This window comes from Balaenoptera ricei, chromosome 9 (assembly GCF_028023285.1).
Source record: "Balaenoptera ricei isolate mBalRic1 chromosome 9, mBalRic1.hap2, whole genome shotgun sequence".
NCBI classification, from domain to species: Eukaryota; Metazoa; Chordata; class Mammalia; order Artiodactyla; family Balaenopteridae; genus Balaenoptera; species Balaenoptera ricei.
Genome location: NC_082647.1, coordinates 86163429 through 86235517, shown reverse-complemented (window position 1 = coordinate 86235517; position 72089 = coordinate 86163429).

The following is a 72089-nucleotide window of genomic DNA, read 5'->3' as shown; positions in this document are numbered from 1 at the left end:
AAGAATGAAATTAGAATACTCCCTAACACCATACACAAAAATAAACTCAAAATGGATTAGAGACCTAAATATAAGACTGGACACTATAAAACTCTTAGAGGAAAACATAGGAAGAACACTCTTTGACATAAATCACAGCAAGATCTTTTTTGATCCACCTCCTAGAGTAATGGAAATAAAAACAAAAATAAACAAGTGGGACCTAATGAAACTTCAAAGCTTTTGCACAGCAAAGGAAACCATAAACAAGACGAAAAGACAACCCTCAGAATGGGAGAAAATATTTGCAAATGAATCAACGGACAAAGGATTAATCTCCAAAATATATAAACAGCTCATTCAGCTCAATATCAAAGAAACAAACACCCCAATCCAAAAATGGGCAGAAGACCTAAATAGACATTTCTCCAAAGAAGACATACAGACGGCCACGAAGCACATGAAAAGATGCTCAACATCACTAATTATTAGAGAAATGCAAATCAAAACTACAATGAGGTATCACCTCACTCCTGTTAGAATGGGCATCATCAGAAAATCTACAAACAACAAATGCTGGAGAGGGTGTGGTGAAAAGGGAACCCTCTTGCACTGTTGGTGGGAATGTAAATTGATACAGCCACTATGGAGAACAATATGGAGGTTCCTTAAAAAACTAAAAATAGAATTACCATATGACCCAGCAATCCCACTACTGGGCATATACCCAGAGAAAACCGTAATTCAAAAAGACACATGCACCCGAATGTTCATTGCAGCACTATTTACAATAGCCAGGTCATGGAAGCAACCTAAATGCCCATCAACAGACGAATGGATAAAGAAGATGTGGTACATATATACAATGGAATATTACTCAGCCATAAAAAGGAACGAAATTGAGTCATTTGTTGAGACGTGGATGGATCTAGAGACTGTCATACAGAGTGAAGTAAGTCAGAAAGAGAAAAACAAATATCGTATATTAATGCATGTATGCGGAACCTAGAAAAATGGTACAGATGAGCCAGTTTGCAGGGCAAAAGTTGAGACACAGATGTAGAGAATGGACATATGGACACCAAGGGGGGAAAACTGCGGTGGGGTGGGGATGGTGGTGTGCTGAATTGGGCGATTGGGATTGACATGTATACACTGATGTGTATAAAACTGATGCCTAATAAGAACCTGCAGTATAAAAAAACAAACAAAACAACTAATACTAAACTTTCATTGGGTTATTTGTATGGAAACATGTTAATATAAATGTTTCAGACATTACATGAAATTTCTAAAAATCTTATATTTGTATTTGTATGGAAATATGTATGGAAATATGTTAATATAAATGTTTCAGACATTACATGAAATTTCTAAAAATCATATTTGTATTTGTATGGAAATATGTATGGAAATATGTTAATATAAATGTTTCAGACATTAAAAAAAAAAAAAAAAAAAAAAAAAAAAAAAAACCAGAAATGCAGGACAGGCCATGGAGAAACGGGAGCCTTGCTACGCTGATGGGCGGGATGTAAATTGCCAACAGCCACTCTGGAGAAGTGTACGGTGTGTCCTGAAACATCTAAAAAACTCAGCTTAGAGAGCATAGGGCACTTCCACTCATGGGCGTATAAATTGGGAAAACTAAAAATCAGCAAGACACAGGCACCCCAAAGTTTAGGGCTGCTCTGTTGACAAGAACCTCTACTTTGTTACAACGTAAATATCCCAGGAAAGAAAAAAATGGATGAAGAAGTATTAGTCCTTATGTATAATAGAATATCACTCAGCCATGATATCAACGTCATAAGTCTAGTAGCAGCATGATGAGTGGATTTAGGTACGACGATTCTAAGTGAAATAAGTCACACAGAAAAGGACACTTATCATAAGATATCACTTATAGAGGGAATGTAAAAACTGCGACCTTGAACTGAATTACAAAACAGAACAGAGGCACACGTTTAGAAAACACACTATGGCGGCTTAACGGGAAAGGTGAGGTGGGGTGATGCATAAAACAAGGGTTTCAAATTAGCTCAGATACCGTTCCATAAACCCAATATGTAATAGACACGACCTACTCCTTGCTCAGTGAACTGGACTCAACACCCCCTATTAACCGCCCAAGAATATATCTGACTAGTAAGAATCTTAAAACCTATGTATTGATATCTCTCTGAAAGTGAGTCAAGTGGGTGTAAAGCGGCATAAACACAGCAGTGAAAAGCAGCTAAACCCCTTTATAAAAATCATTCACTTTTAAAAACCCGTGAAACAAAGACAGTGAAAGAGAAAGAAATTCTTACTAAATTCGTTCAGGGGCTGTGATGCCACCTGGATTGACCATATCTAGACCCACAGCTGATTGAGACATAAGGGTGGACACTCTTGGGGCTGAGAGGTTTCGTGAGGTTGGGTGAGCAAACGCAGACCCTTTAAAGTAATACTGCGTGGTTCCCATCCCATGGGTCCCAAATCTCCAGGTTCAAGGGCATCTTCCTACATGGAAAACATGCATGAGAAACCCAGAAGATGGTACACCGTGTGATCGGGAAAGGTTTCTAAAAGGGACCTCATTTCTCATCTCCTTGGGCTCGGGTTCGCCATTCCAGCTGCTTTACTAGCAATCTCCCTCCTTGGAGAATCAGCACCTTTAACCTCCTGTTCCGTACAGGTTGCAATTTGTCCTAAGGATGGACGGGAAGAGGGGGAACCAATGAGAGACTACCTCTAGGTGTTGGGACAGGCACAGGTCACTCTATTTTCCCATCAGGAAGAAGAATTAACCACAGGCTCAGCCTGCCGCCCGGAACCAAATAGGGCCTGAAGCAATCCTGCGCTTTTGCGTCCAGGTCCCAGGAAAGCGAGTTGAAAAATGGAGCTCAGGGGCACTGCAATTCACAAACCTGCAGAGTTATAAATGATAACTCTCGTCCACAAATATATTGAGGGAAGGCAACGAAGAGGATTTGAAAGCAAGGCAGAATTGCAGGAAACAGATTTCAGGAGGTAGATTCGAATCGCCTTTAAAGCACGGGAAAAGCGGCAAAACCTCGACAATGATGCCCTTGGCCAAAAAGGGCGTATGCGTTTTTTCCTGAATATATTCAGGAAAAAACGCATACGCCCTTTTTGGCCAACCAAGCAACCTGGAAAGGCAAATCAGCGCTACAAAGAAGTCTCGCTTCCGACCGGTCAAAAGGGTCATGCTGAATAAGGTGTCAAAACCAGAAATGCAGGACAGGCCATGGAGAAACGGGAGCCTTGCTACGCTGATGGGCGGGATGTAAATTGCCAACAGCCACTCTGGAGAAGTGTACGGTGTGTCCTGAAACATCTAAAAAACTCAGCTTAGAGAGCATAGGGCACTTCCACTCATGGGCGTATAAATTGGGAAAACTAAAAATCAGCAAGACACAGGCACCCCAAAGGTTAGGGCTGCTCTGTTGACAAGAACCTCTACTTTGTTACAACGTAAATATCCCAGGAAAGAAAAAAATGGATGAAGAAGTATTAGTCCTTATGTATAATAGAATATCACTCAGCCATGATATCAACGTCATAAGTCTAGTAGCAGCATGATGAGTGGATTTAGGTACGACGATTCTAAGTGAAATAAGTCACACAGAAAAGGACACTTATCATAAGATATCACTTATAGAGGGAATGTAAAAACTGCGACCTTGAACTGAATTACAAAACAGAACAGAGGCACACGTTTAGAAAACACACTATGGCTGCTTAACGGGAAAGGTGAGGTGGGGTGATGCATAAAACAAGGGTTTCAAATTAGCTCAGATACCGTTCCATAAACCCAATATGTAATAGACACGACCTACTCCTTGCTCAGTGAACTGGACTCAACACCCCCTATTCACCGCCCAAGAATATATCTGACTAGTAAGAATCTTAAAACCTATGTATTGATATCTCTCTGAAAGTGAGTCAAGTGGGTGTAAAGCGGCATAAACACAGCAGTGAAAAGCAGCTAAACCCCTTTATAAAAATCAATCACTTTTAAAAACCCGTGAAACAAAGACAGTGAAAGAGAAAGAAATTCTTACTAAATTCGTTCAGGGGCTGTGATGCCACCTGGATTGACCATATCTAGACCCACAGCTGATTGAGACATAAGGGTGGACACTCTTGGGGCTGAGAGGTTTCGTGAGGTTGGGTGAGCAAACGCAGACCCTTTAAAGTAATACTGCGTGGTTCCCATCCCATGGGTCCCAAATCTCCAGGTTCAAGGGCATCTTCCCACTTCGAAAACATGCATGAGAAACCCAGAAGATGGTGCACCGTGTGATCGGGAAAGGTTTCTAAAACGCACCTCATTTCTCATCTCCTTGTGCTCGGGTTCTCCATTCCAGCCGCTTTACTAGCAATCTCCCTCCTTGGAGAATCAGCACCTTTAACCTCCTGTTCCGTACAGGTTGCAATTTGTCCTGAGGATGAACGGGAAGAGGGGGAACCAATGAGACACTAGCTCTAGGTGTTGGGACAGGCACAGGTCACTCTATTTTCCCATCAGGAAGAAGAATTAACCACAGGCTCAGCCTGCCGCTCGGGACCAGAATAGAGCCTGAAGCAATCCTGCGCTTTTGCGGCCAGCTCCCAAGAAAGCGAGTTGAAAAATGGAGCTCAGGGGCACTGCAATTCACAAACCTGCAGAGTTATAAATGATAACTCTCGTCCACAAATATATTGAGGGAAGGCAACGAAGAGGATTTGAAAGCAAGGCAGAATTGCAGGAAACAGATTTCAGGAGGTAGATTCGAATCGCCTTTAAAGCACAGGAAAAGCGGCAAAACCTCGACCATGATGCCCTTGGCCAAAAAGGGCGTATGCGTTTTTTCCTGAATATATTCAGGAAAAAACGCATACGCCCTTTTTGGCCAACCAAGCAACCTGGAAAGGCAAATCAGCGCTACAAAGAAGTCTCGCTTCCCATCGGTCAAAAGGGCCATGCTGAATAAAGTTTCAAAACCAGAAATGCAGGACAGGCCATGGAGAAACGGGAGCCTTGCTACGCTGAAGGGCGGGATGTAAATTGCCAACAGCCACTCTGAAGAAGTGTACGGTGTGTCCTGAAACATCTAAAAAACTCAGCTTAGAGAGCATAGGGCACTTCCACTCATGGGCGTATAAATTGGGAAAACTAAAAATCAGCAAGACACAGGCACCCCAAAGTTTAGGGCTGCTGTGTTGACAAGAACCTCCACTTCGTTACATCTTAAACATCCCAGGAAAGAGAAAAATGGATAAAGAACTTGTGGTCCTTATGTACAATGGAATATCACTCAGCCATGAAATCAACGTCATAAGGCTAGTAGCAGCATGATGAGTGGATTTAGGTACGACGATTCTAAGTGAAATAAGTCACACAGAAAAAGACACTTATCATAAGATATCACTTATAGAGGGAATGTAAAAACCGCTACCCTTGAACTGAATTACAAAACAGAACAGAGTCACACGTTTAGAAAACACACTATGGCTGCTTAACGGGAAAGGTGAGGTGGGGTGATGCATAAAACAAGGGTTTCAAATTAGCTCAGATACCGTTCCATAAACCCAATATGTAATAGACACGACCTACTCCTTGCTCAGTGAACTGGACTCAACACCCCCTATTCACCGCCCAAGAATATATCTGACTAGTAAGAATCTTAAAACCTATGTATTGATATCTCTCTGAAAGTGAGTCAAGTGGGTGTAAAGCGGCATAAACACAGCAGTGAAAAGCAGCTAAACCCCTTTATAAAAATCAATCACTTTTAAAAACCCGTGAAACAAAGACAGTGAAAGAGAAAGAAATTCTTACTAAATTCGTTCAGGGGCTGTGATGCCACCTGGATTGACCATATCTAGACCCACAGCTGATTGAGACATAAGGGTGGACACTCTTGGGGCTGAGAGGTTTCGTGAGGTTGGGTGAGCAAACGCAGACCCTTTAAAGTAATACTGCGTGGTTCCCATCCCATGGGTCCCAAATCTCCAGGTTCAAGGGCATCTTCCCACTTCGAAAACATGCATGAGAAACCCAGAAGATGGTGCACCGTGTGATCGGGAAAGGTTTCTAAAACGCACCTCATTTCTCATCTCCTTGTGCTCGGGTTCTCCATTCCAGCCGCTTTACTAGCAATCTCCCTCCTTGGAGAATCAGCACCTTTAACCTCCTGTTCCGTACAGGTTGCAATTTGTCCTGAGGATGGACGGGAAGAGGGGGAAACAATGAGAGACTACCTCTAGGTGTTGGGACAGGCACAGGTCACTCTATTTTCCCATCAGGAAGAAGAATTAACCACAGGCTCAGCCTGCCGCCCGGAACCAGAATAGGGCCTGAAGCAATCCTGCGCTTTTGCGTCCAGGTCCCAGGAAAGCGAGTTGAAAAATGGAGCTCAGGGGCACTGCAATTCACAAACCTGCAGAGTTATAAATGATAACTCTCGTCCACAAATATATTGAGGGAAGGCAACGAAGAGGATTTGAAAGCAAGGCAGAATTGCAGGAAACAGATTTCAGGAGGTAGATTCGAATCGCCTTTAAAACACGGGAAAAGCGGCAAAACCTCGACAATGATGCCCTTGGCCAAAAAGGGCGTATGCGTTTTTTCCTGAATATATTCAGGAAAAAACGCATACGCCCTTTTTGGCCAACCAAGCAACCTGGAAACGCAAATCAGCGCTACAAAGAAGTCTCGCTTCCCACCGGTCAAAAGGGCCATGCTGAATAAAGTTTCAAAACCAGAAATGCAGGACAGGCCATGGAGAAACGGGAGCCTTGCTACGCTGATGGGCGGGATGTAAATTGCCAACAGCCACTCTGGAGAAGTGTACGGTGTGTCCTGAAACATCTAAAAAACTCAGCTTAGAGAGCATAGGGCACTTCCACTCATGGGCGTATAAATTGGGAAAACTAAAAATCAGCAAGACACAGGCACCCCAAAGTTTAGGGCTGCTCTGTTGACAAGAACCTCTACTTTGTTACAACGTAAATATCCCAGGAAAGAAAAAAATGGATGAAGAAGTATTAGTCCTTATGTATAATAGAATATCACTCAGCCATGATATCAACGTCATAAGTCTAGTAGCAGCATGATGAGTGGATTTAGGTACGACGATTCTAAGTGAAATAAGTCACACAGAAAAGGACACTTATCATAAGATATCACTTATAGAGGGAATGTAAAAACTGCGACCTTGAACTGAATTACAAAACAGAACAGAGGCACACGTTTAGAAAACACACTATGGCGGCTTAACGGGAAAGGTGAGGTGGGGTGATGCATAAAACAAGGGTTTCAAATTAGCTCAGATACCGTTCCATAAACCCAATATGTAATAGACACGACCTACTCCTTGCTCAGTGAACTGGACTCAACACCCCCTATTAACCGCCCAAGAATATATCTGACTAGTAAGAATCTTAAAACCTATGTATTGATATCTCTCTGAAAGTGAGTCAAGTGGGTGTAAAGCGGCATAAACACAGCAGTGAAAAGCAGCTAAACCCCTTTATAAAAATCATTCACTTTTAAAAACCCGTGAAACAAAGACAGTGAAAGAGAAAGAAATTCTTACTAAATTCGTTCAGGGGCTGTGATGCCACCTGGATTGACCATATCTAGACCCACAGCTGATTGAGACATAAGGGTGGACACTCTTGGGGCTGAGAGGTTTCGTGAGGTTGGGTGAGCAAACGCAGACCCTTTAAAGTAATACTGCGTGGTTCCCATCCCATGGGTCCCAAATCTCCAGGTTCAAGGGCATCTTCCTACATGGAAAACATGCATGAGAAACCCAGAAGATGGTACACCGTGTGATCGGGAAAGGTTTCTAAAAGGGACCTCATTTCTCATCTCCTTGGGCTCGGGTTCGCCATTCCAGCTGCTTTACTAGCAATCTCCCTCCTTGGAGAATCAGCACCTTTAACCTCCTGTTCCGTACAGGTTGCAATTTGTCCTAAGGATGGACGGGAAGAGGGGGAACCAATGAGAGACTACCTCTAGGTGTTGGGACAGGCACAGGTCACTCTATTTTCCCATCAGGAAGAAGAATTAACCACAGGCTCAGCCTGCCGCCCGGAACCAGAATAGGGCCTGAAGGAATCCTGCGCTTTTGCGTCCAGGTCCCAGGAAAGCGAGTTGAAAAATGGAGCTCAGGGGCACTGCAATTCACAAACCTGCAGAGTTATAAATGATAACTCTCGTCCACAAATATATTGAGGGAAGGCAACGAAGAGGATTTGAAAGCAAGGCAGAATTGCAGGAAACAGATTTCAGGAGGTAGATTCGAATCGCCTTTAAAACACGGGAAAAGCGGCAAAACCTCGACAATGATGCCCTTGGCCAAAAAGGGCGTATGCGTTTTTTCCTGAATATATTCAGGAAAAAACGCATACGCCCTTTTTGGCCAACCAAGCAACCTGGAAAGGCAAATCAGCGCTACAAAGAAGTCTCGCTTCCCACCGGTCAAAAGGGCCATGCTGAATAAAGTTTCAAAACCAGAAATGCAGGACAGGCCATGGAGAAACGGGAGCCTTGCTACGCTGATGGGCGGGATGTAAATTGCCAACAGCCACTCTGGAGAAGTGTACGGTGTGTCCTGAAACATCTAAAAAACTCAGCTTAGAGAGCATAGGGCACTTCCACTCATGGGCGTATAAATTGGGAAAACTAAAAATCAGCAAGACACAGGCACCCCAAAGGTTAGGGCTGCTCTGTTGACAAGAACCTCTACTTTGTTACAACGTAAATATCCCAGGAAAGAAAAAAATGGATGAAGAAGTATTAGTCCTTATGTATAATAGAATATCACTCAGCCATGATATCAACGTCATAAGTCTAGTAGCAGCATGATGAGTGGATTTAGGTACGACGATTCTAAGTGAAATAAGTCACACAGAAAAGGACACTTATCATAAGATATCACTTATAGAGGGAATGTAAAAACTGCGACCTTGAACTGAATTACAAAACAGAACAGAGGCACACGTTTAGAAAACACACTATGGCTGCTTAACGGGAAAGGTGAGGTGGGGTGATGCATAAAACAAGGGTTTCAAATTAGCTCAGATACCGTTCCATAAACCCAATATGTAATAGACACGACCTACTCCTTGCTCAGTGAACTGGACTCAACACCCCCTATTCACCGCCCAAGAATATATCTGACTAGTAAGAATCTTAAAACCTATGTATTGATATCTCTCTGAAAGTGAGTCAAGTGGGTGTAAAGCGGCATAAACACAGCAGTGAAAAGCAGCTAAACCCCTTTATAAAAATCAATCACTTTTAAAAACCCGTGAAACAAAGACAGTGAAAGAGAAAGAAATTCTTACTAAATTCGTTCAGGGGCTGTGATGCCACCTGGATTGACCATATATAGACCCACAGCTGATTGAGACATAAGGGTGGACACTCTTGGGGCTGAGAGGTTTCGTGAGGTTGGGTGAGCAAACGCAGACCCTTTAAAGTAATACTGCGTGGTTCCCATCCCATGGGTCCCAAATCTCCAGGTTCAAGGGCATCTTCCCACTTCGAAAACATGCATGAGAAACCCAGAAGATGGTGCACCGTGTGATCGGGAAAGGTTTCTAAAACGCACCTCATTTCTCATCTCCTTGTGCTCGGGTTCTCCATTCCAGCCGCTTTACTAGCAATCTCCCTCCTTGGAGAATCAGCACCTTTAACCTCCTGTTCCGTACAGGTTGCAATTTGTCCTGAGGATGAACGGGAAGAGGGGGAACCAATGAGACACTAGCTCTAGGTGTTGGGACAGGCACAGGTCACTCTATTTTCCCATCAGGAAGAAGAATTAACCACAGGCTCAGCCTGCCGCTCGGGACCAGAATAGAGCCTGAAGCAATCCTGCGCTTTTGCGGCCAGCTCCCAAGAAAGCGAGTTGAAAAATGGAGCTCAGGGGCACTGCAATTCACAAACCTGCAGAGTTATAAATGATAACTCTCGTCCACAAATATATTGAGGGAAGGCAACGAAGAGGATTTGAAAGCAAGGCAGAATTGCAGGAAACAGATTTCAGGAGGTAGATTCGAATCGCCTTTAAAGCACAGGAAAAGCGGCAAAACCTCGACCATGATGCCCTTGGCCAAAAAGGGCGTATGCGTTTTTTCCTGAATATATTCAGGAAAAAACGCATACGCCCTTTTTGGCCAACCAAGCAACCTGGAAAGGCAAATCAGCGCTACAAAGAAGTCTCGCTTCCCATCGGTCAAAAGGGCCATGCTGAATAAAGTTTCAAAACCAGAAATGCAGGACAGGCCATGGAGAAACGGGAGCCTTGCTACGCTGAAGGGCGGGATGTAAATTGCCAACAGCCACTCTGAAGAAGTGTACGGTGTGTCCTGAAACATCTAAAAAACTCAGCTTAGAGAGCATAGGGCACTTCCACTCATGGGCGTATAAATTGGGAAAACTAAAAATCAGCAAGACACAGGCACCCCAAAGTTTAGGGCTGCTGTGTTGACAAGAACCTCCACTTCGTTACATCTTAAACATCCCAGGAAAGAGAAAAATGGATAAAGAACTTGTGGTCCTTATGTACAATGGAATATCACTCAGCCATGAAATCAACGTCATAAGGCTAGTAGCAGCATGATGAGTGGATTTAGGTACGACGATTCTAAGTGAAATAAGTCACACAGAAAAAGACACTTATCATAAGATATCACTTATAGAGGGAATGTAAAAACCGCTACCCTTGAACTGAATTACAAAACAGAACAGAGTCACACGTTTAGAAAACACACTATGGCTGCTTAACGGGAAAGGTGAGGTGGGGTGATGCATAAAACAAGGGTTTCAAATTAGCTCAGATACCGTTCCATAAACCCAATATGTAATAGACACGACCTACTCCTTGCTCAGTGAACTGGACTCAACACCCCCTATTCACCGCCCAAGAATATATCTGACTAGTAAGAATCTTAAAACCTATGTATTGATATCTCTCTGAAAGTGAGTCAAGTGGGTGTAAAGCGGCATAAACACAGCAGTGAAAAGCAGCTAAACCCCTTTATAAAAATCAATCACTTTTAAAAACCCGTGAAACAAAGACAGTGAAAGAGAAAGAAATTCTTACTAAATTCGTTCAGGGGCTGTGATGCCACCTGGATTGACCATATCTAGACCCACAGCTGATTGAGACATAAGGGTGGACACTCTTGGGGCTGAGAGGTTTCGTGAGGTTGGGTGAGCAAACGCAGACCCTTTAAAGTAATACTGCGTGGTTCCCATCCCATGGGTCCGAAATCTCCAGGTTCAAGGGCATCTTCCCACTTCGAAAACATGCATGAGAAACCCAGAAGATGGTGCACCGTGTGATCGGGAAAGGTTTCTAAAACGCACCTCATTTCTCATCTCCTTGTGCTCGGGTTCTCCATTCCAGCCGCTTTACTAGCAATCTCCCTCCTTGGAGAATCAGCACCTTTAACCTCCTGTTCCGTACAGGTTGCAATTTGTCCTGAGGATGAACGGGAAGAGGGGGAACCAATGAGAGACTAGCTCTAGGTGTTGGGACAGGCACAGGTCACTCTATTTTCCCATCAGGAAGAAGAATTAACCACAGGCTCAGCCTGCCGCCCGGAACCAAATAGGGCCTGAAGCAATCCTGCGCTTTTGCGTCCAGGTCCCAGGAAAGCGAGTTGAAAAATGGAGCTCAGGGGCACTGCAATTCACAAACCTGCAGAGTTATAAATGATAACTCTCGTCCACAAATATATTGAGGGAAGGCAACGAAGAGGATTTGAAAGCAAGGCAGAATTGCAGGAAACAGATTTCAGGAGGTAGATTCGAATCGCCTTTAAAGCACGGGAAAAGCGGCAAAACCTCGACAATGATGCCCTTGGCCAAAAAGGGCGTATGCGTTTTTTCCTGAATATATTCAGGAAAAAACGCATACGCCCTTTTTGGCCAACCAAGCAACCTGGAAAGGCAAATCAGCGCTACAAAGAAGTCTCGCTTCCGACCGGTCAAAAGGGTCATGCTGAATAAGGTTTCAAAACCAGAAATGCAGGACAGGCCATGGAGAAACGGGAGCCTTGCTACGCTGATGGGCGGGATGTAAATTGCCAACAGCCACTCTGCAGAAGTGTACGGTGTGTCCTGAAACATCTAAAAAACTCAGCTTAGAGAGCATAGGGCACTTCCACTCATGGGCGTATAAATTGGGAAAACTAAAAATCAGCAAGACACAGGCACCCCAAAGTTTAGGGCTGCTCTGTTGACAAGAACCTCTACTTTGTTACAACGTAAATATCCCAGGAAAGAAAAAAATGGATGAAGAAGTATTAGTCCTTATGTATAATACAATATCACTCAGCCATGAAATCAACGTCATAAGTCTAGTAGCAGCATGATGAGTGAATTTAGGTACGACGAATCTAAGTGAAATAAGTCACACAGAAAAAGACACTTATCATAAGATATCACTTATAGAGGGAATGTAAAAACTGCGACCTTGAACTGAATTACAAAACAGAACAGAGGCACACGTTTAGAAAACACACTATGGCTGCTTAACGGGAAAGGTGAGGTGGGGTGATGCATAAAACAAGGGTTTCAAATTAGCTCAGATACCGTTCCATAAACGCAATATGTAATAGACACGACCTACACCTTGCTCAGTGAACTGGACTCAACACCCCCTATTCACCGCCCAAGAATATATCTGACTAGTAAGAATCTTAAAACCTATGTATTGATATCTCTCTGAAAGTGAGTCAAGTGGGTGTAAAGCGGCATAAACACAGCAGTGAAAAGCAGCTAAACCCCTTTATAAAAATCATTCACTTTTAAAAACCCGTGAAACAAAGACAGTGAAAGAGAAAGAAATTCTTACTAAATTCGTTCAGGGGCTGTGATGCCACCTGGATTGACCATATCTAGACCCACAGCTGATTGAGACATAAGGGTGGACACTCTTGGGGCTGAGAGGTTTCGTGAGGTTGGGTGAGCAAACGCAGACCCTTTAAAGTAATACTGCGTGGTTCCCATCCCATGGGTCCCAAATCTCCAGGTTCAAGGGCATCTTCCCACTTCGAAAACATGCATGAGAAACCCAGAAGATGGTGCACCGTGTGATCGGGAAAGGTTTCTAAAACGCACCTCATTTCTCATCTCCTTGTGCTCGGGTTCTCCATTCCAGCCGCTTTACTAGCAATCTCCCTCCTTGGAGAATCAGCACCTTTAACCTCCTGTTCCGTACAGGTTGCAATTTGTCCTGAGGATGGACGGGAAGAGGGGGAACCAATGAGAGACTACCTCTAGGTGTTGGGACAGGCACAGGTCACTCTATTTTCCCATCAGGAAGAAGAATTAACCACAGGCTCAGCCTGCCGCCCGGAACCAGAATAGGGCCTGAAGCAATCCTGCGCTTTTGCGTCCAGGTCCCAGGAAAGCGAGTTGAAAAATGGAGCTCAGGGGCACTGCAATTCACAAACCTGCAGAGTTATAAATGATAACTCTCGTCCACAAATATATTGAGGGAAGGCAACGAAGAGGATTTGAAAGCAAGGCAGAATTGCAGGAAACAGATTTCAGGAGGTAGATTCGAATCGCCTTTAAAACACGGGAAAAGCGGCAAAACCTCGACAATGATGCCCTTGGCCAAAAAGGGCGTATGCGTTTTTTCCTGAATATATTCAGGAAAAAACGCATACGCCCTTTTTGGCCAACCAAGCAACCTGGAAAGGCAAATCAGCGCTACAAAGAAGTCTCGCTTCCCACCGGTCAAAAGGGCCATGCTGAATAAAGTTTCAAAACCAGAAATGCAGGACAGGCCATGGAGAAACGGGAGCCTTGCTACGCTGATGGGCGGGATGTAAATTGCCAACAGCCACTCTGGAGAAGTGTACGGTGTGTCCTGAAACATCTAAAAAACTCAGCTTAGAGAGCATAGGGCACTTCCACTCATGGGCGTATAAATTGGGAAAACTAAAAATCAGCAAGACACAGGCACCCCAAAGTTTAGGGCTGCTCTGTTGACAAGAACCTCTACTTTGTTACAACGTAAATATCCCAGGAAAGAAAAAAATGGATGAAGAAGTATTAGTCCTTATGTATAATAGAATATCACTCAGCCATGATATCAACGTCATAAGTCTAGTAGCAGCATGATGAGTGGATTTAGGTACGACGATTCTAAGTGAAATAAGTCACACAGAAAAGGACACTTATCATAAGATATCACTTATAGAGGGAATGTAAAAACTGCGACCTTGAACTGAATTACAAAACAGAACAGAGGCACACGTTTAGAAAACACACTATGGCGGCTTAACGGGAAAGGTGAGGTGGGGTGATGCATAAAACAAGGGTTTCAAATTAGCTCAGATACCGTTCCATAAACCCAATATGTAATAGACACGACCTACTCCTTGCTCAGTGAACTGGACTCAACACCCCCTATTCACCGCCCAAGAATATATCTGACTAGTAAGAATCTTAAAACCTATGTATTGATATCTCTCTGAAAGTGAGTCAAGTGGGTGTAAAGCGGCATAAACACAGCAGTGAAAAGCAGCTAAACCCCTTTATAAAAATCATTCACTTTTAAAAACCCGTGAAACAAAGACAGTGAAAGAGAAAGAAATTCTTACTAAATTCTTTCAGGGGCTGTGATGCCACCTGGATTGACCATATCTAGACCCACAGCTGATTGAGACATAAGGGTGGACACTCTTGGGGCTGAGAGGTTTCGTGAGGTTGGGTGAGCAAACGCAGACCCTTTAAAGTAATACTGCGTGGTTCCCATCCCATGGGTCCCAAATCTCCAGGTTCAAGGGCATCTTCCCACTTCGAAAACATGCATGAGAAACCCAGAAGATGGTGCACCGTGTGATCGGGAAAGGTTTCTAAAACGCACCTCATTTCTCATCTCCTTGTGCTCGGGTTCTCCATTCCAGCCGCTTTACTAGCAATCTCCCTCCTTGGAGAATCAGCACCTTTAACCTCCTGTTCCGTACAGGTTGCAATTTGTCCTGAGGATGAACGGGAAGAGGGGGAACCAATGAGAGACTAGCTCTAGGTGTTGGGACAGGCACAGGTCACTCTATTTTCCCATCAGGAAGAAGAATTAACCACAGGCTCAGCCTGCCGCCCGGAACCAAATAGGGCCTGAAGCAATCCTGCGCTTTTGCGTCCAGGTCCCAGGAAAGCGAGTTGAAAAATGGAGCTCAGGGGCACTGCAATTCACAAACCTGCAGAGTTATAAATGATAACTCTCGTCCACAAATATATTGAGGGAAGGCAACGAAGAGGATTTGAAAGCAAGGCAGAATTGCAGGAAACAGATTTCAGGAGGTAGATTCGAATCGCCTTTAAAGCACGGGAAAAGCGGCAAAACCTCGACAATGATGCCCTTGGCCAAAAAGGGCGTATGCGTTTTTTCCTGAATATATTCAGGAAAAAACGCATACGCCCTTTTTGGCCAACCAAGCAACCTGGAAAGGCAAATCAGCGCTACAAAGAAGTCTCGCTTCCGACCGGTCAAAAGGGTCATGCTGAATAAGGTGTCAAAACCAGAAATGCAGGACAGGCCATGGAGAAACGGGAGCCTTGCTACGCTGATGGGCGGGATGTAAATTGCCAACAGCCACTCTGGAGAAGTGTACGGTGTGTCCTGAAACATCTAAAAAACTCAGCTTAGAGAGCATAGGGCACTTCCACTCATGGGCGTATAAATTGGGAAAACTAAAAATCAGCAAGACACAGGCACCCCAAAGGTTAGGGCTGCTCTGTTGACAAGAACCTCTACTTTGTTACAACGTAAATATCCCAGGAAAGAAAAAAATGGATGAAGAAGTATTAGTCCTTATGTATAATAGAATATCACTCAGCCATGATATCAACGTCATAAGTCTAGTAGCAGCATGATGAGTGGATTTAGGTACGACGATTCTAAGTGAAATAAGTCACACAGAAAAGGACACTTATCATAAGATATCACTTATAGAGGGAATGTAAAAACTGCGACCTTGAACTGAATTACAAAACAGAACAGAGGCACACGTTTAGAAAACACACTATGGCTGCTTAACGGGAAAGGTGAGGTGGGGTGATGCATAAAACAAGGGTTTCAAATTAGCTCAGATACCGTTCCATAAACCCAATATGTAATAGACACGACCTACTCCTTGCTCAGTGAACTGGACTCAACACCCCCTATTCACCGCCCAAGAATATATCTGACTAGTAAGAATCTTAAAACCTATGTATTGATATCTCTCTGAAAGTGAGTCAAGTGGGTGTAAAGCGGCATAAACACAGCAGTGAAAAGCAGCTAAACCCCTTTATAAAAATCAATCACTTTTAAAAACCCGTGAAACAAAGACAGTGAAAGAGAAAGAAATTCTTACTAAATTCGTTCAGGGGCTGTGATGCCACCTGGATTGACCATATATAGACCCACAGCTGATTGAGACATAAGGGTGGACACTCTTGGGGCTGAGAGGTTTCGTGAGGTTGGGTGAGCAAACGCAGACCCTTTAAAGTAATACTGCGTGGTTCCCATCCCATGGGTCCCAAATCTCCAGGTTCAAGGGCATCTTCCCACTTCGAAAACATGCATGAGAAACCCAGAAGATGGTGCACCGTGTTATCGGGAAAGGTTTCTAAAACGCACCTCATTTCTCATCTCCTTGTGCTCGGGTTCTCCATTCCAGCCGCTTTACTAGCAATCTCCCTCCTTGGAGAATCAGCACCTTTAACCTCCTGTTCCGTACAGGTTGCAATTTGTCCTGAGGATGAACGGGAAGAGGGGGAACCAATGAGACACTAGCTCTAGGTGTTGGGACAGGCACAGGTCACTCTATTTTCCCATCAGGAAGAAGAATTAACCACAGGCTCAGCCTGCCGCTCGGGACCAGAATAGAGCCTGAAGCAATCCTGCGCTTTTGCGGCCAGCTCCCAAGAAAGCGAGTTGAAAAATGGAGCTCAGGGGCACTGCAATTCACAAACCTGCAGAGTTATAAATGATAACTCTCGTCCACAAATATATTGAGGGAAGGCAACGAAGAGGATTTGAAAGCAAGGCAGAATTGCAGGAAACAGATTTCAGGAGGTAGATTCGAATCGCCTTTAAAGCACAGGAAAAGCGGCAAAACCTCGACCATGATGCCCTTGGCCAAAAAGGGCGTATGCGTTTTTTCCTGAATATATTCAGGAAAAAACGCATACGCCCTTTTTGGCCAACCAAGCAACCTGGAAAGGCAAATCAGCGCTACAAAGAAGTCTCGCTTCCCATCGGTCAAAAGGGCCATGCTGAATAAAGTTTCAAAACCAGAAATGCAGGACAGGCCATGGAGAAACGGGAGCCTTGCTACGCTGAAGGGCGGGATGTAAATTGCCAACAGCCACTCTGAAGAAGTGTACGGTGTGTCCTGAAACATCTAAAAAACTCAGCTTAGAGAGCATAGGGCACTTCCACTCATGGGCGTATAAATTGGGAAAACTAAAAATCAGCAAGACACAGGCACCCCAAAGTTTAGGGCTGCTGTGTTGACAAGAACCTCCACTTCGTTACATCTTAAACATCCCAGGAAAGAGAAAAATGGATAAAGAACTTGTGGTCCTTATGTACAATGGAATATCACTCAGCCATGAAATCAACGTCATAAGGCTAGTAGCAGCATGATGAGTGGATTTAGGTACGACGATTCTAAGTGAAATAAGTCACACAGAAAAAGACACTTATCATAAGATATCACTTATAGAGGGAATGTAAAAACCGCTACCCTTGAACTGAATTACAAAACAGAACAGAGTCACACGTTTAGAAAACACACTATGGCTGCTTAACGGGAAAGGTGAGGTGGGGTGATGCATAAAACAAGGGTTTCAAATTAGCTCAGATACCGTTCCATAAACCCAATATGTAATAGACACGACCTACTCCTTGCTCAGTGAACTGGACTCAACACCCCCTATTCACCGCCCAAGAATATATCTGACTAGTAAGAATCTTAAAACCTATGTATTGATATCTCTCTGAAAGTGAGTCAAGTGGGTGTAAAGCGGCATAAACACAGCAGTGAAAAGCAGCTAAACCCCTTTATAAAAATCAATCACTTTTAAAAACCCGTGAAACAAAGACAGTGAAAGAGAAAGAAATTCTTACTAAATTCGTTCAGGGGCTGTGATGCCACCTGGATTGACCATATCTAGACCCACAGCTGATTGAGACATAAGGGTGGACACTCTTGGGGCTGAGAGGTTTCGTGAGGTTGGGTGAGCAAACGCAGACCCTTTAAAGTAATACTGCGTGGTTCCCATCCCATGGGTCCCAAATCTCCAGGTTCAAGGGCATCTTCCCACTTCGAAAACATGCATGAGAAACCCAGAAGATGGTGCACCGTGTGATCGGGAAAGGTTTCTAAAACGCACCTCATTTCTCATCTCCTTGTGCTCGGGTTCTCCATTCCAGCCGCTTTACTAGCAATCTCCCTCCTTGGAGAATCAGCACCTTTAACCTCCTGTTCCGTACAGGTTGCAATTTGTCCTGAGGATGAACGGGAAGAGGGGGAACCAATGAGAGACTAGCTCTAGGTGTTGGGACAGGCACAGGTCACTCTATTTTCCCATCAGGAAGAAGAATTAACCACAGGCTCAGCCTGCCGCCCGGAACCAAATAGGGCCTGAAGCAATCCTGCGCTTTTGCGTCCAGGTCCCAGGAAAGCGAGTTGAAAAATGGAGCTCAGGGGCACTGCAATTCACAAACCTGCAGAGTTATAAATGATAACTCTCGTCCACAAATATATTGAGGGAAGGCAACGAAGAGGATTTGAAAGCAAGGCAGAATTGCAGGAAACAGATTTCAGGAGGTAGATTCGAATCGCCTTTAAAGCACGGGAAAAGCGGCAAAACCTCGACAATGATGCCCTTGGCCAAAAAGGGCGTATGCGTTTTTTCCTGAATATATTCAGGAAAAAACGCATACGCCCTTTTTGGCCAACCAAGCAACCTGGAAAGGCAAATCAGCGCTACAAAGAAGTCTCGCTTCCGACCGGTCAAAAGGGTCATGCTGAATAAGGTGTCAAAACCAGAAATGCAGGACAGGCCATGGAGAAACGGGAGCCTTGCTACGCTGATGGGCGGGATGTAAATTGCCAACAGCCACTCTGGAGAAGTGTACGGTGTGTCCTGAAACATCTAAAAAACTCAGCTTAGAGAGCATAGGGCACTTCCACTCATGGGCGTATAAATTGGGAAAACTAAAAATCAGCAAGACACAGGCACCCCAAAGGTTAGGGCTGCTCTGTTGACAAGAACCTCTACTTTGTTACAACGTAAATATCCCAGGAAAGAAAAAAATGGATGAAGAAGTATTAGTCCTTATGTATAATAGAATATCACTCAGCCATGATATCAACGTCATAAGTCTAGTAGCAGCATGATGAGTGGATTTAGGTACGACGATTCTAAGTGAAATAAGTCACACAGAAAAGGACACTTATCATAAGATATCACTTATAGAGGGAATGTAAAAACTGCGACCTTGAACTGAATTACAAAACAGAACAGAGGCACACGTTTAGAAAACACACTATGGCTGCTTAACGGGAAAGGTGAGGTGGGGTGATGCATAAAACAAGGGTTTCAAATTAGCTCAGATACCGTTCCATAAACCCAATATGTAATAGACACGACCTACTCCTTGCTCAGTGAACTGGACTCAACACCCCCTATTCACCGCCCAAGAATATATCTGACTAGTAAGAATCTTAAAACCTATGTATTGATATCTCTCTGAAAGTGAGTCAAGTGGGTGTAAAGCGGCATAAACACAGCAGTGAAAAGCAGCTAAACCCCTTTATAAAAATCAATCACTTTTAAAAACCCGTGAAACAAAGACAGTGAAAGAGAAAGAAATTCTTACTAAATTCGTTCAGGGGCTGTGATGCCACCTGGATTGACCATATATAGACCCACAGCTGATTGAGACATAAGGGTGGACACTCTTGGGGCTGAGAGGTTTCGTGAGGTTGGGTGAGCAAACGCAGACCCTTTAAAGTAATACTGCGTGGTTCCCATCCCATGGGTCCCAAATCTCCAGGTTCAAGGGCATCTTCCCACTTCGAAAACATGCATGAGAAACCCAGAAGATGGTGCACCGTGTGATCGGGAAAGGTTTCTAAAACGCACCTCATTTCTCATCTCCTTGTGCTCGGGTTCTCCATTCCAGCCGCTTTACTAGCAATCTCCCTCCTTGGAGAATCAGCACCTTTAACCTCCTGTTCCGTACAGGTTGCAATTTGTCCTGAGGATGAACGGGAAGAGGGGGAACCAATGAGACACTAGCTCTAGGTGTTGGGACAGGCACAGGTCACTCTATTTTCCCATCAGGAAGAAGAATTAACCACAGGCTCAGCCTGCCGCTCGGGACCAGAATAGAGCCTGAAGCAATCCTGCGCTTTTGCGGCCAGCTCCCAAGAAAGCGAGTTGAAAAATGGAGCTCAGGGGCACTGCAATTCACAAACCTGCAGAGTTATAAATGATAACTCTCGTCCACAAATATATTGAGGGAAGGCAACGAAGAGGATTTGAAAGCAAGGCACAATTGCAGGAAACAGATTTCAGGAGGTAGATTCGAATCGCCTTTAAAGCACAGGAAAAGCGGCAAAACCTCGACCATGATGCCCTTGGCCAAAAAGGGCGTATGCGTTTTTTCCTGAATATATTCAGGAAAAAACGCATACGCCCTTTTTGGCCAACCAAGCAACCTGGAAAGGCAAATCAGCGCTACAAAGAAGTCTCGCTTCCCATCGGTCAAAAGGGCCATGCTGAATAAAGTTTCAAAACCAGAAATGCAGGACAGGCCATGGAGAAACGGGAGCCTTGCTACGCTGAAGGGCGGGATGTAAATTGCCAACAGCCACTCTGAAGAAGTGTACGGTGTGTCCTGAAACATCTAAAAAACTCAGCTTAGAGAGCATAGGGCACTTCCACTCATGGGCGTATAAATTGGGAAAACTAAAAATCAGCAAGACACAGGCACCCCAAAGTTTAGGGCTGCTGTGTTGACAAGAACCTCCACTTCGTTACATCTTAAACATCCCAGGAAAGAGAAAAATGGATAAAGAACTTGTGGTCCTTATGTACAATGGAATATCACTCAGCCATGAAATCAACGTCATAAGGCTAGTAGCAGCATGATGAGTGGATTTAGGTACGACGATTCTAAGTGAAATAAGTCACACAGAAAAAGACACTTATCATAAGATATCACTTATAGAGGGAATGTAAAAACCGCTACCCTTGAACTGAATTACAAAACAGAACAGAGTCACACGTTTAGAAAACACACTATGGCTGCTTAACGGGAAAGGTGAGGTGGGGTGATGCATAAAACAAGGGTTTCAAATTAGCTCAGATACCGTTCCATAAACCCAATATGTAATAGACACGACCTACTCCTTGCTCAGTGAACTGGACTCAACACCCCCTATTCACCGCCCAAGAATATATCTGACTAGTAAGAATCTTAAAACCTATGTATTGATATCTCTCTGAAAGTGAGTCAAGTGGGTGTAAAGCGGCATAAACACAGCAGTGAAAAGCAGCTAAACCCCTTTATAAAAATCAATCACTTTTAAAAACCCGTGAAACAAAGACAGTGAAAGAGAAAGAAATTCTTACTAAATTCGTTCAGGGGCTGTGATGCCACCTGGATTGACCATATCTAGACCCACAGCTGATTGAGACATAAGGGTGGACACTCTTGGGGCTGAGAGGTTTCGTGAGGTTGGGTGAGCAAACGCAGACCCTTTAAAGTAATACTGCGTGGTTCCCATCCCATGGGTCCCAAATCTCCAGGTTCAAGGGCATCTTCCCACTTCGAAAACATGCATGAGAAACCCAGAAGATGGTGCACCGTGTGATCGGGAAAGGTTTCTAAAACGCACCTCATTTCTCATCTCCTTGTGCTCGGGTTCTCCATTCCAGCCGCTTTACTAGCAATCTCCCTCCTTGGAGAATCAGCACCTTTAACCTCCTGTTCCGTACAGGTTGCAATTTGTCCTGAGGATGAACGGGAAGAGGGGGAACCAATGAGAGACTAGCTCTAGGTGTTGGGACAGGCACAGGTCACTCTATTTTCCCATCAGGAAGAAGAATTAACCACAGGCTCAGCCTGCCGCCCGGAACCAAATAGGGCCTGAAGCAATCCTGCGCTTTTGCGTCCAGGTCCCAGGAAAGCGAGTTGAAAAATGGAGCTCAGGGGCACTGCAATTCACAAACCTGCAGAGTTATAAATGATAACTCTCGTCCACAAATATATTGAGGGAAGGCAACGAAGAGGATTTGAAAGCAAGGCAGAATTGCAGGAAACAGATTTCAGGAGGTAGATTCGAATCGCCTTTAAAGCACGGGAAATGCGGCAAAACCTCGACAATGATGCCCTTGGCCAAAAAGGGCGTATGCGTTTTTTCCTGAATATATTCAGGAAAAAACGCATACGCCCTTTTTGGCCAACCAAGCAACCTGGAAAGGCAAATCACCGCTACAAAGAAGTCTCGCTTCCGACCGGTCAAAAGGGTCATGCTGAATAAGGTTTCAAAACCAGAAATGCAGGACAGGCCATGGAGAAACGGGAGCCTTGCTACGCTGATGGGCGGGATGTAAATTGCCAACAGCCACTCTGCAGAAGTGTACGGTGTGTCCTGAAACATCTAAAAAACTCAGCTTAGAGAGCATAGGGCACTTCCACTCATGGGCGTATAAATTGGGAAAACTAAAAATCAGCAAGACACAGGCACCCCAAAGTTTAGGGCTGCTCTGTTGACAAGAACCTCTACTTTGTTACAACGTAAATATCCCAGGAAAGAAAAAAATGGATGAAGAAGTATTAGTCCTTATGTATAATACAATATCACTCAGCCATGAAATCAACGTCATAAGTCTAGTAGCAGCATGATGAGTGAATTTAGGTACGACGATTCTAAGTGAAATAAGTCACACAGAAAAAGACACTTATCATAAGATATCACTTATAGAGGGAATGTAAAAACTGCGACCTTGAACTGAATTACAAAACAGAACAGAGGCACACGTTTAGAAAACACACTATGGCTGCTTAACGGGAAAGGTGAGGTGGGGTGATGCATAAAACAAGGGTTTCAAATTAGCTCAGATACCGTTCCATAAACGCAATATGTAATAGACACGACCTACTCCTTGCTCAGTGAACTGGACTCAACACCCCCTATTCACCGCCCAAGAATATATCTGACTAGTAAGAATCTTAAAACCTATGTATTGATATCTCTCTGAAAGTGAGTCAAGTGGGTGTAAAGCGGCATAAACACAGCAGTGAAAAGCAGCTAAACCCCTTTATAAAAATCAATCACTTTTAAAAACCCGTGAAACAAAGACAGTGAAAGCGAGAGAAATTCTTACTAAATTCGTTCAGGGGCTGTGATGCCACTTGGATTGACCATACCTAGACCCACAGCTGATTGAGACATAAGGGTGGACACTCTTGGGGCTGAGAGGTTTCGTGAGGTTGGGTGAGCAAACGCAGACCCTTTAAAGTAATACTGCGTGGTTCCCATCCCATGGGTCCCAAATCTCCAGGTTCAAGGGCATCTTCCCACTTCGAAAACATGCATGAGAAACCCAGAAGATGGTGCACCGTGTGATCGGGAAAGGTTTCTAAAACGCACCTCATTTCTCATCTCCTTGTGCTCGGGTTCTCCATTCCAGCCGCTTTACTAGCAATCTCCCTCCTTGGAGAATCAGCACCTTTAACCTCCTGTTCCGTACAGGTTGCAATTTGTCCTGAGGATGAACGGGAAGAGGGGGAACCAATGAGACACTAGCTCTAGGTGTTGGGACAGGCACAGGTCACTCTATTTTCCCATCAGGAAGAAGAATTAACCACAGGCTCAGCCTGCCGCCCGGAACCAAATAGGGCCTGAAGCAATCCTGCGCTTTTGCGTCCAGGTCCCAGGAAAGCGAGTTGAAAAATGGAGCTCAGGGGCACTGCAATTCACAAACCTGCAGAGTTATAAATGATAACTCTCGTCCACAAATATATTGAGGGAAGGCAACGAAGAGGATTTGAAAGCAAGGCAGAATTGCAGGAAACAGATTTCAGGAGGTAGATTCGAATCGCCTTTAAAGCACGGGAAAAGCGGCAAAACCTCGACAATGATGCCCTTGGCCAAAAAGGGCGTATGCGTTTTTTCCTGAATATATTCAGGAAAAAACGCATACGCCCTTTTTGGCCAACCAAGCAACCTGGAAAGGCAAATCAGCGCTACAAAGAAGTCTCGCTTCCGACCGGTCAAAAGGGTCATGCTGAATAAGGTGTCAAAACCAGAAGTGCAGGACAGGCCATGGAGAAACGGGAGCCTTGCTACGCTGATGGGCGGGATGTAAATTGCCAACAGCCACTCTGGAGAAGTGTACGGTGTGTCCTGAAACATCTAAAAAACTCAGCTTAGAGAGCATAGGGCACTTCCACTCATGGGCGTATAAATTGGGAAAACTAAAAATCAGCAAGACACAGGCACCCCAAAGGTTAGGGCTGCTCTGTTGACAAGAACCTCTACTTTGTTACAACGTAAATATCCCAGGAAAGAAAAAAATGGATGAAGAAGTATTAGTCCTTATGTATAATAGAATATCACTCAGCCATGATATCAACGTCATAAGTCTAGTAGCAGCATGATGAGTGGATTTAGGTACGACGATTCTAAGTGAAATAAGTCACACAGAAAAAGACACTTATCATAAGATATCACTTATAGAGGGAATGTAAAAACTGCGACCTTGAACTGAATTACAAAACAGAACAGAGGCACACGTTTAGAAAACACACTATGGCTGCTTAACGGGAAAGGTGAGGTGGGGTGATGCATAAAACAAGGGTTTCAAATTAGCTCAGATACCGTTCCATAAACCCAATATGTAATAGACACGACCTACTCCTTGCTCAGTGAACTGGACTCAACACCCCCTATTCACCGCCCAAGAATATATCTGACTAGTAAGAATCTTAAAACCTATGTATTGATATCTCTCTGAAAGTGAGTCAAGTGGGTGTAAAGCGGCATAAACACAGCAGTGAAAAGCAGCTAAACCCCTTTATAAAAATCAATCACTTTTAAAAACCCGTGAAACAAAGACAGTGAAAGAGAAAGAAATTCTTACTAAATTCGTTCAGGGGCTGTGATGCCACCTGGATTGACCATATATAGACCCACAGCTGATTGAGACATAAGGGTGGACACTCTTGGGGCTGAGAGGTTTCGTGAGGTTGGGTGAGCAAACGCAGACCCTTTAAAGTAATACTGCGTGGTTCCCATCCCATGGGTCCCAAATCTCCAGGTTCAAGGGCATCTTCCCACTTCGAAAACATGCATGAGAAACCCAGAAGATGGTGCACCGTGTGATCGGGAAAGGTTTCTAAAACGCACCTCATTTCTCATCTCCTTGTGCTCGGGTTCTCCATTCCAGCCGCTTTACTAGCAATCTCCCTCCTTGGAGAATCAGCACCTTTAACCTCCTGTTCCGTACAGGTTGCAATTTGTCCTGAGGATGAACGGGAAGAGGGGGAACCAATGAGACACTAGCTCTAGGTGTTGGGACAGGCACAGGTCACTCTATTTTCCCATCAGGAAGAAGAATTAACCACAGGCTCAGCCTGCCGCTCGGGACCAGAATAGAGCCTGAAGCAGTCCTGCGCTTTTGCGGCAAGCTCCCAAGAAAGCGAGTTGAAAAATGGAGCTCAGGGGCACTGCAATTCACAAACCTGCAGAGTTATAAATGATAACTCTCGTCCACAAATATATTGAGGGAAGGCAACGAAGAGGATTTGAAAGCAAGGCACAATTGCAGGAAACAGATTTCAGGAGGTACATTCGAATCGCCTTTAAAGCACAGGAAAAGCGGCAAAACCTCGACCATGATGTCCTTGGCCAAAAAGGGCGTATGCGTTTTTTCCTGAATATATTCAGGAAAAAACGCATACGCCCTTTTTGGCCAACCAAGCAACCTGGAAAGGCAAATCAGCGCTACAAAGAAGTCTCGCTTCCCATCGGTCAAAAGGGCCATGCTGAATAAAGTTTCAAAACCAGAAATGCAGGACAGGCCATGGAGAAACGGGAGCCTTGCTACGCTGAAGGGCGGGATGTAAATTGCCAACAGCCACTCTGAAGAAGTGTACGGTGTGTCCTGAAACATCTAAAAAACTCAGCTTAGAGAGCATAGGGCACTTCCACTCATGGGCGTATAAATTGGGAAAACTAAAAATCAGCAAGACACAGGCACCCCAAAGTTTAGGGCTGCTGTGTTGACAAGAACCTCCACTTCGTTACATCTTAAACATCCCAGGAAAGAGAAAAATGGATAAAGAACTTGTGGTCCTTATGTACAATGGAATATCACTCAGCCATGAAATCAACGTCATAAGGCTAGTAGCAGCATGATGAGTGGATTTAGGTACGACGATTCTAAGTGAAATAAGTCACACAGAAAAAGACACTTATCATAAGATATCACTTATAGAGGGAATGTAAAAACCGCTACCCTTGAACTGAATTACAAAACAGAACAGAGTCACACGTTTAGAAAACACACTATGGCTGCTTAACGGGAAAGGTGAGGTGGGGTGATGCATAAAACAAGGGTTTCAAATTAGCTCAGATACCGTTCCATAAACCCAATATGTAATAGACACGACCTACTCCTTGCTCAGTGAACTGGACTCAACACCCCCTATTCACCGCCCAAGAATATATCTGACTAGTAAGAATCTTAAAAACTATGTATTGATATCTCTCTGAAAGTGAGTCAAGTGGGTGTAAAGCGGCATAAACACAGCAGTGAAAAGCAGCTAAACCCCTTTATAAAAATCAATCACTTTTAAAAACCCGTGAAACAAAGACAGTGAAAGAGAGAGAAATTCTTACTAAATTCGTTCAGGGGCTGTGATGCCACTTGGATTGACCATACCTAGACCCACAGCTGATTGAGACATAAGGGTGGACACTCTTGGGGCTGAGAGGTTTCGTGAGGTTGGGTGAGCAAACGTAGACCCTTTAAAGTAATACTGCGTGGTTCCCATCCCATGGGTCCCAAATCTCCAGGTTCAAGGGCATCTTCCCACTTCGAAAACATGCATGAGATACCCAGAAGATGGTGCACCGTGTGATCGGGAAAGGTTTCTAAAACGCATCTCATTTCTCATCTCCTTGTGCTCGGGTTCTCCATTCCAGCCGCTTTACTAGCAATCTCCCTCCTTGGAGAATCAGCACCTTTAACCTCCTGTTCCGTACAGGTTGCAATTTGTCCTGAGGATGAACGGGAAGAGGGGGAACCAATGAGAGACTAGCTCTAGGTGTTGGGACAGGCACAGGTCACTCTATTTTCCCATCAGGAAGAAGAATTAACCACAGGCTCAGCCTGCCGCCCGGAACCAAATAGGGCCTGAAGCAATCCTGCGCTTTTGCGTCCAGGTCCCAGGAAAGCGAGTTGAAAAATGGAGCTCAGGGGCACTGCAATTCACAAACCTGCAGAGTTATAAATGATAACTCTCGTCCACAAATATATTGAGGGAAGGCAACGAAGAGGATTTGAAAGCAAGGCAGAATTGCAGGAAACAGATTTCAGGAGGTAGATTCGAATCGCCTTTAAAGCACGGGAAAAGCGGCAAAACCTCGACAATGATGCCCTTGGCCAAAAAGGGCGTATGCGTTTTTTCCTGAATATATTCAGGAAAAAACGCATACGCCCTTTTTGGCCAACCAAGCAACCTGGAAAGGCAAATCAGCGCTACAAAGAAGTCTCGCTTCCGACCGGTCAAAAGGGTCATGCTGAATAAGGTGTCAAAACCAGAAGTGCAGGACAGGCCATGGAGAAACGGGAGCCTTGCTACGCTGATGGGCGGGATGTAAATTGCCAACAGCCACTCTGGAGAAGTGTACGGTGTGTCCTGAAACATCTAAAAAACTCAGCTTAGAGAGCATAGGGCACTTCCACTCATGGGCGTATAAATTGGGAAAACTAAAAATCAGCAAGACACAGGCACCCCAAAGGTTAGGGCTGCTCTGTTGACAAGAACCTCTACTTTGTTACAACGTAAATATCCCAGGAAAGAAAAAAATGGATGAAGAAGTATTAGTCCTTATGTATAATAGAATATCACTCAGCCATGATATCAACGTCATAAGTCTAGTAGCAGCATGATGAGTGGATTTAGGTACGACGATTCTAAGTGAAATAAGTCACACAGAAAAAGACACTTATCATAAGATATCACTTATAGAGGGAATGTAAAAACTGCGACCTTGAACTGAATTACAAAACAGAACAGAGGCACACGTTTAGAAAACACACTATGGCTGCTTAACGGGAAAGGTGAGGTGGGGTGATGCATAAAACAAGGGTTTCAAATTAGCTCAGATACCGTTCCATAAACCCAATATGTAATAGACACGACCTACTCCTTGCTCAGTGAACTGGACTCAACACCCCCTATTCACCGCCCAAGAATATATCTGACTAGTAAGAATCTTAAAACCTATGTATTGATATCTCTCTGAAAGTGAGTCAAGTGGGTGTAAAGCGGCATAAACACAGCAGTGAAAAGCAGCTAAACCCCTTTATAAAAATCAATCACTTTTAAAAACCCGTGAAACAAAGACAGTGAAAGAGAAAGAAATTCTTACTAAATTCGTTCAGGGGCTGTGATGCCACCTGGATTGACCATATATAGACCCACAGCTGATTGAGACATAAGGGTGGACACTCTTGGGGCTGAGAGGTTTCGTGAGGTTGGGTGAGCAAAAGCAGACCCTTTAAAGTAATACTGCGTGGTTCCCATCCCATGGGTCCCAAATCTCCAGGTTCAAGGGCATCTTCCCACTTCGAAAACATGCATGAGAAACCCAGAAGATGGTGCACCGTGTGATCGGGAAAGGTTTCTAAAACGCACCTCATTTCTCATCTCCTTGTGCTCGGGTTCTCCATTCCAGCCGCTTTACTAGCAATCTCCCTCCTTGGAGAATCAGCACCTTTAACCTCCTGTTCCGTACAGGTTGCAATTTGTCCTGAGGATGAACGGGAAGAGGGGGAACCAATGAGACACTAGCTCTAGGTGTTGGGACAGGCACAGGTCACTCTATTTTCCCATCAGGAAGAAGAATTAACCACAGGCTCAGCCTGCCGCTCGGGACCAGAATAGAGCCTGAAGCAGTCCTGCGCTTTTGCGGCAAGCTCCCAAGAAAGCGAGTTGAAAAATGGAGCTCAGGGGCACTGCAATTCACAAACCTGCAGAGTTATAAATGATAACTCTCGTCCACAAATATATTGAGGGAAGGCAACGAAGAGGATTTGAAAGCAAGGCACAATTGCAGGAAACAGATTTCAGGAGGTAGATTCGAATCGCCTTTAAAGCACAGGAAAAGCGGCAAAACCTCGACCATGATGTCCTTGGCCAAAAAGGGCGTATGCGTTTTTTCCTGAATATATTCAGGAAAAAACGCATACGCCCTTTTTGGCCAACCAAGCAACCTGGAAAGGCAAATCAGCGCTACAAAGAAGTCTCGCTTCCCATCGGTCAAAAGGGCCATGCTGAATAAAGTTTCAAAACCAGAAATGCAGGACAGGCCATGGAGAAACGGGAGCCTTGCTACGCTGAAGGGCGGGATGTAAATTGCCAACAGCCACTCTGAAGAAGTGTACGGTGTGTCCTGAAACATCTAAAAAACTCAGCTTAGAGAGCATAGGGCACTTCCACTCATGGGCGTATAAATTGGGAAAACTAAAAATCAGCAAGACACAGGCACCCCAAAGTTTAGGGCTGCTGTGTTGACAAGAACCTCCACTTCGTTACATCTTAAACATCCCAGGAAAGAGAAAAATGGATAAAGAACTTGTGGTCCTTATGTACAATGGAATATCACTCAGCCATGAAATCAACGTCATAAGGCTAGTAGCAGCATGATGAGTGGATTTAGGTACGACGATTCTAAGTGAAATAAGTCACACAGAAAAAGACACTTATCATAAGATATCACTTATAGAGGGAATGTAAAAACCGCTACCCTTGAACTGAATTACAAAACAGAACAGAGTCACACGTTTAGAAAACACACTATGGCTGCTTAACGGGAAAGGTGAGGTGGGGTGATGCATAAAACAAGGGTTTCAAATTAGCTCAGATACCGTTCCATAAACCCAATATGTAATAGACACGACCTACTCCTTGCTCAGTGAACTGGACTCAACACCCCCTATTCACCGCCCAAGAATATATCTGACTAGTAAGAATCTTAAAAACTATGTATTGATATCTCTCTGAAAGTGAGTCAAGTGGGTGTAAAGCGGCATAAACACAGCAGTGAAAAGCAGCTAAACCCCTTTATAAAAATCAATCACTTTTAAAAACCCGTGAAACAAAGACAGTGAAAGAGAGAGAAATTCTTACTAAATTCGTTCAGGGGCTGTGATGCCACTTGGATTGACCATACCTAGACCCACAGCTGATTGAGACATAAGGGTGGACACTCTTGGGGCTGAGAGGTTTCGTGAGGTTGGGTGAGCAAACGTAGACCCTTTAAAGTAATACTGCGTGGTTCCCATCCCATGGGTCCCAAATCTCCAGGTTCAAGGGCATCTTCCCACTTCGAAAACATGCATGAGAAACCCAGAAGATGGTGCACCGTGTGATCGGGAAAGGTTTCTAAAACGCATCTCATTTCTCATCTCCTTGTGCTCGGGTTCTCCATTCCAGCCGCTTTACTAGCAATCTCCCTCCTTGGAGAATCAGCACCTTTAACCTCCTGTTCCGTACAGGTTGCAATTTGTCCTGAGGATGAACGGGAAGAGGGGGAACCAATGAGAGACTAGCTCTAGGTGTTGGGACAGGCACAGGTCACTCTATTTTCCCATCAGGAAGAAGAATTAACCACAGGCTCAGCCTGCCGCCCGGAACCAAATAGGGCCTGAAGCAATCCTGCGCTTTTGCGTCCAGGTCCCAGGAAAGCGAGTTGAAAAATGGAGCTCAGGGGCACTGCAATTCACAAACCTGCAGAGTTATAAATGATAACTCTCGTCCACAAATATATTGAGGGAAGGCAACGAAGAGGATTTGAAAGCAAGGCAGAATTGCAGGAAACAGATTTCAGGAGGTAGATTCGAATCGCCTTTAAAGCACGGGAAAAGCGGCAAAACCTCGACAATGATGCCCTTGGCCAAAAAGGGCGTATGCGTTTTTTCCTGAATATATTCAGGAAAAAACGCATACGCCCTTTTTGGCCAACCAAGCAACCTGGAAAGGCAAATCAGCGCTACAAAGAAGTCTCACTTCCGACCGGTCAAAAGGGTCATGCTGAATAAGGTGTCAAAACCAGAAATGCAGGACAGGCCATGGAGAAACGGGAGCCTTGCTACGCTGATGGGCGGGATGTAAATTGCCAACAGCCACTCTGGAGAAGTGTACGGTGTGTCCTGAAACATCTAAAAAACTCAGCTTAGAGAGCATAGGGCACTTCCACTCATGGGCGTATAAATTGGGAAAACTAAAAATCAGCAAGACACAGGCACCCCAAAGGTTAGGGCTGCTCTGTTGACAAGAACCTCTACTTTGTTACAACGTAAATATCCCAGGAAAGAAAAAAATGGATGAAGAAGTATTAGTCCTTATGTATAATAGAATATCACTCAGCCATGATATCAACGTCATAAGTCTAGTAGCAGCATGATGAGTGGATTTAGGTACGACGATTCTAAGTGAAATAAGTCACACAGAAAAGGACACTTATCATAAGATATCACTTATAGAGGGAATGTAAAAACTGCGACCTTGAACTGAATTACAAAACAGAACAGAGGCACACGTTTAGAAAACACACTATGGCTGCTTAACGGGAAAGGTGAGGTGGGGTGATGCATAAAACAAGGGTTTCAAATTAGCTCAGATACCGTTCCATAAACCCAATATGTAATAGACACGACCTACTCCTTGCTCAGTGAACTGGACTCAACACCCCCTATTCACCGCCCAAGAATATATCTGACTAGTAAGAATCTTAAAACCTATGTATTGATATCTCTCTGAAAGTGAGTCAAGTGGGTGTAAAGCGGCATAAACACAGCAGTGAAAAGCAGCTAAACCCCTTTATAAAAATCAATCACTTTTAAAAACCCGTGAAACAAAGACAGTGAAAGAGAAAGAAATTCTTACTAAATTCGTTCAGGGGCTGTGATGCCACCTGGATTGACCATATATAGACCCACAGCTGATTGAGACATAAGGGTGGACACTCTTGGGGCTGAGAGGTTTCGTGAGGTTGGGTGAGCAAACGCAGACCCTTTAAAGTAATACTGCGTGGTTCCCATCCCATGGGTCCCAAATCTCCAGGTTCAAGGGCATCTTCCCACTTCGAAAACATGCATGAGAAACCCAGAAGATGGTGCACCGTGTGATCGGGAAAGGTTTCTAAAACGCACCTCATTTCTCATCTCCTTGTGCTCGGGTTCTCCATTCCAGCCGCTTTACTAGCAATCTCCCTCCTTGGAGAATCAGCACCTTTAACCTCCTGTTCCGTACAGGTTGCAATTTGTCCTGAGGATGAACGGGAAGAGGGGGAACCAATGAGACACTAGCTCTAGGTGTTGGGACAGGCACAGGTCACTCTATTTTCCCATCAGGAAGAAGAATTAACCACAGGCTCAGCCTGCCGCCCGGAACCAGAATAGGGCCTGAAGCAATCCTGCGCTTTTGCGTCCAGGTCCCAGGAAAGCGAGTTGAAAAATGGAGCTCAGGGGCACTGCAATTCACAAACCTGCAGAGTTATAAATGATAACTCTCGTCCACAAATATATTGAGGGAAGGCAACGAAGAGAATTTGAAAGCAAGGCAGAATTGCAGGAAACAGATTTCAGGAGGTAGATTCGAATCGCCTTTAAAACACGGGAAAAGCGGCAAAACCTCGACAATGATGCCCTTGGCCAAAAAGGGCGTATGCGTTTTTTCCTGAATATATTCAGGAAAAAACGCATACGCCCTTTTTGGCCAACCAAGCAACCTGGAAAGGCAAATCAGCGCTACAAAGAAGTCTCGCTTCCCACCGGTCAAAAGGGCCATGCTGAATAAAGTGTCAAAACCAGAAATGCAGGACAGGCCATGGAGAAACGGGAGCCTTGCTACGCTGATGGGCGGGATGTAAATTGCCAACAGCCACTCTGGAGAAGTGTACGGTGTGTCCTGAAACATCTAAAAAACTCAGCTTAGAGAGCATAGGGCACTTCCACTCATGGGCGTATAAATTGGGAAAACTAAAAATCAGCAAGACACAGGCACCCCAAAGTTTAGGGCTGCTGTGTTGACAAGAACCTCTACTTTGTTACAACGTAAATATCCCAGGAAAGAAAAAAATGGATGAAGAAGTATTAGTCCTTATGTATAATAGAATATCACTCAGCCATGATATCAACGTCATAAGTCTAGTAGCAGCATAATGAGTGGATTTAGGTACGACGATTCTAAGTGAAATAAGTCACACAGAAAAAGACACTTATCATAAGATATCACTTATAGAGGGAATGTAAAAACTGCGACTTGAACTGAATTACAAAACAGAACAGAGGCACACGTTTAGAAAACACACTATGGCTGCTTAACGGGAAAGGTGAGGTGGGGTGATGCATAAAACAAGGGGTTCAAATTAGCTCAGATACCGTTCCATAAACGCAATATGTAATAGACACGACCTACTCCTTGCTCAGTGAACTGGACTCAACACCCCCTATTCACCGCCCAAGAATATATCTGACTAGTAAGAATCTTAAAACCTATGTATTGATATCTCTCTGAAAGTGAGTCAAGTGGGTGTAAAGCGGCATAAACACAGCAGTGAAAAGCAGCTAAACCCCTTTATAAAAATCATTCACTTTTAAAAACCCGTGAAACAAAGACAGTGAAAGAGAAAGAAATTCTTACTAAATTCGTTCAGGGGCTGTGATGCCACCTGGATTGACCATATCTAGACCCACAGCTGATTGAGACATAAGGGTGGACACTCTTGGGGCTGAGAGGTTTGGTGAGGTTGGGTGAGCAAACGCAGACCCTTTAAAGTAATACTGCGTGGTTCCCATCCCATGGGTCCCAAATCTCCAGGTTCAAGGGCATCTTCCCACTTCGAAAACATGCATGAGAAACCCAGAAGATGGTGCACCGTGTGATCGGGAAAGGTTTCTAAAACGCACCTCATTTCTCATCTCCTTGTGCTCGGGTTCTCCATTCCAGCCGCTTTACTAGCAATCTCCCTCCTTGGAGAATCAGCACCTTTAACCTCCTGTTCCGTACAGGTTGCAATTTGTCCTGAGGATGAACGGGAAGAGGGGGAACCAATGAGACACTAGCTCTAGGTGTTGGGACAGGCACAGGTCACTCTATTTTCCCATCAGGAAGAAGAATTAACCACAGGCTCAGCCTGCCGCTCGGGACCAGAATAGAGCCTGAAGCAATCCTGCGCTTTTGCGGCCAGCTCCCAAGAAAGCGAGTTGAAAAATGGAGCTCAGGGGCACTGCAATTCACAAACCTGCAGAGTTATAAATGATAACTCTCGTCCACAAATATATTGAGGGAAGGCAACGAAGAGGACTTGAAAGCAAGGCAGAATTGCAGGAAACAGATTTCAGGAGGTAGATTCGAATCGCCTTTAAAGCACAGGAAAAGCGGCAAAACCTCGACCATGATGCCCTTGGCCAAAAAGGGCGTATGCGTTTTTTCCTGAATATATTCAGGAAAAAACGCATACGCCCTTTTTGGCCAACCAAGCAACCTGGAAAGGCAAATCAGCGCTACAAAGAAGTCTCGCTTCCCATCGGTCAAAAGGGCCATGCTGAATAAAGTTTCAAAACCAGAAATGCAGGACAGGCCATGGAGAAACGGGAGCCTTGCTACGCTGAAGGGCGGGATGTAAATTGCCAACAGCCACTCTGAAGAAGTGTACGGTGTGTCCTGAAACATCTAAAAAACTCAGCTTAGAGAGCATAGGGCACTTCCACTCATGGGCGTATAAATTGGGAAAACTAAAAATCAGCAAGACACAGGCACCCCAAAGTTTAGGGCTGCTGTGTTGACAAGAACCTCCACTTCGTTACATCTTAAACATCCCAGGAAAGAGAAAAATGGATAAAGAAGTTGTGGTCCTTATGTACAATGGAATATCACTCAGCCATGAAATCAACGTCATAAGGCTAGTAGCAGCATGATGAGTGGATTTAGGTACGACGATTCTAAGTGAAATAAGTCACACAGAAAAAGACACTTATCATAAGATATCACTTATAGAGGGAATGTAAAAACCGCTACCCTTGAACTGAATTACAAAACAGAACAGAGTCACACGTTTAGAAAACACACTATGGCTGCTTAACGGGAAAGGTGAGGTGGGGTGATGCATAAAACAAGGGTTTCAAATTAGCTCAGATACCGTTCCATAAACCCAATATGTAATAGACACGACCTACTCCTTGCTCAGTGAACTGGACTCAACACCCCCTATTCACCGCCCAAGAATATATCTGACTAGTAAGAATCTTAAAACCTATGTATTGATATCTCTCTGTAAGTGAGTCAAGTGGGTGTAAAGCGGCATAAACACAGCAGTGAAAAGCAGCTAAACCCCTTTATAAAAATCAATCACTTTTAAAAACCCGTGAAACAAAGACAGTGAAAGAGAGAGAAATTCCTACTAAATTCGCTCAGGGGCTGTGATGCCACTTGGATTGACCATACCTAGACCCACAGCTGATTGAGACATAAGGGTGGACACTCTTGGGGCTGAGAGGTTTGGTGAGGTTGGGTGAGCAAACGCAGACCCTTTAAAGTAATACTGCATTGTTCCCATCCCATGGTTCCCAAATCTCCAGGTTCAAGGGCATCTTCCTACATGGAAAACATGCATGAGAAACCCAGAAGATGGTACACCGTGTGATCGGGAAAGGTTTCTAAAAGGGACCTCATTTCTCATCTCCTTGGGCTCGGGTTCGCCATTCCAGCCGCTTTACTAGCAATCTCCCTCCTTGGAGAATCAGCACCTTTAACCTCCTGTTCCGTACAGGTTGCAATTTGTCCTGAGGATGAACGGGAAGAGGGGGAACCAATGAGAGACTAGCTCTAGGTGTTGGGAGAGGCACAGGTCACTCTATTTTCCCATCAGAAAGAAGAATTAACCACAGGCTCAGCCTGCCGCCCGGAACCAGAATAGGGCCTGAAGCAATCCTGCGCCTTTGCGTCCAAGTCCCAGGAAAGCGAGTTGAAAAATGGAGCTCAGGGGCACTGCAATTCACAAACCTGCAGAGTTATAAATGATAACTCTCGTCCACAAATATATTGAGGGAAGACAACGAAGAGGATTTGAAAGCAAGGCAGAATTGCAGGAAACAGACTTCAGGAGGTAGATTCGAATCGCCTTTAAAGCACGGGAAAAGCGGCAAAACCTCGACAATGATGCCCTTGGCCAAAAAGGGCGTATGCGTTTTTTCCTGAATATATTCAGGAAAAAACGCATACGCCCTTTTTGGCCAACCAAGCAACCTGGAAAGGCAAATCAGCGCTACAAAGAAGTCTCGCTTCCCACCGGTCAAAAGGGCCATGCTGAATAAAGTGTCAAAACCAGAAATGCAGGACAGGCCATGGAGAAACGGGAGCCTTGCTACGATGATGGGCGGGATGTAAATTGCCAACAGCCATTCTGGAGAAGTGTACGGTGTGTCCTGAAACAACTAAAAAACTCAGCTTAGAGAGCATAGGGCACTTCCACTCATGGGCGTATAAATTGGGAAAACTAAAAATCAGCAAGACACAGGCACCCCAAAGTTTAGGGCTGCTGTGTTGACAAGAACCTCCACTTCGTTACATCTTAAACATCCCAGGAAAGAGAAAAATGGATAAAGAACTTGTGGTCCTTATGTACAATGGAATATCACTCAGCCATGAAATCAACGTCATAAGGCTAGTAGCAGCATGATGAGTGGATTTAGGTACGACGATTCTAAGTGAAATAAGTCACACAGAAAAAGACACTTATCATAAGATATCACTTATAGAGGGAATGTAAAAACCGCTACCCTTGAACTGAATTACAAAACAGAACAGAGTCACACGTTTAGAAAACACACTATGGCTGCTTAACGGGAAAGGTGAGGTGGGGTGATGCATAAAACAAGGGTTTCAAATTAGCTCAGATACCGTTCCATAAACCCAATATGTAATAGACACGACCTACTCCTTGCTCAGTGAACTGGACTCAACACCCCCTATTCACCGCCCAAGAATATATCTGACTAGTAAGAATCTTAAAACCTATGTATTGATATCTCTCTGAAAGTGAGTCAAGTGGGTGTAAAGCGGCATAAACACAGCAGTGAAAAGCAGCTAAACCCCTTTATAAAAATCAATCACTTTTAAAAACCCGTGAAACAAAGACAGTGAAAGAGAAAGAAATTCTTACTAAATTCGTTCAGGGGCTGTGATGCCACCTGGATTGACCATATCTAGACCCACAGCTGATTGAGACATAAGGGTGGACACTCTTGGGGCTGAGAGGTTTCGTGAGGTTGGGTGAGCAAACGCAGACCCTTTAAAGTAATACTGCGTGGTTCCCATCCCATGGGTCCCAAATCTCCAGGTTCAAGGGCATCTTCCCACTTCGAAAACATGCATGAGAAACCCAGAAGATGGTGCACCGTGTGATCGGGAAAGGTTTCTAAAACGCACCTCATTTCTCATCTCCTTGTGCTCGGGTTCTCCATTCCAGCCGCTTTACTAGCAATCTCCCTCCTTGGAGAATCAGCACCTTTAACCTCCTGTTCCGTACAGGTTGCAATTTGTCCTGAGGATGAACGGGAAGAGGGGGAACCAATGAGAGACTAGCTCTAGGTGTTGGGACAGGCACAGGTCACTCTATTTTCCCATCAGGAAGAAGAATTAACCACAGGCTCAGCCTGCCGCCCGGAACCAGAATAGGGCCTGAAGCAATCCTGCGCTTTTGCGTCCAGGTCCCAGGAAAGCGAGTTGAAAAATGGAGCTCAGGGGCACTGCAATTCACAAACCTGCAGAGTTATAAATGATAACTCTCGTCCACAAATATATTGAGGGAAGGCAACGAAGAGAATTTGAAAGCAAGGCAGAATTGCAGGAAACAGATTTCAGGAGGTAGATTCGAATCGCCTTTAAAACACGGGAAAAGCGGCAAAACCTCGACAATGATGCCCTTGGCCAAAAAGGGCGTATGCGTTTTTTCCTGAATATATTCAGGAAAAAACGCATACGCCCTTTTTGGCCAACCAAGCAACCTGGAAAGGCAAATCAGCGCTACAAAGAAGTCTCGCTTCCCACCGGTCAAAAGGGCCATGCTGAATAAAGTGTCAAAACCAGAAATGCAGGACAGGCCATGGAGAAACGGGAGCCTTGCTACGCTGATGGGCGGGATGTAAATTGCCAACAGCCACTCTGGAGAAGTGTACGGTGTGTCCTGAAACATCTAAAAAACTCAGCTTAGAGAGCATAGGGCACTTCCACTCATGGGCGTATAAATTGGGAAAACTAAAAATCAGCAAGACACAGGCACCCCAAAGTTTAGGGCTGCTGTGTTGACAAGAACCTCTACTTTGTTACAACGTAAATATCCCAGGAAAGAAAAAAATGGATGAAGAAGTATTAGTCCTTATGTATAATAGAATATCACTCAGCCATGATATCAACGTCATAAGTCTAGTAGCAGCATAATGAGTGGATTTAGGTACGACGATTCTAAGTGAAATAAGTCACACAGAAAAAGACACTTATCATAAGATATCACTTATAGAGGGAATGTAAAAACTGCGACCTTGAACTGAATTACAAAACAGAACAGAGGCACACGTTTAGAAAACACACTATGGCTGCTTAACGGGAAAGGTGAGGTGGGGTGATGCATAAAACAAGGGGTTCAAATTAGCTCAGATACCGTTCCATAAACGCAATATGTAATAGACACGACCTACTCCTTGCTCAGTGAACTGGACTCAACACCCCCTATTCACCGCCCAAGAATATATCTGACTAGTAAGAATCTTAAAACCTATGTATTGATATCTCTCTGAAAGTGAGTCAAGTGGGTGTAAAGCGGCATAAACACAGCAGTGAAAAGCAGCTAAACCCCTTTATAAAAATCATTCACTTTTAAAAACCCGTGAAACAAAGACAGTGAAAGAGAAAGAAATTCTTACTAAATTCGTTCAGGGGCTGTGATGCCACCTGGATTGACCATATCTAGACCCACAGCTGATTGAGACATAAGGGTGGACACTCTTGGGGCTGAGAGGTTTGGTGAGGTTGGGTGAGCAAACGCAGACCCTTTAAAGTAATACTGCGTGGTTCCCATCCCATGGGTCCCAAATCTCCAGGTTCAAGGGCATCTTCCCACTTCGAAAACATGCATGAGAAACCCAGAAGATGGTGCACCGTGTGATCGGGAAAGGTTTCTAAAACGCACCTCATTTCTCATCTCCTTGTGCTCGGGTTCTCCATTCCAGCCGCTTTACTAGCAATCTCCCTCCTTGGAGAATCAGCACCTTTAACCTCCTGTTCCGTACAGGTTGCAATTTGTCCTGAGGATGAACGGGAAGAGGGGGAACCAATGAGACACTAGCTCTAGGTGTTGGGACAGGCACAGGTCACTCTATTTTCCCATCAGGAAGAAGAATTAACCACAGGCTCAGCCTGCCGCTCGGGACCAGAATAGAGCCTGAAGCAATCCTGCGCTTTTGCGGCCAGCTCCCAAGAAAGCGAGTTGAAAAATGGAGCTCAGGGGCACTGCAATTCACAAACCTGCAGAGTTATAAATGATAACTCTCGTCCACAAATATATTGAGGGAAGGCAACGAAGAGGACTTGAAAGCAAGGCAGAATTGCAGGAAACAGATTTCAGGAGGTAGATTCGAATCGCCTTTAAAGCACAGGAAAAGCGGCAAAACCTCGACCATGATGCCCTTGGCCAAAAAGGGCGTATGCGTTTTTTCCTGAATATATTCAGGAAAAAACGCATACGCCCTTTTTGGCCAACCAAGCAACCTGGAAAGGCAAATCAGCGCTACAAAGAAGTCTCGCTTCCCATCGGTCAAAAGGGCCATGCTGAATAAAGTTTCAAAACCAGAAATGCAGGACAGGCCATGGAGAAACGGGAGCCTTGCTACGCTGAAGGGCGGGATGTAAATTGCCAACAGCCACTCTGAAGAAGTGTACGGTGTGTCCTGAAACATCTAAAAAACTCAGCTTAGAGAGCATAGGGCACTTCCACTCATGGGCGTATAAATTGGGAAAACTAAAAATCAGCAAGACACAGGCACCCCAAAGTTTAGGGCTGCTCTGTTGACAAGAACCTCCACTTCGTTACATCTTAAACATCCCAGGAAAGAGAAAAATGGATAAAGAAGTTGTGGTCCTTATGTACAATGGAATATCACTCAGCCATGAAATCAACGTCATAAGGCTAGTAGCAGCATGATGAGTGGATTTAGGTACGACGATTCTAAGTGAAATAAGTCACACAGAAAAAGACACTTATCATAAGATATCACTTATAGAGGGAATGTAAAAACCGCTACCCTTGAACTGAATTACAAAACAGAACAGAGTCACACGTTTAGAAAACACACTATGGCTGCTTAACGGGAAAGGTGAGGTGGGGTGATGCATAAAACAAGGGTTTCAAATTAGCTCAGATACCGTTCCATAAACCCAATATGTAATAGACACGACCTACTCCTTGCTCAGTGAACTGGACTCAACACCCCCTATTCACCGCCCAAGAATATATCTGACTAGTAAGAATCTTAAAACCTATGTATTGATATCTCTCTGTAAGTGAGTCAAGTGGGTGTAAAGCGGCATAAACACAGCAGTGAAAAGCAGCTAAACCCCTTTATAAAAATCAATCACTTTTAAAAACCCGTGAAACAAAGACAGTGAAAGAGAGAGAAATTCCTACTAAATTCGCTCAGGGGCTGTGATGCCACTTGGATTGACCATACCTAGACCCACAGCTGATTGAGACATAAGGGTGGACACTCTTGGGGCTGAGAGGTTTGGTGAGGTTGGGTGAGCAAACGCAGACCCTTTAAAGTAATACTGCATTGTTCCCATCCCATGGTTCCCAAATCTCCAGGTTCAAGGGCATCTTCCTACATGGAAAACATGCATGAGAAACCCAGAAGATGGTACACCGTGTGATCGGGAAAGGTTTCTAAAAGGGACCTCATTTCTCATCTCCTTGGGCTCGGGTTCGCCATTCCAGCCGCTTTACTAGCAATCTCCCTCCTTGGAGAATCAGCACCTTTAACCTCCTGTTCCGTACAGGTTGCAATTTGTCCTGAGGATGAACGGGAAGAGGGGGAACCAATGAGAGACTAGCTCTAGGTGTTGGGAGAGGCACAGGTCACTCTATTTTCCCATCAGAAAGAAGAATTAACCACAGGCTCAGCCTGCCGCCCGGAACCAGAATAGGGCCTGAAGCAATCCTGCGCCTTTGCGTCCAAGTCCCAGGAAAGCGAGTTGAAAAATGGAGCTCAGGGGCACTGCAATTCACAAACCTGCAGAGTTATAAATGATAACTCTCGTCCACAAATATATTGAGGGAAGACAACGAAGAGGATTTGAAAGCAAGGCAGAATTGCAGGAAACAGACTTCAGGAGGTAGATTCGAATCGCCTTTAAAGCACGGGAAAAGCGGCAAAACCTCGACAATGATGCCCTTGGCCAAAAAGGGCGTATGCGTTTTTTCCTGAATATATTCAGGAAAAAACGCATACGCCCTTTTTGGCCAACCAAGCAACCTGGAAAGGCAAATCAGCGCTACAAAGAAGTCTCGCTTCCCACCGGTCAAAAGGGCCATGCTGAATAAAGTGTCAAAACCAGAAATGCAGGACAGGCCATGGAGAAACGGGAGCCTTGCTACGATGATGGGCGGGATGTAAATTGCCAACAGCCATTCTGGAGAAGTGTACGGTGTGTCCTGAAACAACTAAAAAACTCAGCTTAGAGAGCATAGGGCATTTCCACTCATGGGCGTATAAATTGGGAAAACTAAAAATCAGCAAGACACAGGCACCCCAAAGTTTAGGGCTGCTCTGTTGACAAGAACCTCCACTTCGTTACACCTTAAATATCCCAGGAAAGAGAAAAATGGATACAGAAGTTGTGGTCCTTATGTACAATGGAATATCACTCAGCCATGAAATCAACGTCATAAGGCTAGTAGCAGCATGATGAGTGGATTTAGGTACGACGATTCTAAGTGAAATAAGTCACACAGAAAAAGACACTTATCATAAGATATCACTTATAGAGGGAATGTAAAAACCGCTACCCTTGAACTGAATTACAAAACAGAACAGAGTCACACGTTTAGAAAACACACTATGGCTGCTTAACGGGAAAGGTGAGGTGGGGTGATGCATAAAACAAGGGTTTCAAATTAGCTCAGATACCGTTCCATAAACCCAATATGTAATAGACACGACCTACTCCTTGCTCACTGAACTGGACTCAACACCCCCAATTCACCGCCCAAGAATATATCTGACTAGTAAGAATCTTAAAACCTATGTATTGATATCTCTCTGTAAGTGAGTCAAGTGGGTGTAAAGCGGCATAAACACAGCAGTGAAAAGCAGCTAAACCCCTTTATAAAAATCAATCACTTTTAAAAACCCGTGAAACAAAGACAGTGAAAGAGAGAAAAATTCCTACTAAATTCGCTCAGGGGCTGTGATGCCACTTGGATTGACCATACCTAGACCCACAGCTGATTGAGACATAAGGGTGGACACTCTTGGGGCTGAGAGGTTTGGTGAGGTTGGGTGAGCAAACGCAGACCCTTTAAAGTAATACTGCATTGTTCCCATCCCATGGGTCCCAAATCTCCAGGTTCAAGGGCATCTTCCTACATGGAAAACATGCATGAGAAACCCAGAAGATGGTACACCGTGTGATCGGGAAAGGTTTCTAAAAGGGACCTCATTTCTCATCTCCTTGGGCTCGGGTTCGCCATTCCAGCTGCTTTACTAGCAATCTCCCTCCTTGGAGAATCAGCAGAAGGAAGTTAGCAGAAGGAAAGAAATCATAAAGATCAGAGCAGAAATAAATGAAATAGAAACAAAGAAAACAATAGCAAAGATCAATAAAACTAAAAGTTGGTTCTTTGAGAAGATAAACAAAATTGATAAGCCATTAGCCAGACTCATCAAGAAAAAGAGGGAGAGGACTCAAATCAATAAAATCAGAAATGAAAAAGGAGAAGTTACAACAGACACTGCAGAAATACAAAGCATCCTAAGAGACTACTACAAGCAACTTTATGCCAATAAAATGGACAACCTGGAAGAAATGGACAAATTCTTAGAAAGGTATAACCTTCCAAGACTGAACCAGGAAGAAATAGAAAATATGAACAGACCAATCACAAGTAATGAAATTGAAACTGTGATTAAAAATCTTCCAACAAACAAAAGTCCAGGACCAGATGGCTTCACAGGTGAATTCTATCAAACATTTAGAGAAGAGCTAACACCCATCCTTCTCAAACTCTTCCAAAAAATTGCAGAGGAAGGAACACTCCCAAACTCATTCTATGAGGCCACCATCACCCTGATACCAAAACCAGACAAAGACACTACAAAAAAAGAAAATTACAGACCAATATCACTGATGAATATAGATGCAAAAATCCTCAACAAAATACTAGCAAACAGAATCCAACAACACATTAAAAGGATCATACACCACGATCAAGTGGGATTTATCCCAGGGATGCAAGGATTCTTCAATATACGCAAATCAATCAATGTGATACACCATATTAACAAATTGAAGAATAAAAACCATATGATCATCTCAATAGATGCAGAAAAAGCTTTTGACAAAATTCAACACCCATTTCTGATAAAAACTCTCCAGAAAGTGGGCATAGAGGGAACCTACCTCAACATAATAAAGGCCATATATGACAAACCCACAGCAAACATCATTCTCAATGGTGAAAAACTGAAAGCATTTCCTCTAAGATCAGGAACGAGACAAGGATGTCCACTCTCACCACTATTATTCAACATAGTTTTGGAAGTCCTAGCCACGGCAATCAGAGAAGAAAAAGAAATAAAAGGAATACAAATTGGAAAAGAAGAAGTAAAACTGTCACTGTTTGCGGATGACATGATACTATACATAGAGAATCCTAAAACTGCCACCAGAAAACTGCTAGAGCTAATTAATGAATATGGTAAAGTTGCAGGATACAAAATTAATGCACAGAAATCTCTTGCATTCCTATACACTAATGATGAAAAATCTGAAAGAGAAATTATGGAAACACTCCCATTTACCATTGCAACAAAAAGAATAAAATACCTAGGAATAAACCTACCTAGGGAGACAAAAGACCTGTATGCAGAAAACTATAAGACACTGATGAAAGAAATTAAAGATGATACCAACAGATGGAGAGATATACCATGTTCTTGGATTGGAAGAATCAACATTGTGAAAATGAGTATACTACCCAAAGCAATCTACAGATTCAATGCAATCCCTATCAAATTACCAATGGCATTTTTTACGGAGCTAGAACAAATCATCTTAAAATTTGTATGGAGACACAAAAGACCCCGAATAGGCAAAGCAGTCTTGAGGCAAAAAAATGGAGCTGGAGGAATCAGACTCCCTGACTTCAGACTATACTACAAAGCTACAGTAATCAAGACAATATGGTACTGGCACAAAAACAGAAACATAGATCAATGGAACAAGATAGAAAGCCCAGACATTAACCCACGCACCTATGGTCAACTAATCTATGACAAAGGAGGCAAAGATATACAATGGAGAAAAGACAGTCTCTTCAATAAGTGGTGCTGGGAAAACTGGACAGCTACATGTAAAAGAATGAAATTAGAATACTCCCTAACACCATACACAAAAATAAACTCAAAATGGATTAGAGACCTAAATATAAGACTGGACACTATAAAACTCTTAGAGGAAAACATAGGAAGAACACTCTTTGACATAAATCACAGCAAGATCTTTTTTGATCCACCTCCTAGAGTAATGGAAATAAAAACAAAAATAAACAAGTGGGACCTAATGAAACTTCAAAGCTTTTGCACAGCAAAGGAAACCATAAACAAGACGAAAAGACAACCCTCAGAATGGGAGAAAATATTTGCAAATGAATCAACGGACAAAGGATTAATCTCCAAAATATATAAACAGCTCATTCAGCTCAATATCAAAGAAACAAACACCCCAATCCAAAAATGGGCAGAAGACCTAAATAGACATTTCTCCAAAGAAGACATACAGACGGCCACGAAGCACATGAAAAGATGCTCAACATCACTAATTATTAGAGAAATGCAAATCAAAACTACAATGAGGTATCACCTCACTCCTGTTAGAATGGGCATCATCAGAAAATCTACAAACAACAAATGCTGGAGAGGGTGTGGTGAAAAGGGAACCCTCTTGCACTGTTGGTGGGAATGTAAATTGATACAGCCACTATGGAGAACAATATGGAGGTTCCTTAAAAAACTAAAAATAGAATTACCATATGACCCAGCAATCCCACTACTGGGCATATACCCAGAGAAAACCGTAATTCAAAAAGACACATGCACCCGAATGTTCATTGCAGCACTATTTACAATAGCCAGGTCATGGAAGCAACCTAAATGCCCATCAACAGACGAATGGATAAAGAAGATGTGGTACATATATACAATGGAATATTACTCAGCCATAAAAAGGAACGAAATTGAGTCATTTGTTGAGACGTGGATGGATCTAGAGACTGTCATACAGAGTGAAGTAAGTCAGAAAGAGAAAAACAAATATCGTATATTAATGCATGTATGCGGAACCTAGAAAAATGGTACAGATGAGCCAGTTTGCAGGGCAAAAGTTGAGACACAGATGTAGAGAATGGACATATGGACACCAAGGGGGGAAAACTGCGGTGGGGTGGGGATGGTGGTGTGCTGAATTGGGCGATTGGGATTGACATGTATACACTGATGTGTATAAAACTGATGCCTAATAAGAACCTGCAGTATAAAAAAACAAACAAAACAACTAATACTAAACTTTCATTGGGTTATTTGTATGGAAACATGTTAATATAAATGTTTCAGACATTACATGAAATTTCTAAAAATCTTATATTTGTATTTGTATGGAAATATGTATGGAAATATGTTAATATAAATGTTTCAGACATTACATGAAATTTCTAAAAATCATATTTGTATTTGTATGGAAATATGTATGGAAATATGTTAATATAAATGTTTCAGACATTAAAAAAAAAAAAAAAAAAAAAAAAAAAAAAAACCAGAAATGCAGGACAGGCCATGGAGAAACGGGAGCCTTGCTACGCTGATGGGCGGGATGTAAATTGCCAACAGCCACTCTGGAGAAGTGTACGGTGTGTCCTGAAACATCTAAAAAACTCAGCTTAGAGAGCATAGGGCACTTCCACTCATGGGCGTATAAATTGGGAAAACTAAAAATCAGCAAGACACAGGCACCCCAAAGTTTAGGGCTGCTCTGTTGACAAGAACCTCTACTTTGTTACAACGTAAATATCCCAGGAAAGAAAAAAATGGATGAAGAAGTATTAGTCCTTATGTATAATAGAATATCACTCAGCCATGATATCAACGTCATAAGTCTAGGAGCAGCATGATGAGTGGATTTAGGTACGACGATTCTAAGTGAAATAAGTCACACAGAAAAGGACACTTATCATAAGATATCACTTATAGAGGGAATGTAAAAACTGCGACCTTGAACTGAATTACAAAACAGAACAGAGGCACACGTTTAGAAAACACACTATGGCGGCTTAACGGGAAAGGTGAGGTGGGGTGATGCATAAAACAAGGGTTTCAAATTAGCTCAGATACCGTTCCATAAACCCAATATGTAATAGACACGACCTACTCCTTGCTCAGTGAACTGGACTCAACACCCCCTATTAACCGCCCAAGAATATATCTGACTAGTAAGAATCTTAAAACCTATGTATTGATATCTCTCTGAAAGTGAGTCAAGTGGGTGTAAAGCGGCATAAACACAGCAGTGAAAAGCAGCTAAACCCCTTTATAAAAATCATTCACTTTTAAAAACCCGTGAAACAAAGACAGTGAAAGAGAAAGAAATTCTTACTAAATTCGTTCAGGGGCTGTGATGCCACCTGGATTGACCATATCTAGACCCACAGCTGATTGAGACATAAGGGTGGACACTCTTGGGGCTGAGAGGTTTCGTGAGGTTGGGTGAGCAAACGCAGACCCTTTAAAGTAATACTGCGTGGTTCCCATCCCATGGGTCCCAAATCTCCAGGTTCAAGGGCATCTTCCTACATGGAAAACATGCATGAGAAACCCAGAAGATGGTACACCGTGTGATCGGGAAAGGTTTCTAAAAGGGACCTCATTTCTCATCTCCTTGGGCTCGGGTTCGCCATTCCAGCTGCTTTACTAGCAATCTCCCTCCTTGGAGAATCAGCACCTTTAACCTCCTGTTCCGTACAGGTTGCAATTTGTCCTAAGGATGGACGGGAAGAGGGGGAACCAATGAGAGACTACCTCTAGGTGTTGGGACAGGCACAGGTCACTCTATTTTCCCATCAGGAAGAAGAATTAACCACAGGCTCAGCCTGCCGCCCGGAACCAAATAGGGCCTGAAGCAATCCTGCGCTTTTGCGTCCAGGTCCCAGGAAAGCGAGTTGAAAAATGGAGCTCAGGGGCACTGCAATTCACAAACCTGCAGAGTTATAAATGATAACTCTCGTCCACAAATATATTGAGGGAAGGCAACGAAGAGGATTTGAAAGCAAGGCAGAATTGCAGGAAACAGATTTCAGGAGGTAGATTCGAATCGCCTTTAAAGCACGGGAAAAGCGGCAAAACCTCGACAATGATGCCCTTGGCCAAAAAGGGCGTATGCGTTTTTTCCTGAATATATTCAGGAAAAAACGCATACGCCCTTTTTGGCCAACCAAGCAACCTGGAAAGGCAAATCAGCGCTACAAAGAAGTCTCGCTTCCGACCGGTCAAAAGGGTCATGCTGAATAAGGTGTCAAAACCAGAAATGCAGGACAGGCCATGGAGAAACGGGAGCCTTGCTACGCTGATGGGCGGGATGTAAATTGCCAACAGCCACTCTGGAGAAGTGTACGGTGTGTCCTGAAACATCTAAAAAACTCAGCTTAGAGAGCATAGGGCACTTCCACTCATGGGCGTATAAATTGGGAAAACTAAAAATCAGCAAGACACAGGCACCCCAAAGGTTAGGGCTGCTCTGTTGACAAGAACCTCTACTTTGTTACAACGTAAATATCCCAGGAAAGAAAAAAATGGATGAAGAAGTATTAGTCCTTATGTATAATAGAATATCACTCAGCCATGATATCAACGTCATAAGTCTAGTAGCAGCATGATGAGTGGATTTAGGTACGACGATTCTAAGTGAAATAAGTCACACAGAAAAGGACACTTATCATAAGATATCACTTATAGAGGGAATGTAAAAACTGCGACCTTGAACTGAATTACAAAACAGAACAGAGGCACACGTTTAGAAAACACACTATGGCTGCTTAACGGGAAAGGTGAGGTGGGGTGATGCATAAAACAAGGGTTTCAAATTAGCTCAGATACCGTTCCATAAACCCAATATGTAATAGACACGACCTACTCCTTGCTCAGTGAACTGGACTCAACACCCCCTATTCACCGCCCAAGAATATATCTGACTAGTAAGAATCTTAAAACCTATGTATTGATATCTCTCTGAAAGTGAGTCAAGTGGGTGTAAAGCGGCATAAACACAGCAGTGAAAAGCAGCTAAACCCCTTTATAAAAATCAATCACTTTTAAAAACCCGTGAAACAAAGACAGTGAAAGAGAAAGAAATTCTTACTAAATTCGTTCAGGGGCTGTGATGCCACCTGGATTGACCATATCTAGACCCACAGCTGATTGAGACATAAGGGTGGACACTCTTGGGGCTGAGAGGTTTCGTGAGGTTGGGTGAGCAAACGCAGACCCTTTAAAGTAATACTGCGTGGTTCCCATCCCATGGGTCCCAAATCTCCAGGTTCAAGGGCATCTTCCCACTTCGAAAACATGCATGAGAAACCCAGAAGATGGTGCACCGTGTGATCGGGAAAGGTTTCTAAAACGCACCTCATTTCTCATCTCCTTGTGCTCGGGTTCTCCATTCCAGCCGCTTTACTAGCAATCTCCCTCCTTGGAGAATCAGCACCTTTAACCTCCTGTTCCGTACAGGTTGCAATTTGTCCTGAGGATGAACGGGAAGAGGGGGAACCAATGAGACACTAGCTCTAGGTGTTGGGACAGGCACAGGTCACTCTATTTTCCCATCAGGAAGAAGAATTAACCACAGGCTCAGCCTGCCGCTCGGGACCAGAATAGAGCCTGAAGCAATCCTGCGCTTTTGCGGCCAGCTCCCAAGAAAGCGAGTTGAAAAATGGAGCTCAGGGGCACTGCAATTCACAAACCTGCAGAGTTATAAATGATAACTCTCGTCCACAAATATATTGAGGGAAGGCAACGAAGAGGATTTGAAAGCAAGGCAGAATTGCAGGAAACAGATTTCAGGAGGTAGATTCGAATCGCCTTTAAAGCACAGGAAAAGCGGCAAAACCTCGACCATGATGCCCTTGGCCAAAAAGGGCGTATGCGTTTTTTCCTGAATATATTCAGGAAAAAACGCATACGCCCTTTTTGGCCAACCAAGCAACCTGGAAAGGCAAATCAGCGCTACAAAGAAGTCTCGCTTCCCATCGGTCAAAAGGGCCATGCTGAATAAAGTTTCAAAACCAGAAATGCAGGACAGGCCATGGAGAAACGGGAGCCTTGCTACGCTGAAGGGCGGGATGTAAATTGCCAACAGCCACTCTGAAGAAGTGTACGGTGTGTCCTGAAACATCTAAAAAACTCAGCTTAGAGAGCATAGGGCACTTCCACTCATGGGCGTATAAATTGGGAAAACTAAAAATCAGCAAGACACAGGCACCCCAAAGTTTAGGGCTGCTGTGTTGACAAGAACCTCCACTTCGTTACATCTTAAACATCCCAGGAAAGAGAAAAATGGATAAAGAACTTGTGGTCCTTATGTACAATGGAATATCACTCAGCCATGAAATCAACGTCATAAGGCTAGTAGCAGCATGATGAGTGGATTTAGGTACGACGATTCTAAGTGAAATAAGTCACACAGAAAAAGACACTTATCATAAGATATCACTTATAGAGGGAATGTAAAAACCGCTACCCTTGAACTGAATTACAAAACAGAACAGAGTCACACGTTTAGAAAACACACTATGGCTGCTTAACGGGAAAGGTGAGGTGGGGTGATGCATAAAACAAGGGTTTCAAATTAGCTCAGATACCGTTCCATAAACCCAATATGTAATAGACACGACCTACTCCTTGCTCAGTGAACTGGACTCAACACCCCCTATTCACCGCCCAAGAATATATCTGACTAGTAAGAATCTTAAAACCTATGTATTGATATCTCTCTGAAAGTGAGTCAAGTGGGTGTAAAGCGGCATAAACACAGCAGTGAAAAGCAGCTAAACCCCTTTATAAAAATCAATCACTTTTAAAAACCCGTGAAACAAAGACAGTGAAAGAGAAAGAAATTCTTACTAAATTCGTTCAGGGGCTGTGATGCCACCTGGATTGACCATATCTAGACCCACAGCTGATTGAGACATAAGGGTGGACACTCTTGGGGCTGAGAGGTTTCGTGAGGTTGGGTGAGCAAACGCAGACCCTTTAAAGTAATACTGCGTGGTTCCCATCCCATGGGTCCCAAATCTCCAGGTTCAAGGGCATCTTCCCACTTCGAAAACATGCATGAGAAACCCAGAAGATGGTGCACCGTGTGATCGGGAAAGGTTTCTAAAACGCACCTCATTTCTCATCTCCTTGTGCTCGGGTTCTCCATTCCAGCCGCTTTACTAGCAATCTCCCTCCTTGGAGAATCAGCACCTTTAACCTCCTGTTCCGTACAGGTTGCAATTTGTCCTGAGGATGGACGGGAAGAGGGGGAAACAATGAGAGACTACCTCTAGGTGTTGGGACAGGCACAGGTCACTCTATTTTCCCATCAGGAAGAAGAATTAACCACAGGCTCAGCCTGCCGCCCGGAACCAGAATAGGGCCTGAAGCAATCCTGCGCTTTTGCGTCCAGGTCCCAGGAAAGCGAGTTGAAAAATGGAGCTCAGGGGCACTGCAATTCACAAACCTGCAGAGTTATAAATGATAACTCTCGTCCACAAATATATTGAGGGAAGGCAACGAAGAGGATTTGAAAGCAAGGCAGAATTGCAGGAAACAGATTTCAGGAGGTAGATTCGAATCGCCTTTAAAACACGGGAAAAGCGGCAAAACCTCGACAATGATGCCCTTGGCCAAAAAGGGCGTATGCGTTTTTTCCTGAATATATTCAGGAAAAAACGCATACGCCCTTTTTGGCCAACCAAGCAACCTGGAAAGGCAAATCAGCGCTACAAAGAAGTCTCGCTTCCCACCGGTCAAAAGGGCCATGCTGAATAAAGTTTCAAAACCAGAAATGCAGGACAGGCCATGGAGAAACGGGAGCCTTGCTACGCTGATGGGCGGGATGTAAATTGCCAACAGCCACTCTGGAGAAGTGTACGGTGTGTCCTGAAACATCTAAAAAACTCAGCTTAGAGAGCATAGGGCACTTCCACTCATGGGCGTATAAATTGGGAAAACTAAAAATCAGCAAGACACAGGCACCCCAAAGTTTAGGGCTGCTCTGTTGACAAGAACCTCTACTTTGTTACAACGTAAATATCCCAGGAAAGAAAAAAATGGATGAAGAAGTATTAGTCCTTATGTATAATAGAATATCACTCAGCCATGATATCAACGTCATAAGTCTAGGAGCAGCATGATGAGTGGATTTAGGTACGACGATTCTAAGTGAAATAAGTCACACAGAAAAGGACACTTATCATAAGATATCACTTATAGAGGGAATGTAAAAACTGCGACCTTGAACTGAATTACAAAACAGAACAGAGGCACACGTTTAGAAAACACACTATGGCGGCTTAACGGGAAAGGTGAGGTGGGGTGATGCATAAAACAAGGGTTTCAAATTAGCTCAGATACCGTTCCATAAACCCAATATGTAATAGACACGACCTACTCCTTGCTCAGTGAACTGGACTCAACACCCCCTATTAACCGCCCAAGAATATATCTGACTAGTAAGAATCTTAAAACCTATGTATTGATATCTCTCTGAAAGTGAGTCAAGTGGGTGTAAAGCGGCATAAACACAGCAGTGAAAAGCAGCTAAACCCCTTTATAAAAATCATTCACTTTTAAAAACCCGTGAAACAAAGACAGTGAAAGAGAAAGAAATTCTTACTAAATTCGTTCAGGGGCTGTGATGCCACCTGGATTGACCATATCTAGACCCACAGCTGATTGAGACATAAGGGTGGACACTCTTGGGGCTGAGAGGTTTCGTGAGGTTGGGTGAGCAAACGCAGACCCTTTAAAGTAATACTGCGTGGTTCCCATCCCATGGGTCCCAAATCTCCAGGTTCAAGGGCATCTTCCTACATGGAAAACATGCATGAGAAACCCAGAAGATGGTACACCGTGTGATCGGGAAAGGTTTCTAAAAGGGACCTCATTTCTCATCTCCTTGGGCTCGGGTTCGCCATTCCAGCTGCTTTACTAGCAATCTCCCTCCTTGGAGAATCAGCACCTTTAACCTCCTGTTCCGTACAGGTTGCAATTTGTCCTAAGGATGGACGGGAAGAGGGGGAACCAATGAGAGACTACCTCTAGGTGTTGGGACAGGCACAGGTCACTCTATTTTCCCATCAGGAAGAAGAATTAACCACAGGCTCAGCCTGCCGCCCGGAACCAAATAGGGCCTGAAGCAATCCTGCGCTTTTGCGTCCAGGTCCCAGGAAAGCGAGTTGAAAAATGGAGCTCAGGGGCACTGCAATTCACAAACCTGCAGAGTTATAAATGATAACTCTCGTCCACAAATATATTGAGGGAAGGCAACGAAGAGGATTTGAAAGCAAGGCAGAATTGCAGGAAACAGATTTCAGGAGGTAGATTCGAATCGCCTTTAAAGCACGGGAAAAGCGGCAAAACCTCGACAATGATGCCCTTGGCCAAAAAGGGCGTATGCGTTTTTTCCTGAATATATTCAGGAAAAAACGCATACGCCCTTTTTGGCCAACCAAGCAACCTGGAAAGGCAAATCAGCGCTACAAAGAAGTCTCGCTTCCGACCGGTCAAAAGGGTCATGCTGAATAAGGTGTCAAAACCAGAAATGCAGGACAGGCCATGGAGAAACGGGAGCCTTGCTACGCTGATGGGCGGGATGTAAATTGCCAACAGCCACTCTGGAGAAGTGTACGGTGTGTCCTGAAACATCTAAAAAACTCAGCTTAGAGAGCATAGGGCACTTCCACTCATGGGCGTATAAATTGGGAAAACTAAAAATCAGCAAGACACAGGCACCCCAAAGGTTAGGGCTGCTCTGTTGACAAGAACCTCTACTTTGTTACAACGTAAATATCCCAGGAAAGAAAAAAATGGATGAAGAAGTATTAGTCCTTATGTATAATAGAATATCACTCAGCCATGATATCAACGTCATAAGTCTAGTAGCAGCATGATGAGTGGATTTAGGTACGACGATTCTAAGTGAAATAAGTCACACAGAAAAGGACACTTATCATAAGATATCACTTATAGAGGGAATGTAAAAACTGCGACCTTGAACTGAATTACAAAACAGAACAGAGGCACACGTTTAGAAAACACACTATGGCTGCTTAACGGGAAAGGTGAGGTGGGGTGATGCATAAAACAAGGGTTTCAAATTAGCTCAGATACCGTTCCATAAACCCAATATGTAATAGACACGACCTACTCCTTGCTCAGTGAACTGGACTCAACACCCCCTATTCACCGCCCAAGAATATATCTGACTAGTAAGAATCTTAAAACCTATGTATTGATATCTCTCTGAAAGTGAGTCAAGTGGGTGTAAAGCGGCATAAACACAGCAGTGAAAAGCAGCTAAACCCCTTTATAAAAATCAATCACTTTTAAAAACCCGTGAAACAAAGACAGTGAAAGAGAAAGAAATTCTTACTAAATTCGTTCAGGGGCTGTGATGCCACCTGGATTGACCATATCTAGACCCACAGCTGATTGAGACATAAGGGTGGACACTCTTGGGGCTGAGAGGTTTCGTGAGGTTGGGTGAGCAAACGCAGACCCTTTAAAGTAATACTGCGTGGTTCCCATCCCATGGGTCCCAAATCTCCAGGTTCAAGGGCATCTTCCCACTTCGAAAACATGCATGAGAAACCCAGAAGATGGTGCACCGTGTGATCGGGAAAGGTTTCTAAAACGCACCTCATTTCTCATCTCCTTGTGCTCGGGTTCTCCATTCCAGCCGCTTTACTAGCAATCTCCCTCCTTGGAGAATCAGCACCTTTAACCTCCTGTTCCGTACAGGTTGCAATTTGTCCTGAGGATGAACGGGAAGAGGGGGAACCAATGAGACACTAGCTCTAGGTGTTGGGACAGGCACAGGTCACTCTATTTTCCCATCAGGAAGAAGAATTAACCACAGGCTCAGCCTGCCGCTCGGGACCAGAATAGAGCCTGAAGCAATCCTGCGCTTTTGCGGCCAGCTCCCAAGAAAGCGAGTTGAAAAATGGAGCTCAGGGGCACTGCAATTCACAAACCTGCAGAGTTATAAATGATAACTCTCGTCCACAAATATATTGAGGGAAGGCAACGAAGAGGATTTGAAAGCAAGGCAGAATTGCAGGAAACAGATTTCAGGAGGTAGATTCGAATCGCCTTTAAAGCACAGGAAAAGCGGCAAAACCTCGACCATGATGCCCTTGGCCAAAAAGGGCGTATGCGTTTTTTCCTGAATATATTCAGGAAAAAACGCATACGCCCTTTTTGGCCAACCAAGCAACCTGGAAAGGCAAATCAGCGCTACAAAGAAGTCTCGCTTCCCATCGGTCAAAAGGGCCATGCTGAATAAAGTTTCAAAACCAGAAATGCAGGACAGGCCATGGAGAAACGGGAGCCTTGCTACGCTGAAGGGCGGGATGTAAATTGCCAACAGCCACTCTGAAGAAGTGTACGGTGTGTCCTGAAACATCTAAAAAACTCAGCTTAGAGAGCATAGGGCACTTCCACTCATGGGCGTATAAATTGGGAAAACTAAAAATCAGCAAGACACAGGCACCCCAAAGTTTAGGGCTGCTGTGTTGACAAGAACCTCCACTTCGTTACATCTTAAACATCCCAGGAAAGAGAAAAATGGATAAAGAACTTGTGGTCCTTATGTACAATGGAATATCACTCAGCCATGAAATCAACGTCATAAGGCTAGTAGCAGCATGATGAGTGGATTTAGGTACGACGATTCTAAGTGAAATAAGTCACACAGAAAAAGACACTTATCATAAGATATCACTTATAGAGGGAATGTAAAAACCGCTACCCTTGAACTGAATTACAAAACAGAACAGAGTCACACGTTTAGAAAACACACTATGGCTGCTTAACGGGAAAGGTGAGGTGGGGTGATGCATAAAACAAGGGTTTCAAATTAGCTCAGATACCGTTCCATAAACCCAATATGTAATAGACACGACCTACTCCTTGCTCAGTGAACTGGACTCAACACCCCCTATTCACCGCCCAAGAATATATCTGACTAGTAAGAATCTTAAAACCTATGTATTGATATCTCTCTGAAAGTGAGTCAAGTGGGTGTAAAGCGGCATAAACACAGCAGTGAAAAGCAGCTAAACCCCTTTATAAAAATCAATCACTTTTAAAAACCCGTGAAACAAAGACAGTGAAAGAGAAAGAAATTCTTACTAAATTCGTTCAGGGGCTGTGATGCCACCTGGATTGACCATATCTAGACCCACAGCTGATTGAGACATAAGGGTGGACACTCTTGGGGCTGAGAGGTTTCGTGAGGTTGGGTGAGCAAACGCAGACCCTTTAAAGTAATACTGCGTGGTTCCCATCCCATGGGTCCCAAATCTCCAGGTTCAAGGGCATCTTCCCACTTCGAAAACATGCATGAGAAACCCAGAAGATGGTGCACCGTGTGATCGGGAAAGGTTTCTAAAACGCACCTCATTTCTCATCTCCTTGTGCTCGGGTTCTCCATTCCAGCCGCTTTACTAGCAATCTCCCTCCTTGGAGAATCAGCACCTTTAACCTCCTGTTCCGTACAGGTTGCAATTTGTCCTGAGGATGGACGGGAAGAGGGGGAAACAATGAGAGACTACCTCTAGGTGTTGGGACAGGCACAGGTCACTCTATTTTCCCATCAGGAAGAAGAATTAACCACAGGCTCAGCCTGCCGCCCGGAACCAGAATAGGGCCTGAAGCAATCCTGCGCTTTTGCGTCCAGGTCCCAGGAAAGCGAGTTGAAAAATGGAGCTCAGGGGCACTGCAATTCACAAACCTGCAGAGTTATAAATGATAACTCTCGTCCACAAATATATTGAGGGAAGGCAACGAAGAGGATTTGAAAGCAAGGCAGAATTGCAGGAAACAGATTTCAGGAGGTAGATTCGAATCGCCTTTAAAACACGGGAAAAGCGGCAAAACCTCGACAATGATGCCCTTGGCCAAAAAGGGCGTATGCGTTTTTTCCTGAATATATTCAGGAAAAAACGCATACGCCCTTTTTGGCCAACCAAGCAACCTGGAAAGGCAAATCAGCGCTACAAAGAAGTCTCGCTTCCCACCGGTCAAAAGGGCCATGCTGAATAAAGTTTCAAAACCAGAAATGCAGGACAGGCCATGGAGAAACGGGAGCCTTGCTACGCTGATGGGCGGGATGTAAATTGCCAACAGCCACTCTGGAGAAGTGTACGGTGTGTCCTGAAACATCTAAAAAACTCAGCTTAGAGAGCATAGGGCACTTCCACTCATGGGCGTATAAATTGGGAAAACTAAAAATCAGCAAGACACAGGCACCCCAAAGTTTAGGGCTGCTCTGTTGACAAGAACCTCTACTTTGTTACAACGTAAATATCCCAGGAAAGAAAAAAATGGATGAAGAAGTATTAGTCCTTATGTATAATAGAATATCACTCAGCCATGATATCAACGTCATAAGTCTAGTAGCAGCATGATGAGTGGATTTAGGTACGACGATTCTAAGTGAAATAAGTCACACAGAAAAGGACACTTATCATAAGATATCACTTATAGAGGGAATGTAAAAACTGCGACCTTGAACTGAATTACAAAACAGAACAGAGGCACACGTTTAGAAAACACACTATGGCTGCTTAACGGGAAAGGTGAGGTGGGGTGATGCATAAAACAAGGGTTTCAAATTAGCTCAGATACCGTTCCATAAACCCAATATGTAATAGACACGACCTACTCCTTGCTCAGTGAACTGGACTCAACACCCCCTATTAACCGCCCAAGAATATATCTGACTAGTAAGAATCTTAAAACCTATGTATTGATATCTCTCTGAAAGTGAGTCAAGTGGGTGTAAAGCGGCATAAACACAGCAGTGAAAAGCAGCTAAACCCCTTTATAAAAATCATTCACTTTTAAAAACCCGTGAAACAAAGACAGTGAAAGAGAAAGAAATTCTTACTAAATTCGTTCAGGGGCTGTGATGCCACCTGGATTGACCATATCTAGACCCACAGCTGATTGAGACATAAGGGTGGACACTCTTGGGGCTGAGAGGTTTCGTGAGGTTGGGTGAGCAAACGCAGACCCTTTAAAGTAATACTGCGTGGTTCCCATCCCATGGGTCCCAAATCTCCAGGTTCAAGGGCATCTTCCTACATGGAAAACATGCATGAGAAACCCAGAAGATGGTACACCGTGTGATCGGGAAAGGTTTCTAAAAGGGACCTCATTTCTCATCTCCTTGGGCTCGGGTTCGCCATTCCAGCTGCTTTACTAGCAATCTCCCTCCTTGGAGAATCAGCACCTTTAACCTCCTGTTCCGTACAGGTTGCAATTTGTCCTAAGGATGGACGGGAAGAGGGGGAACCAATGAGAGACTACCTCTAGGTGTTGGGACAGGCACAGGTCACTCTATTTTCCCATCAGGAAGAAGAATTAACCACAGGCTCAGCCTGCCGCCCGGAACCAGAATAGGGCCTGAAGCAATCCTGCGCTTTTGCGTCCAGGTCCCAGGAAAGCGAGTTGAAAAATGGAGCTCAGGGGCACTGCAATTCACAAACCTGCAGAGTTATAAATGATAACTCTCGTCCACAAATATATTGAGGGAAGGCAACGAAGAGGATTTGAAAGCAAGGCAGAATTGCAGGAAACAGATTTCAGGAGGTAGATTCGAATCGCCTTTAAAACACGGGAAAAGCGGCAAAACCTCGACAATGATGCCCTTGGCCAAAAAGGGCGTATGCGTTTTTTCCTGAATATATTCAGGAAAAAACGCATACGCCCTTTTTGGCCAACCAAGCAACCTGGAAAGGCAAATCAGCGCTACAAAGAAGTCTCGCTTCCCACCGGTCAAAAGGGCCATGCTGAATAAAGTTTCAAAACCAGAAATGCAGGACAGGCCATGGAGAAACGGGAGCCTTGCTACGCTGATGGGCGGGATGTAAATTGCCAACAGCCACTCTGGAGAAGTGTACGGTGTGTCCTGAAACATCTAAAAAACTCAGCTTAGAGAGCATAGGGCACTTCCACTCATGGGCGTATAAATTGGGAAAACTAAAAATCAGCAAGACACAGGCACCCCAAAGGTTAGGGCTGCTCTGTTGACAAGAACCTCTACTTTGTTACAACGTAAATATCCCAGGAAAGAAAAAAATGGATGAAGAAGTATTAGTCCTTATGTATAATAGAATATCACTCAGCCATGATATCAACGTCATAAGTCTAGTAGCAGCATGATGAGTGGATTTAGGTACGACGATTCTAAGTGAAATAAGTCACACAGAAAAGGACACTTATCATAAGATATCACTTATAGAGGGAATGTAAAAACTGCGACCTTGAACTGAATTACAAAACAGAACAGAGGCACACGTTTAGAAAACACACTATGGCTGCTTAACGGGAAAGGTGAGGTGGGGTGATGCATAAAACAAGGGTTTCAAATTAGCTCAGATACCGTTCCATAAACCCAATATGTAATAGACACGACCTACTCCTTGCTCAGTGAACTGGACTCAACACCCCCTATTCACCGCCCAAGAATATATCTGACTAGTAAGAATCTTAAAACCTATGTATTGATATCTCTCTGAAAGTGAGTCAAGTGGGTGTAAAGCGGCATAAACACAGCAGTGAAAAGCAGCTAAACCCCTTTATAAAAATCAATCACTTTTAAAAACCCGTGAAACAAAGACAGTGAAAGAGAAAGAAATTCTTACTAAATTCGTTCAGGGGCTGTGATGCCACCTGGATTGACCATATATAGACCCACAGCTGATTGAGACATAAGGGTGGACACTCTTGGGGCTGAGAGGTTTCGTGAGGTTGGGTGAGCAAACGCAGACCCTTTAAAGTAATACTGCGTGGTTCCCATCCCATGGGTCCCAAATCTCCAGGTTCAAGGGCATCTTCCCACTTCGAAAACATGCATGAGAAACCCAGAAGATGGTGCACCGTGTGATCGGGAAAGGTTTCTAAAACGCACCTCATTTCTCATCTCCTTGTGCTCGGGTTCTCCATTCCAGCCGCTTTACTAGCAATCTCCCTCCTTGGAGAATCAGCACCTTTAACCTCCTGTTCCGTACAGGTTGCAATTTGTCCTGAGGATGAACGGGAAGAGGGGGAACCAATGAGACACTAGCTCTAGGTGTTGGGACAGGCACAGGTCACTCTATTTTCCCATCAGGAAGAAGAATTAACCACAGGCTCAGCCTGCCGCTCGGGACCAGAATAGAGCCTGAAGCAATCCTGCGCTTTTGCGGCCAGCTCCCAAGAAAGCGAGTTGAAAAATGGAGCTCAGGGGCACTGCAATTCACAAACCTGCAGAGTTATAAATGATAACTCTCGTCCACAAATATATTGAGGGAAGGCAACGAAGAGGATTTGAAAGCAAGGCAGAATTGCAGGAAACAGATTTCAGGAGGTAGATTCGAATCGCCTTTAAAGCACAGGAAAAGCGGCAAAACCTCGACCATGATGCCCTTGGCCAAAAAGGGCGTATGCGTTTTTTCCTGAATATATTCAGGAAAAAACGCATACGCCCTTTTTGGCCAACCAAGCAACCTGGAAAGGCAAATCAGCGCTACAAAGAAGTCTCGCTTCCCATCGGTCAAAAGGGCCATGCTGAATAAACTTTCAAAACCAGAAATGCAGGACAGGCCATGGAGAAACGGGAGCCTTGCTACGCTGAAGGGCGGGATGTAAATTGCCAACAGCCACTCTGAAGAAGTGTACGGTGTGTCCTGAAACATCTAAAAAACTCAGCTTAGAGAGCATAGGGCACTTCCACTCATGGGCGTATAAATTGGGAAAACTAAAAATCAGCAAGACACAGGCACCCCAAAGTTTAGGGCTGCTGTGTTGACAAGAACCTCCACTTCGTTACATCTTAAACATCCCAGGAAAGAGAAAAATGGATAAAGAAGTTGTGGTCCTTATGTACAATGGAATATCACTCAGCCATGAAATCAACGTCATAAGGCTAGTAGCAGCATGATGAGTGGATTTAGGTACGACGATTCTAAGTGAAATAAGTCACACAGAAAAAGACACTTATCATAAGATATCACTTATAGAGGGAATGTAAAAACCGCTACCCTTGAACTGAATTACAAAACAGAACAGAGTCACACGTTTAGAAAACACACTATGGCTGCTTAACGGGAAAGGTGAGGTGGGGTGATGCATAAAACAAGGGTTTCAAATTAGCTCAGATACCGTTCCATAAACCCAATATGTAATAGACACGACCTACTCCTTGCTCAGTGAACTGGACTCAACACCCCCTATTCACCGCCCAAGAATATATCTGACTAGTAAGAATCTTAAAACCTATGTATTGATATCTCTCTGTAAGTGAGTCAAGTGGGTGTAAAGCGGCATAAACACAGCAGTGAAAAGCAGCTAAACCCCTTTATAAAAATCAATCACTTTTAAAAACCCGTGAAACAAAGACAGTGAAAGAGAGAGAAATTCCTACTAAATTCGCTCAGGGGCTGTGATGCCACTTGGATTGACCATACCTAGACCCACAGCTGATTGAGACATAAGGGTGGACACTCTTGGGGCTGAGAGGTTTGGTGAGGTTGGGTGAGCAAACGCAGACCCTTTAAAGTAATACTGCATTGTTCCCATCCCATGGTTCCCAAATCTCCAGGTTCAAGGGCATCTTCCTACATGGAAAACATGCATGAGAAACCCAGAAGATGGTACACCGTGTGATCGGGAAAGGTTTCTAAAAGGGACCTCATTTCTCATCTCCTTGGGCTCGGGTTCGCCATTCCAGCCGCTTTACTAGCAATCTCCCTCCTTGGAGAATCAGCACCTTTAACCTCCTGTTCCGTACAGGTTGCAATTTGTCCTGAGGATGAACGGGAAGAGGGGGAACCAATGAGAGACTAGCTCTAGGTGTTGGGAGAGGCACAGGTCACTCTATTTTCCCATCAGAAAGAAGAATTAACCACAGGCTCAGCCTGCCGCCCGGAACCAGAATAGGGCCTGAAGCAATCCTGCGCCTTTGCGTCCAAGTCCCAGGAAAGCGAGTTGAAAAATGGAGCTCAGGGGCACTGCAATTCACAAACCTGCAGAGTTATAAATGATAACTCTCGTCCACAAATATATTGAGGGAAGACAACGAAGAGGATTTGAAAGCAAGGCAGAATTGCAGGAAACAGACTTCAGGAGGTAGATTCGAATCGCCTTTAAAGCACGGGAAAAGCGGCAAAACCTCGACAATGATGCCCTTGGCCAAAAAGGGCGTATGCGTTTTTTCCTGAATATATTCAGGAAAAAACGCATACGCCCTTTTTGGCCAACCAAGCAACCTGGAAAGGCAAATCAGCGCTACAAAGAAGTCTCGCTTCCCACCGGTCAAAAGGGCCATGCTGAATAAAGTGTCAAAACCAGAAATGCAGGACAGGCCATGGAGAAACGGGAGCCTTGCTACGATGATGGGCGGGATGTAAATTGCCAACAGCCATTCTGGAGAAGTGTACGGTGTGTCCTGAAACAACTAAAAAACTCAGCTTAGAGAGCATAGGGCATTTCCACTCATGGGCGTATAAATTGGGAAAACTAAAAATCAGCAAGACACAGGCACCCCAAAGTTTAGGGCTGCTCTGTTGACAAGAACCTCCACTTCGTTACACCTTAAATATCCCAGGAAAGAGAAAAATGGATACAGAAGTTGTGGTCCTTATGTACAATGGAATATCACTCAGCCATGAAATCAACGTCATAAGGCTAGTAGCAGCATGATGAGTGGATTTAGGTACGACGATTCTAAGTGAAATAAGTCACACAGAAAAAGACACTTATCATAAGATATCACTTATAGAGGGAATGTAAAAACCGCTACCCTTGAACTGAATTACAAAACAGAACAGAGTCACACGTTTAGAAAACACACTATGGCTGCTTAACGGGAAAGGTGAGGTGGGGTGATGCATAAAACAAGGGTTTCAAATTAGCTCAGATACCGTTCCATAAACCCAATATGTAATAGACACGACCTACTCCTTGCTCACTGAACTGGACTCAACACCCCCAATTCACCGCCCAAGAATATATCTGACTAGTAAGAATCTTAAAACCTATGTATTGATATCTCTCTGTAAGTGAGTCAAGTGGGTGTAAAGCGGCATAAACACAGCAGTGAAAAGCAGCTAAACCCCTTTATAAAAATCAATCACTTTTAAAAACCCGTGAAACAAAGACAGTGAAAGAGAGAAAAATTCCTACTAAATTCGCTCAGGGGCTGTGATGCCACTTGGATTGACCATACCTAGACCCACAGCTGATTGAGACATAAGGGTGGACACTCTTGGGGCTGAGAGGTTTGGTGAGGTTGGGTGAGCAAACGCAGACCCTTTAAAGTAATACTGCATTGTTCCCATCCCATGGGTCCCAAATCTCCAGGTTCAAGGGCATCTTCCTACATGGAAAACATGCATGAGAAACCCAGAAGATGGTACACCGTGTGATCGGGAAAGGTTTCTAAAAGGGACCTCATTTCTCATCTCCTTGGGCTCGGGTTCGCCATTCCAGCTGCTTTACTAGCAATCTCCCTCCTTGGAGAATCAGCAGAAGGAAGTTAGCAGAAGGAAAGAAATCATAAAGATCAGAGCAGAAATAAATGAAATAGAAACAAAGAAAACAATAGCAAAGATCAATAAAACTAAAAGTTGGTTCTTTGAGAAGATAAACAAAATTGATAAGCCATTAGCCAGACTCATCAAGAAAAAGAGGGAGAGGACTCAAATCAATAAAATCAGAAATGAAAAAGGAGAAGTTACAACAGACACTGCAGAAATACAAAGCATCCTAAGAGACTACTACAAGCAACTTTATGCCAATAAAATGGACAACCTGGAAGAAATGGACAAATTCTTAGAAAGGTATAACCTTCCAAGACTGAACCAGGAAGAAATAGAAAATATGAACAGACCAATCACAAGTAATGAAATTGAAACTGTGATTAAAAATCTTCCAACAAACAAAAGTCCAGGACCAGATGGCTTCACAGGTGAATTCTATCAAACATTTAGAGAAGAGCTAACACCCATCCTTCTCAAACTCTTCCAAAAAATTGCAGAGGAAGGAACACTCCCAAACTCATTCTATGAGGCCACCATCACCCTGATACCAAAACCAGACAAAGACACTACAAAAAAAGAAAATTACAGACCAATATCACTGATGAATATAGATGCAAAAATCCTCAACAAAATACTAGCAAACAGAATCCAACAACACATTAAAAGGATCATACACCACGATCAAGTGGGATTTATCCCAGGGATGCAAGGATTCTTCAATATACGCAAATCAATCAATGTGATACACCATATTAACAAATTGAAGAATAAAAACCATATGATCATCTCAATAGATGCAGAAAAAGCTTTTGACAAAATTCAACACCCATTTCTGATAAAAACTCTCCAGAAAGTGGGCATAGAGGGAACCTACCTCAACATAATAAAGGCCATATATGACAAACCCACAGCAAACATCATTCTCAATGGTGAAAAACTGAAAGCATTTCCTCTAAGATCAGGAACGAGACAAGGATGTCCACTCTCACCACTATTATTCAACATAGTTTTGGAAGTCCTAGCCACGGCAATCAGAGAAGAAAAAGAAATAAAAGGAATACAAATTGGAAAAGAAGAAGTAAAACTGTCACTGTTTGCGGATGACATGATACTATACATAGAGAATCCTAAAACTGCCACCAGAAAACTGCTAGAGCTAATTAATGAATATGGTAAAGTTGCAGGATACAAAATTAATGCACAGAAATCTCTTGCATTCCTATACACTAATGATGAAAAATCTGAAAGAGAAATTATGGAAACACTCCCATTTACCATTGCAACAAAAAGAATAAAATACCTAGGAATAAACCTACCTAGGGAGACAAAAGACCTGTATGCAGAAAACTATAAGACACTGATGAAAGAAATTAAAGATGATACCAACAGATGGAGAGATATACCATGTTCTTGGATTGGAAGAATCAACATTGTGAAAATGAGTATACTACCCAAAGCAATCTACAGATTCAATGCAATCCCTATCAAATTACCAATGGCATTTTTTACGGAGCTAGAACAAATCATCTTAAAATTTGTATGGAGACACAAAAGACCCCGAATAGGCAAAGCAGTCTTGAGGCAAAAAAATGGAGCTGGAGGAATCAGACTCCCTGACTTCAGACTATACTACAAAGCTACAGTAATCAAGACAATATGGTACTGGCACAAAAACAGAAACATAGATCAATGGAACAAGATAGAAAGCCCAGACATTAACCCACGCACCTATGGTCAACTAATCTATGACAAAGGAGGCAAAGATATACAATGGAGAAAAGACAGTCTCTTCAATAAGTGGTGCTGGGAAAACTGGACAGCTACATGTAAAAGAATGAAATTAGAATACTCCCTAACACCATACACAAAAATAAACTCAAAATGGATTAGAGACCTAAATATAAGACTGGACACTATAAAACTCTTAGAGGAAAACATAGGAAGAACACTCTTTGACATAAATCACAGCAAGATCTTTTTTGATCCACCTCCTAGAGTAATGGAAATAAAAACAAAAATAAACAAGTGGGACCTAATGAAACTTCAAAGCTTTTGCACAGCAAAGGAAACCATAAACAAGACGAAAAGACAACCCTCAGAATGGGAGAAAATATTTGCAAATGAATCAACGGACAAAGGATTAATCTCCAAAATATATAAACAGCTCATTCAGCTCAATATCAAAGAAACAAACACCCCAATCCAAAAATGGGCAGAAGACCTAAATAGACATTTCTCCAAAGAAGACATACAGACGGCCACGAAGCACATGAAAAGATGCTCAACATCACTAATTATTAGAGAAATGCAAATCAAAACTACAATGAGGTATCACCTCACTCCTGTTAGAATGGGCATCATCAGAAAATCTACAAACAACAAATGCTGGAGAGGGTGTGGTGAAAAGGGAACCCTCTTGCACTGTTGGTGGGAATGTAAATTGATACAGCCACTATGGAGAACAATATGGAGGTTCCTTAAAAAACTAAAAATAGAATTACCATATGACCCAGCAATCCCACTACTGGGCATATACCCAGAGAAAACCGTAATTCAAAAAGACACATGCACCCGAATGTTCATTGCAGCACTATTTACAATAGCCAGGTCATGGAAGCAACCTAAATGCCCATCAACAGACGAATGGATAAAGAAGATGTGGTACATATATACAATGGAATATTACTCAGCCATAAAAAGGAACGAAATTGAGTCATTTGTTGAGACGTGGATGGATCTAGAGACTGTCATACAGAGTGAAGTAAGTCAGAAAGAGAAAAACAAATATCGTATATTAATGCATGTATGCGGAACCTAGAAAAATGGTACAGATGAGCCAGTTTGCAGGGCAAAAGTTGAGACACAGATGTAGAGAATGGACATATGGACACCAAGGGGGGAAAACTGCGGTGGGGTGGGGATGGTGGTGTGCTGAATTGGGCGATTGGGATTGACATGTATACACTGATGTGTATAAAACTGATGCCTAATAAGAACCTGCAGTATAAAAAAACAAACAAAACAACTAATACTAAACTTTCATTGGGTTATTTGTATGGAAACATGTTAATATAAATGTTTCAGACATTACATGAAATTTCTAAAAATCTTATATTTGTATTTGTATGGAAATATGTATGGAAATATGTTAATATAAATGTTTCAGACATTACATGAAATTTCTAAAAATCATATTTGTATTTGTATGGAAATATGTATGGAAATATGTTAATATAAATGTTTCAGACATTAAAAAAAAAAAAAAAAAAAAAAAAAAAAAAAACCAGAAATGCAGGACAGGCCATGGAGAAACGGGAGCCTTGCTACGCTGATGGGCGGGATGTAAATTGCCAACAGCCACTCTGGAGAAGTGTACGGTGTGTCCTGAAACATCTAAAAAACTCAGCTTAGAGAGCATAGGGCACTTCCACTCATGGGCGTATAAATTGGGAAAACTAAAAATCAGCAAGACACAGGCACCCCAAAGTTTAGGGCTGCTCTGTTGACAAGAACCTCTACTTTGTTACAACGTAAATATCCCAGGAAAGAAAAAAATGGATGAAGAAGTATTAGTCCTTATGTATAATAGAATATCACTCAGCCATGATATCAACGTCATAAGTCTAGGAGCAGCATGATGAGTGGATTTAGGTACGACGATTCTAAGTGAAATAAGTCACACAGAAAAGGACACTTATCATAAGATATCACTTATAGAGGGAATGTAAAAACTGCGACCTTGAACTGAATTACAAAACAGAACAGAGGCACACGTTTAGAAAACACACTATGGCGGCTTAACGGGAAAGGTGAGGTGGGGTGATGCATAAAACAAGGGTTTCAAATTAGCTCAGATACCGTTCCATAAACCCAATATGTAATAGACACGACCTACTCCTTGCTCAGTGAACTGGACTCAACACCCCCTATTAACCGCCCAAGAATATATCTGACTAGTAAGAATCTTAAAACCTATGTATTGATATCTCTCTGAAAGTGAGTCAAGTGGGTGTAAAGCGGCATAAACACAGCAGTGAAAAGCAGCTAAACCCCTTTATAAAAATCATTCACTTTTAAAAACCCGTGAAACAAAGACAGTGAAAGAGAAAGAAATTCTTACTAAATTCGTTCAGGGGCTGTGATGCCACCTGGATTGACCATATCTAGACCCACAGCTGATTGAGACATAAGGGTGGACACTCTTGGGGCTGAGAGGTTTCGTGAGGTTGGGTGAGCAAACGCAGACCCTTTAAAGTAATACTGCGTGGTTCCCATCCCATGGGTCCCAAATCTCCAGGTTCAAGGGCATCTTCCTACATGGAAAACATGCATGAGAAACCCAGAAGATGGTACACCGTGTGATCGGGAAAGGTTTCTAAAAGGGACCTCATTTCTCATCTCCTTGGGCTCGGGTTCGCCATTCCAGCTGCTTTACTAGCAATCTCCCTCCTTGGAGAATCAGCACCTTTAACCTCCTGTTCCGTACAGGTTGCAATTTGTCCTAAGGATGGACGGGAAGAGGGGGAACCAATGAGAGACTACCTCTAGGTGTTGGGACAGGCACAGGTCACTCTATTTTCCCATCAGGAAGAAGAATTAACCACAGGCTCAGCCTGCCGCCCGGAACCAAATAGGGCCTGAAGCAATCCTGCGCTTTTGCGTCCAGGTCCCAGGAAAGCGAGTTGAAAAATGGAGCTCAGGGGCACTGCAATTCACAAACCTGCAGAGTTATAAATGATAACTCTCGTCCACAAATATATTGAGGGAAGGCAACGAAGAGGATTTGAAAGCAAGGCAGAATTGCAGGAAACAGATTTCAGGAGGTAGATTCGAATCGCCTTTAAAGCACGGGAAAAGCGGCAAAACCTCGACAATGATGCCCTTGGCCAAAAAGGGCGTATGCGTTTTTTCCTGAATATATTCAGGAAAAAACGCATACGCCCTTTTTGGCCAACCAAGCAACCTGGAAAGGCAAATCAGCGCTACAAAGAAGTCTCGCTTCCGACCGGTCAAAAGGGTCATGCTGAATAAGGTGTCAAAACCAGAAATGCAGGACAGGCCATGGAGAAACGGGAGCCTTGCTATGCTGATGGGCGGGATGTAAATTGCCAACAGCCACTCTGGAGAAGTGTACGGTGTGTCCTGAAACATCTAAAAAACTCAGCTTAGAGAGCATAGGGCACTTCCACTCATGGGCGTATAAATTGGGAAAACTAAAAATCAGCAAGACACAGGCACCCCAAAGGTTAGGGCTGCTCTGTTGACAAGAACCTCTACTTTGTTACAACGTAAATATCCCAGGAAAGAAAAAAATGGATGAAGAAGTATTAGTCCTTATGTATAATAGAATATCACTCAGCCATGATATCAACGTCATAAGTCTAGTAGCAGCATGATGAGTGGATTTAGGTACGACGATTCTAAGTGAAATAAGTCACACAGAAAAGGACACTTATCATAAGATATCACTTATAGAGGGAATGTAAAAACTGCGACCTTGAACTGAATTACAAAACAGAACAGAGGCACACGTTTAGAAAACACACTATGGCTGCTTAACGGGAAAGGTGAGGTGGGGTGATGCATAAAACAAGGGTTTCAAATTAGCTCAGATACCGTTCCATAAACCCAATATGTAATAGACACGACCTACTCCTTGCTCAGTGAACTGGACTCAACACCCCCTATTCACCGCCCAAGAATATATCTGACTAGTAAGAATCTTAAAACCTATGTATTGATATCTCTCTGAAAGTGAGTCAAGTGGGTGTAAAGCGGCATAAACACAGCAGTGAAAAGCAGCTAAACCCCTTTATAAAAATCAATCACTTTTAAAAACCCGTGAAACAAAGACAGTGAAAGAGAAAGAAATTCTTACTAAATTCGTTCAGGGGCTGTGATGCCACCTGGATTGACCATATCTAGACCCACAGCTGATTGAGACATAAGGGTGGACACTCTTGGGGCTGAGAGGTTTCGTGAGGTTGGGTGAGCAAACGCAGACCCTTTAAAGTAATACTGCGTGGTTCCCATCCCATGGGTCCCAAATCTCCAGGTTCAAGGGCATCTTCCCACTTCGAAAACATGCATGAGAAACCCAGAAGATGGTGCACCGTGTGATCGGGAAAGGTTTCTAAAACGCACCTCATTTCTCATCTCCTTGTGCTCGGGTTCTCCATTCCAGCCGCTTTACTAGCAATCTCCCTCCTTGGAGAATCAGCACCTTTAACCTCCTGTTCCGTACAGGTTGCAATTTGTCCTGAGGATGAACGGGAAGAGGGGGAACCAATGAGACACTAGCTCTAGGTGTTGGGACAGGCACAGGTCACTCTATTTTCCCATCAGGAAGAAGAATTAACCACAGGCTCAGCCTGCCGCTCGGGACCAGAATAGAGCCTGAAGCAATCCTGCGCTTTTGCGGCCAGCTCCCAAGAAAGCGAGTTGAAAAATGGAGCTCAGGGGCACTGCAATTCACAAACCTGCAGAGTTATAAATGATAACTCTCGTCCACAAATATATTGAGGGAAGGCAACGAAGAGGATTTGAAAGCAAGGCAGAATTGCAGGAAACAGATTTCAGGAGGTAGATTCGAATCGCCTTTAAAGCACAGGAAAAGCGGCAAAACCTCGACCATGATGCCCTTGGCCAAAAAGGGCGTATGCGTTTTTTCCTGAATATATTCAGGAAAAAACGCATACGCCCTTTTTGGCCAACCAAGCAACCTGGAAAGGCAAATCAGCGCTACAAAGAAGTCTCGCTTCCCATCGGTCAAAAGGGCCATGCTGAATAAAGTTTCAAAACCAGAAATGCAGGACAGGCCATGGAGAAACGGGAGCCTTGCTACGCTGAAGGGCGGGATGTAAATTGCCAACAGCCACTCTGAAGAAGTGTACGGTGTGTCCTGAAACATCTAAAAAACTCAGCTTAGAGAGCATAGGGCACTTCCACTCATGGGCGTATAAATTGGGAAAACTAAAAATCAGCAAGACACAGGCACCCCAAAGTTTAGGGCTGCTGTGTTGACAAGAACCTCCACTTCGTTACATCTTAAACATCCCAGGAAAGAGAAAAATGGATAAAGAACTTGTGGTCCTTATGTACAATGGAATATCACTCAGCCATGAAATCAACGTCATAAGGCTAGTAGCAGCATGATGAGTGGATTTAGGTACGACGATTCTAAGTGAAATAAGTCACACAGAAAAAGACACTTATCATAAGATATCACTTATAGAGGGAATGTAAAAACCGCTACCCTTGAACTGAATTACAAAACAGAACAGAGTCACACGTTTAGAAAACACACTATGGCTGCTTAACGGGAAAGGTGAGGTGGGGTGATGCATAAAACAAGGGTTTCAAATTAGCTCAGATACCGTTCCATAAACCCAATATGTAATAGACACGACCTACTCCTTGCTCAGTGAACTGGACTCAACACCCCCTATTCACCGCCCAAGAATATATCTGACTAGTAAGAATCTTAAAACCTATGTATTGATATCTCTCTGAAAGTGAGTCAAGTGGGTGTAAAGCGGCATAAACACAGCAGTGAAAAGCAGCTAAACCCCTTTATAAAAATCAATCACTTTTAAAAACCCGTGAAACAAAGACAGTGAAAGAGAAAGAAATTCTTACTAAATTCGTTCAGGGGCTGTGATGCCACCTGGATTGACCATATCTAGACCCACAGCTGATTGAGACATAAGGGTGGACACTCTTGGGGCTGAGAGGTTTCGTGAGGTTGGGTGAGCAAACGCAGACCCTTTAAAGTAATACTGCGTGGTTCCCATCCCATGGGTCCCAAATCTCCAGGTTCAAGGGCATCTTCCCACTTCGAAAACATGCATGAGAAACCCAGAAGATGGTGCACCGTGTGATCGGGAAAGGTTTCTAAAACGCACCTCATTTCTCATCTCCTTGTGCTCGGGTTCTCCATTCCAGCCGCTTTACTAGCAATCTCCCTCCTTGGAGAATCAGCACCTTTAACCTCCTGTTCCGTACAGGTTGCAATTTGTCCTGAGGATGGACGGGAAGAGGGGGAAACAATGAGAGACTACCTCTAGGTGTTGGGACAGGCACAGGTCACTCTATTTTCCCATCAGGAAGAAGAATTAACCACAGGCTCAGCCTGCCGCCCGGAACCAGAATAGGGCCTGAAGCAATCCTGCGCTTTTGCGTCCAGGTCCCAGGAAAGCGAGTTGAAAAATGGAGCTCAGGGGCACTGCAATTCACAAACCTGCAGAGTTATAAATGATAACTCTCGTCCACAAATATATTGAGGGAAGGCAACGAAGAGGATTTGAAAGCAAGGCAGAATTGCAGGAAACAGATTTCAGGAGGTAGATTCGAATCGCCTTTAAAACACGGGAAAAGCGGCAAAACCTCGACAATGATGCCCTTGGCCAAAAAGGGCGTATGCGTTTTTTCCTGAATATATTCAGGAAAAAACGCATACGCCCTTTTTGGCCAACCAAGCAACCTGGAAAGGCAAATCAGCGCTACAAAGAAGTCTCGCTTCCCACCGGTCAAAAGGGCCATGCTGAATAAAGTTTCAAAACCAGAAATGCAGGACAGGCCATGGAGAAACGGGAGCCTTGCTACGCTGATGGGCGGGATGTAAATTGCCAACAGCCACTCTGGAGAAGTGTACGGTGTGTCCTGAAACATCTAAA